This window comes from Fundulus heteroclitus, chromosome 21 (genome assembly GCF_011125445.2).
Source record: "Fundulus heteroclitus isolate FHET01 chromosome 21, MU-UCD_Fhet_4.1, whole genome shotgun sequence".
Lineage (NCBI taxonomy): Eukaryota > Metazoa > Chordata > Actinopteri > Cyprinodontiformes > Fundulidae > Fundulus > Fundulus heteroclitus.
Window position 1 is genome coordinate 17091998 of NC_046381.1, and position 60948 is coordinate 17152945.

The following is a 60948-nucleotide window of genomic DNA, read 5'->3' on the forward strand; positions in this document are numbered from 1 at the left end:
ACTGCACGCTGCCGCTGACCTGACCGCAGTCAGTAGTCTCTTTAACGAAACACTTCAAGGCGCGGATTAAGGCCGCCTTCGCGTGTGTTGTGAAAGGAACCCTGGTCGCAGGCCCGCATCGCTTCAGTTGTGCAGGGAGGAGCCGGTGTTCTGTCAGAACAGCGTACACTGTGAGATTGGCACACGCTTAATTTTTAGCTAACCCAAATTATTCTAAAAGAAAATCGAACCAAATTCAAATTCCCTCACAAATGTTTTTTTACTACTAAAAGCAACTTGAAATTCAAATGAATATTGCACCGTTGGGTTTAATTTATCGAGGCTTCTCCCCTTAAAACGTCCTCGAACCTTCAATTGGGTCTGGCAGTTTCGACTTTCGAGAAATAACAGTAGGCTACAGTCAAAACGGGTTTTCTCTTTAAAGGATTTTGAATAAAAGTCATGTATACCATTTTTGCCGGTTGGGATGCTGCTGTCCAAATTCAATGCGTGCACGCATTAGAGCAATGTATGCTAAACTGACGATGTATGCTGTTCTGGCAGAAGACCAGCTTCCAAGTGATATAGTGATGGTTTAGAGCGGACGGCAGCAGGATTTACAAACGTAAACAAGAAGATTAAGGAGGCTAGATGTATGATTTCAATGTGAAGCTTTTGCTCGGCTATTGCTGGATCGCTACACCGAGTTTGTCCGCCATTATCATTTTGTAAAGAATGGTGTAGAGCAGGGGTGTCAAACTTATTTTGGTTTAGGGGCCGCATACAGCTTAATCTGATCTCAAGAGGGCCACACGAGTAAACTCATTGCAAGATTAAATAGAACTAATAAAAGTGGACTTGTTGTTGATTTTTATATTAAATGAATTTCACTTTTACACAATATATTATGAATAACCTCAGCGTTTTTAAGAAAAGTATATGTCATTTCAACAATACTTTTACTCAGTTAAACATTTACTTGTGCATTATGCATAAGAACTGATGACAGTGATTGTACAATGTTGAAAAACATTTATTCACATTTTTTGGAACTTAGAAACACTCTCCTGCACGACAAAGTACATCAAACAGATACAAATTAAGAAATTTGCATCTGCAGCTCAGTGCTACCATCTGCTGATTAAAACACAGCGCCCCTCGTGGACAATATGGGAACTGCATATTTTCTATTAAACGAAGTACATGTTTTTTTCAATAATTGTTTTATCATTCTCTTCCTTTTATCTCCTCTTTCTTTCTTTCTTTCTTTCTTTCTTTCTTTCTTTCTTTCTTCTTGTTCTTCCTTTCCTCTCCTACTTTTCCATTGTAGTGTCCATATCATTTAAGAGATTCCCGGCATGAATCATAATAAAACTATTCACATTCATAAATCAAGCTGAGCACTATGGCAAAAGCAGCACTGTTCCACTTGTGAAAGTCAAATCTGATGAGCTCTTTTTGGCATTAAGACAACAATTTTTATTGCCACATTGCCAGACAGGACACTGAGAAAAAAAAAAAGAAAAAAAAAAGATAAATTTTTTTTGAATAATGATAATGCATTTAGCCACCGGGCCGGACTAAATTGTTCGGCGGGCCGGATCCGGCCCGCGGACCGTATGTTTGACACCCCTGGTGTAGAGGGACTTAATGTGCAGATTTAGGGGCGGGTGGTGGCCCAGTGGTTACAGCATTGTGCCTGTGTCCTGAAGGTTCTAGGTTCAACTCCCACAGTGGCAGCCCACTGCTTAATTTGGCACACGTATGTGCCAGGGAGATGGGTTAAATGCAGAGAAATGTATGTTGCAATGACAGATAATTCTTCTTATTATTAAGCTTGGTGCTGATGTCGATGCAGCATCGCACCTGTCATCCAGCTCTTTCGCCTATATGTATCTTGAACATTCAGAGCTGAATGCGGCATCACTCTCTACTAGTGACTTATGAATTGGTTATGGAGCTCAGAGGCGGCTTGTCTTCACAGGTTTATGACAGATGTTTTGTAAAAGAGGCTACTGAGTGGCAGCAGAACTGCTGCCAAGAACACAATTAAGGAGTTGGAATTATTCTAAGATGCTACTAAGATGTCAGAAAGTGATTAATATACATATGTACCAAGCAGGAGCTACATCTTTCATTAGAATGACAACATATCATTTAGTTTTAAGGTTAAAAAACAAAAAACCCATTTGCAAATCTTACATATTAATTTTCCAGACACATAGGTTGGCTTTTTTTTTTCTTTAAATATGCAAATATTTAGGTTAATGTCCCTTTTTATTTAACTCAGTTAGCTAAATACCAACATGCATTTTTTTTTTTTACAGTGATTATAATCATGTGTCATATCACTGTAGATGTGTAAATCCTGCACAGATAAATATAGCAACATCTTTGCTCCGTTGCCTGACTCAAGATTTCTGCTCTTGGGCTGCACGTGATATTAGTATTTGGCATCCACCCCTTGAAACAATAGACCCCACCTGCATTGCTTCAACACTTCAGGTTGGTGGTCATGGGTGTCAGACTGTGAGGAATGTTTTCCTGGTAAATCCTGGGCCCCCTGAATCCAATCAATCAGAATGCCACGGCCTAAAGGCAATTTTTGCAGGACACGCACATTCCTTAATTGACGTTTATTTCCCCTCCCCCCCCCCCATCTTCCACTGACTAATTTCCCCTATCATAATGCACCATGTCACTTAAGCCATTATCATAAAATACTAGCTAAGCTCCTATATAGTCCATATTGGTAAAGATCTTATGGTCTAAGGCAAAAATGACCTTAACACATTTGAGAAGAAACTTGAATACTTTATTTAACAGGCTTTTCATGTCCCATGTCATCTCAATGACAAAATGTGAATAAATAATATATTGAAAAGGTTGTGATAATTAGAAAAGTTTCTTTAAGAGCAACAGGAGCAGAATTAGAGAGTTGTGTATTGTTTACTTGGATGTAACTGAAGTGAGAAGTTTTTTTGTGTACATGATAAAAACAGCGATAAAAACAGCAGGAATGAGTCAACCGCACACAGACAAATTGCAGCACATGAGTATATGGAAGTGTGGTGGCCATTTTGTCTCCCAGCATCCCTGAGCTACGGCAGCAAAACATCCACTGGCTGCGTAAAGGGGACGGAACTGCGTTGGGGAGCTAAAGGGTGACCGAGATCCGCAGGAAAAAAAAATAATATACACAAAAACTTGGACAGCCTCCCTCCTCCACCAGCTGCACTTTCCTTCAATCTCCAGCCAGAACTTTACTTGTTTTCTCTTCCTCCCAACTTCCATACTTCATTCCCTTTATCCATCATGCCTCGTTTTCCCTTCAGCCTCACGCGATCACTCATGTAGAAAATACGGTGTGAGAAAACAGCCCACGTAGTCAAGTAAACACATGGCTCAAAACATCAAATGTGTTGATGGGGGGAACTTGGATCCTCTATGTGAGCTTGAAAGTGCTACACCACTCTGGACTAAGTGTAATAATCATTTAGTAGTTCAAAGTTAAATTAGTTTTTAACAGAAATCTATATATTATGGATGTTTAAACCCACAAAAGGGCTTATCTTAGCATATAAAACAATGATAAACAAGTACAACCACATCAATCAGGCAATTTTTTTCGCTCTGAAAAAGCCCTGAATAATCCCTCTTAAAAGGCAGGTTCACACGGCAAGATTTTTCACCCGATTTTTGCCCCAATCTTGCTCTTAAGAGTGATCTGGTCCGCTTGGTAAAAATTCACCAACTGTGTTTATGCATGACTTCCTCCAGAATATTTTAAAACTGTTAAGGTTTAAAAAATTGCATTTGTGCACACATTTGGGACCCAAGCTGTTTTTCCTAAGACAAAAATAGTTATTAAAAATAGTCATTAAATGTGTTGGGAACTAAAAATTATCTTCATTAAATGACTTATGAATTTTAATACACGAATCCACACTACATAAAACCAACTGTACCAAAAGACCGATATCAGTGGCACACAAAGAACTGGCAGTTAAATATAAATTCAATATAAAAGTTACGTTTATTCTGGCCTTATGTTAGAAACAGGGCAGTGTAGTCCAACTACTCTGTCCTCCCGACAGAGACGAATAGTTCTCTCTCTCTCTCTAAGGAGACAGCTGTGTACGTGAAGGAGCGGAGTGATATTACACACTTAGGAAGAATATTTAGTGCGCCTTATAATCCGGTGTGCCTCATGGTCCGAAAAATACGGTACATATTACGGCTGCCTGAAGAAAATCTCTGAGATGAAATATCAGTCACATTCGCTAAAAACAGCTACTGAGTGGGACGTTGTTGGCAAATCAATTCTCAAAACGAGTAAATGTATATTCTTAAGTGACAAAAAATGAAAATAAAAACCCCACTTTTGATTAGGACTTCCCTAATGAATATCTGCCCAGCATTTACACTCTAACAGCAGGCAAAGCTGCAGAAAAAAATACCTTAACGGGAATAGCACTAGTTTTACTATGAAACACACAAACAACTAAAAAACTGGTTAGAGGTATGCACAACTTGCTCAGCAAACCTGAACTTTGTCAGTGACAAAAACATGACCAAACAGAAAAGGAAAGACTTCTTGCATGACACCTGTTTTTGTTCTCTGTACCGACTTATCCGCAGAAGCTGGCTGTGCCACAGCGGCTCAGTTTTTCACAGATAAAACCAAATACAGAAAGGCCTGAAACAAAAACACCAAATACAAATATTCAGTCACACGTTTTTATTGCAGACAGAGTCATAACCTGTGAGGAGTAAAATCCACACACTCAAAATGATAAACCACTTGTTCATCAAATGAAAGGCTCATCAAATGTGCTAACATGCTATGCACCTGCTATTAATTAATTTGATGTAACCAAAGCAAACATTATGATAATGTGATATTCCATAAGCAACTAAAAACCACCACCGTCTTATATTGGCAAGTTAAATTACAGCTCCTACTGACAACATGTGATCCTTGAAATCAAACAGACTACATAAAATATTTCCTTCATGTCCAACTGAAGGTGGTAACAGTTGTTAGCATTTGTTGCGGTTTGTATCTCTGACAGGAAGCTTTCTCTGCGAAAGTTCATGCTGAACTCAGGACAGGCAAAGTTATGTTGAGCACAACACATATTTCCAGTAGTAAAGTAAAAGACCAAATCGGATTACCCAAAATAATTAAAAAAATACATCTAAAAACAGCCGGGCGAGATATCCAGGTCTTCATTAAATTTCACTGCCAATTAATGCACCCACTTTAACACTGATAGCCGATTCCTTATTGGACTTAAAGTAAGCATTGGATGAATAATTCAGACCTCTTCAGCAAAATCCGTGAGGGATGCAGGCTGTGCACAGCAGTTTTCCCATATGCAAGTTTATGTGACAAAGCACAACTGATTCTTTAAGTGCCAGTAGCTGAGAGTTAGCAGAATAAGAGGAAAACCTGGAAGAGGATCAGTCTAAAAAGGAGCTTTCAGTCCACATTAAGTAAATTACATTTTTAGGCTTATTAAAGGATGGAAGTTATTAAAAATCCCAGGATGAATTCTGTCCGGTGCTACGTTTCCCTCCGTGTCGCTCTTTAAGTCTGCTCCTGTGAAAGCCAACTCAGAATATTTCCAAACAACTGCTTTGAGAGAAATAAAGAACTGACCAATCGGCTCAGTGCCTCCTCGCGTACAGTAAAAAAAGTTCATATCGCTTTAGCTGTTTAAAATATTTTAACGTTACAAGCCCAAATTTCCATGCAACTCATTGGGATTTCATCACAAAGTAGCTCATAAATGTGGAGTGGAAAACATGATCATTTAAAAACATATTTTTTCCTTATTACAAATGATATTCTAAAAAGTATGCCGTGCATTCATATCCAACAACTTCCCACAGCATGATGCTGCCAAAAGTGTTTTGCTGTGTGGATGATGTTGCAGGACAACATTTTTCATGGAGCCCAAAAGCCTTAGTTTAGTTCTTGTTAGACCAGATGATCTATTCCTACATATTCTGAGCTCTCTACATGACTTGTGGGAAACTGCAAACCTGATCTTTTCACGCTGTCAACAGACGCTTTCTTCTTACTGCTCTTCTATAAAGGCCAAATGTGTGAAGTTAACAACAGTCGTCTCGTGGAGAGAGTTTCCTACCCGAGCTGTAGCTCCTCCAGAGCTACCATGGGCCTCTTGGACGTTTCTCTGATGAATAAAGTGAGTTTAAGTGGACGGGCATGTCTCGGTACATCTGCAGTTGTGCCATAATCTCCGTGCTTTATTTTCCTCCCATTTTACAGTTCCGTGCTACTTTGTGTTTTTGCATCACATTTTCAATGTGAAAACGTCCCAGGAGCTTGAATACATTTGCAACAAATTGTATCGGGTGAGGTCACATTTCAGCTCTGTTGCTTTGCCTCATTTATTTATTACCTCATCTGTAATTCTTTCATGTATGTGGGAACGCCACACAAGCACCTCTACAGAGACCGTTTTTAAAAATCTTAGTTTTTTTTTTGTTTTTTTTAGCCCAGTTGTTTGTCTTTCCCTACTCAGGGGAATAAAGCATCAATCATTGCTGAGGAAGTAAAAATGCTTTTCCACAGTCTTAAAAGGATTCACTATAATGCCACGTGTGAAGGACACCAGAAGAGGCAGGTGTGTATTCCAGCAGGAAGCATACTGCGAGTTTGATCCAAACCTAAGTAAACAAAGTATAAATTTGAAAGAGATTTGTGATATTTCTCTATTTCTCGTCACATCTTGCTGTGACGCATCGGACCAAAGCGGAGTGACTGGTGATTGTAATGTGGCTTGAATTCAAAAAGCAGTTAAATAAAGAAAAGAGAAACTGTTCTGCTGGTACGGGAAGCTGGGTTAAGTCATAAACACACAGCTGCATCTCTGGACTGTACATAAACATACATAAAAAAAACATTTTATGAATTGGGCAATTTTAGTAATTTCTCCTCAAAGGTAAAAGAGATAGAACAACTTTTGATACGTTTGGCTTTGATTATACCTGAAGGGCCAATGGAGCCAGTTTTGACTTTGATCAAACTGGTGCTTTTCTGTGAAGCTGAGACGCACCACCAGCAGAAAGAGGGACAATGTGTCTCTCAGTGAGCAGATGTGTGTTACCCCATAATGATCTACGCCAACAATGGTTGCCAAAGTTATGTTTATTACAGGGTAGTGGTGCTTGCAACCCAAGAAACAGGACAACCAGAAAGACCAGCAACAAACAGAAACCCTCCCATCTGCATGTGTTAGAGTCCCTGGAAAACACGAGTTACAATTATTAACATAAAGTAGCAGCAGTTGCATTATTTCACAATGAAAAATTGTCAAACATTCAACCCTTAATGTGAGTCCACGATGTCAGTCAACAGAAAAAGAAAAACCTTGATGATCATTTATTTCATAAAGTCACCCATATAAATTTACCCCATATAACATTTGAGATGTTTGGACAGAAAAAAGGCCCTTTTCCTTGCATGGTTCCCAAACAGCTAGTTGGCATTTGGGTAAAGTCAGGTGGTTGTTTTGAGAACCCAGTGACACCAAGATACCCTCCTGTTCACTTTGCATGGTGGCTAATTAAACTACAGTCCTCATCCAGGGATAATACGTCTAATTTTACAGTTCACAGTTTTACACTTTAAGTTATTGCTGTAGCCAGTTTAGTTCAGATGCTTTTTTTCCCCAACCACTTCCTAACTTCTGAACAACCTCAACTCGAATGTTTTCTTATTCCCAATTTCTGCTGTGTAAAGTGATATTTATACATCACAGGGAAACAGGAGGTCATGGATTACTAATTAAAAGTTTATAGTCTTAAAAATTCTTACATATCCATAACTGACATTTGTGTGTGTGTGTGTGTGTGTGCGCATATATATATATATATATATATATATATATATATATATATGTATGTATATATATATAAAAATAAAATCTTGGTGTTATTTTTGACCAAGACAAGTCATTTAAATCCCATATGAAACAGGTTTCCAGAGTTTCCTTTTTTCACCTCCTGAATACTGCCAAAATTAGAAACATTCTGACCAGGGGTGATGCTAAAAAACTAGTCTATGCATTTGTTACTTCAAGGCTGGACTATTGTAATTCTTTACTATCAGGAGGTCCACAAAATTAAGTTTGAAGCCTTCAGCTCATCCAAAATGCTGCAGCAAGAGTTCTGAAGAAAATCAACAAGAGGGATCATATTTCTCCAATTTTAACTTCCCTTCATTGGATTCCTGTTAAATCAAGAATAGAATTTAAATTCTTCTTCTAACGTATAAAGCCCCTAATAATCAAGCTCCATCATATATCAGAGCTCTGATTACCCCGTATGTTCCTAACAGAGCACTTCGCTCTCAGACTGCAGGTCTGCTGGTGGTTCCTAGAGTCTCTAAAAGTAGAATGGGAGGCAGATCCTTTAGCTATCAGGCTCCTCTCCTGTGGAACCAACTCCCAGTTTTAGTCCGTGAGGCAGACACCCTGTCTACTTTTAAGACTAGGCTGAAAACTTTCCTTTTTGACAAAGCTTACAGTTAGAGTGGCTCATGTTACCCTGAGCTACCTCTATAGTTATGCTGCTATAGGCTTCGGCTACTGGAGGACATCAGGGCCTATTTTTCTTACTCTACTGATTTCTACTGTTCTCCAGTTATGAATTGCATTGCATTGAAATGACTGTTGTCATTTCAGCTTTTAACTTTTTGCTCTCTCTCTCTCTCTCTTTTTTTTCTTCATAGTAGGTACACCTGGTCTGATGTTCTGTTAGCTGTGACATCATCCAGGGATGACAGCTCACCCGCTATTACCATCTAATGTAGAACAGATTACTGGATCAATGTGAGCTTCTGTGCTTTTTTGTCTGTCTTGTTGTGTCTCTGTTCTGTCTTCTGTAACCCCCAGTCGGTCGAGGCAGATGACCGTTCATACTGAGCCCGGTTCTGCTGGAGGTTTTTCCTTCCCGTTAATTGGGAGTTTTCTTTCCACTGTCGCTTCATGCTTGCTCCGTATGAGGGATTGCTGCAAAGCCATGGACAATACAGACGACTCTCCCTGTGGCTCTACGCTTCTCCAGGAGTGAATGCTGCTTGTCGGGACTTTGATGCAATCAACTGGTTCCCTTATATAGGAAATTTTTGACCAATCTGTATAATCTGACCCAATCTGTATAATATGTGCCTTGAGATGACATGTTTCATGAATTTGCATTATATAAATAAAATTGAATTGGAAATTGAATTGAATATAGTAGGGCTGGGAGATATGGCTTAAAGTCTCAGATTTTATTATACCAAATCCGATTAATCCATTTTTCCCTCCTTTTCATTTCACAAAAAAAGAAAAAGAACTGAAGAACTCATTTTAAAACTTATTATGTCAAGCATTTCGCCTGGGAGTTGACCTGAATTCAAAGTGCAATTCAATACAAGCCGTGAAACATGCTTGTAAAACAGGTTGGCAGGCACTAGCATTGTAAACAATGAAAATGTTTACTAAATGTTTGATGCTAGCGGTATTACACAATGAGCTAAGAACAGGCACTTCACTTGTGTAACTTCAAACTAACTAAAAAAAAGTTAACGAATATAGTGTCTTTTTTAAGGTAAAATTTGTTTCCTCTTTACCTTATTTCGACAATATATTTTCCTAAACATATATTCAGCATTGCATGCTAATCGCATCAAGGAAGCCCAATGAGCTAATTGGCAAAATAAAATCCAGATTTTACAAAAATTAAATCTTAAAACTCAAATGAATCGATTTCAAAGATAAAACAATTTATCACCCAGCCCTTTCGCGTTTATTAAAAATCTTTTCGAAACTTTTCAGAGCGAAATCATTTGTCTGAATTCTGTATTAATTGCTAAGGCTTTTTTCCCCCATGTATGTGCCAATGCGTGTTTAGGTTTTGAAGCTAACTGTGCGGATTAATTGCTTTTGGTAAACAATCCAAACCACAGTTTAATTCCATACAACAACATTCAATTAAGTGTGTAAGTATACGTAATAACAGGTTTTAGGTATTGAAAAGAGCTCTGGTAAAGTACCTGAGTCTCCCAGCTGTCGAAACTGAAAGGCAAGACTCCAAGAAGTGTTTATGTTGATATCATCTAGTGTTAGACCTAGTTTCATATAAGCGTCATCAGGGGCATGATTTAGGGAGGGCCTGGGGTGATTCAAAATCTTGAAACTTTACTCGGAAGAGATGAGATGAAAGGGGAAAGCGGACGTCTGTATCACAGAACACAAATCATGTGAGCATTTGTTTATGTTGGAGCCTCCACCCTCATTCAATAAAATACGGCTTCAGGACAATTAGGACGTATCATCCTTTCCACTGGTATGTCACCCATGGGGATTTACGTTCTATAACAGTAAAGGGTTTTGATTACGTGAGCTACACAGATGTGTGTTGATATAAAATGAAAAAAAAAAAAAAAAGTCATGCAATAAAAAGTTATTTCTTTTGAAGTCTCTGCCTGTTTGGCTTGGGCTGCTCCTTTTTATCTGGGGGCAGCTGTGATGATAGGATGGAAAAGAAAAACCATATCTGAGGAATTCCTGAGTGGACCAAAGAGAGTACGCTGTGTCCCGATTAAGTCCTTAAGAGATGTAAAGCCTAAAGTAACAAGAAGCAACATAAAAAAATAAGCCAGTAGGGAAGAGAGGGAGCTAAGACTGGGGGGGAGTTAAGAAGACCTCAGAGGACATGTAATATGTTTGTGTAGGAAGAGATGAGAGGAAATGTTGAATGTAGAACAGCAGATGGACAGATTTGTTGTTTTCAATGAAAAGGGTTGGCCCAATCAGAGATGTAGGTTACAAAGTACGCCTGAATTCCTGGGCGTTCTTTGTGAGGTGCCATCCGATACTCTGAAAGCACGGGATGGATCTTTTCACTCACATATGTACACACTGTACCTTATGCAAGTTATACCTAGGCACGTTCATTTCCATGGACGCAAGTTGAAGCAAGGATACATGCTAAGTACAAAAAAAAAAAAAAAAACAGGAAAAAGAGAAGGCCCTAACCAAAATGTCCAGTAGGGTGATAAAATAAAAGCAACAGCATAAATTGGTCAGAGAGTCTTAATCAAAAGCTGCCAAACGCCAGTGGAAACAAGGTCAACTATAGAGACATCTGGAGACGTCAAGGTCGTATCTGGTCTTACTAAATGAAAGTTAGCCTTTTATTTACACAAAGCGTTGCTCACAAACACGCCGAATCACTAGTTGTATCTCCGCTTAAGTAAGAATAAAGAACAATTCAGAACAGTTCAAAGTAAAACAGAAATTCACCATATCTGCTTCACTGGATTAAGGGGTGCCTTGCTGTTTTGTTTGTAACATACGCTGTTGCTATCTCTTCGTGTTTCGACAGGTTCCATCACTATTAAGTTAATAAAGCACAAAATAAACATTCTGGGTAACAAGGAGAGAAAAAACTGGAAAAAAAAATCATTTGTAAGCACTGAACAACTATTGGCAAAACAATTCGGCGCTGATTAGAAACCCTTTAAAAACAACAGCGCGGTTTGTGAAACTTTTACTCTATTTGTGAAAACCAAAACATTTGGGTTTCTTAAGATTTATCACAGTATTACTAAAATCTCATCCAGTCTCATTCTCAAGGACTGAATGTTGTCATTGCCTCATCTCGTAAGCTGGATGCATCGTTGCTAGTGGTATCAGGCTCGATACCAACGTCAAGCACTCATAGTCGTACTTGTAAAAGCAACCTGATACCTATTTTGTGCTTTATTATCCTGCAGGGCTGGGCTAGGGTTCAATAAAGGAGCTATGAGTAAGATATTTACCCTAAAATCAAACCAAATCATTCTCATATTTAACCTGGGATGGAAGTAGCTTTCTCTATAAATAATCGGTCCTCTTCACCAATAATGTCTAAGTCAAGTATTTCTCCTTTCAAAGCTGGAGGTACGGTGCGTAACTACTTCGGTTCAGAGTGTAGCCTGTGCTTACTTCCTGTTTCCTGAGCCAATCGCATGAGAGTTCTCAGGTTTCCTAAAACAGAGCGCAGCATTTGGTATTTTATTTTGGCAAAAGAGCAGCAGCCTGCAAACATGAAAGCCAGTAAGAGAAATGGACCAGAAACAGAACAAAATACATCATTATTACTTATTATTCCTTTCAGGGTATATAACACTGAATCCTCCAAAAAATGTTTTTTAATCATAACTTCTTTTTGATAATATGCCTGTTGTGGAATAAGCACTCGTCAGTCTGACATATGGGGAACCCTATAGGTTGTAGTTTCCCAGGGCAAGACATCGAACTCTTTGCATTGTTACAACAATTAAATAGAAGGAGTCTGTTCTCTATTTCTGCATTTGATTTCAGGGGTTGTGGTTTTTATGTCTAGGTACTTAGTAGTTAAACTATTTTTTGACCTTCTAAATTTCAACTAAATTTGAAGAGTTCTTCCTAAAAGTGACAGTCTGTAACTAGGTTTTTTTATTAGCATAAATCAAGTATTGCTTTCATAAATCACTAAAACTACAAGCGACTTTAGAAAAAAAACAAGCCATAAATGTTGGACCTAGCGACAGTGCCAAAAACCATTTCAAACGATGACTGTAGCTATTAGCCACCAGCAGTAGCTTGGTACCAAATACATGGAGGACATGTTAACATTGTCACATTTATCACATGCTGCGGGTTCTGCAGTAGTTACTACGTGCTTAACAGCGAGGTCGTTGGCAGTAGATGGTGCCCCAGTGTGTAAATCTTACACACTGGGGCATTAGATATACCTCCCTCTCTCATATATAAATATAATTTTATCCAGAAAGAACTCTGGTTAGCTATCAGCTATCATTGTACCGAAAAACACAGTGAAATGTTGTTGGGCGGCGTCTCTTTTAGCGGCAACAATTTTAGTGTACTTAAATATATTGAATATCTGTATTACAAATAGTGCAAAAATAGTTGCACAGTAGTTCATTTACTGGATTAAGAGAAAGGAAAGTTCTGACCCTGCCTCTTAAAAGAATCGGAGGCGATTGGGACCGAAATCAAAATGAGGAATCGGGAACCAGAACTGCAACTGTTCAGATTCAAATTGAACCCTCTTTAAAAGCAGAGTTTCAACAGAAATAACTCTTTTGACTCTGTGTCAAATTTGCAGTCAGTCTGCAGGTGATGTTCCTTCTCTTCCTCTTCCGACGGAGAAAGCAGCAACTCGCCGCCCAGTATCTGAAGACCATCTGAGGAGGAAATGTCACGGAGCAAAGCACTCGCAGTCATTCAACCCACTCTTCTTCCAGCTGACACACTCTTACTGTCATAACCAAATGAGGGCTGGGAGGACACTACACAGCTCTGCTTCGTTGGGTAAAGTCCAATCCAAATTCTAACTCCAACAGAATGCTTGCCCCCACCAAGCCTCCTGGGACTGGAGCAGCAGGACGAAAGCTGGGAACGCCGTGGATAAACTGGTGGAGTCCCTGCATGACTCACTAGAATCAGGTGTTGCAATGATAACACAGGAACTGGGGATTGTCCGTGAAAACAGTGGATGTAATAAGATTTCTTGATAACACAAATATGCCTGTGATTCAGTCCCTGCTACTTCATCCAATGCACTCCGATTTTTTCCTCAGTACTAAGAATCATAGCTAGGAGACTTCCAGCACTAAACAGATCAAACAAGACATGTAATTTTAAATGACCAGAGGCAGCAAAACAGTTCATGGTAGACTGTGATCTTGGTGATGTTTGTCCTCCAGAACATCCGATCCATAAGGAATTTTCAGTCTTTTGATCCGTTCACCAATCTTACCCCCAGATTGTCTATTTTCAGATTATCAATTTGATTATCACTCAAGCCTCTAACACTGTAAAACAAAAACGTTACTGATCTTGTACCTGTGACGCTTACGTTCCTACAACTACCAAATCCTCCAGCAGGGGGCAACTTCCTTCCTCCTTTTCAAGCGGCCGTTACTCATCCAGATTTATTAAACGATTCACCACGATGACTCTGGGACACTGGCAAAAGCGGCGCAAACAGGAAATGCGAGCAAACACCACAAATAAGACGAAGAACGGAAATGAAAATACAGCAAACATTTTCCTGATCCAGCGGTCACTTTTGTTAGCCACTTGGCCCGGCGTATCCGCACGTTGCGCAGCCGCCTGAACAATGGGGGGCGGCCATTTCTGCACGATAACGGAGACGGATCGCTCACTTAGACATGGACTTGGGTGGTAAAGAATTATGCTCAGGTCCTTCCCCATAAACAAGATTCATTAAGACACTGATAAATGCCCATTTCATATTATCGCAGCATTTCCTCTACAGGGCACTTTCTGAACGAATCAATACTGGTCTCGGCGGTCATTAGAGCGCTGATGGATCAGAGCCAGGCTGCCCCTTTAATGGGAAGATTTTCCATCAACACGACTCTGGATCGCTCTTATTCATCATAATAGGTAAGGACATGGATATGTGGAAACCTTCGCTTCTCCGCCGCATCGTTTAGTTGACGAACGGCAAATATGGCCTGCCACTCTGCTCCATGGTCCCTCATCTGTTTAAGAGGACTCCCATTCAGAAGGTCTCCCCCTTCATTAATCCGAACCCTCGTTCACACTTAAAGAAAGAGACCTTGGGATGAAATACGCCTCTGCCGTTTGGGAACGCACACATCTTAAAAACGCTTCTCTGTGCCGTGCCGGTTGAGTGAAATCAGAAAAGAAAACAGACCATGAGAGATAAATGCTGCCGGTGTCTTCTTAGAAACTTATCACTGAGACAGACAACACTGACAGATAGATGCTGGCAAGCAGATTTTTCTCCTCTACCGCAAAGACATTCATCTTTCTCTCCCCCCCCGTTAGTTCCTGCACGGAGCGAATGGTAAAAAGATGTGGGCCAGATGCGAGACTCTCTGCTGACTACACTTAGTTACTCAACAATGCCACTGAGTCACTCGCTTTATCTGGCAAAACAGTGCCATCTTATAATAAATCTCATCTCTAAGCATCGCCACGCCTCACAGGAGAAACTTCAAAGCCAAGGTTGGGAGGAAAAATAAATTAAAAAGAACACAAAGAGATGCGTTTCAGTATTGTATGTTGATTTCTTTAAATGCTTAATAATTCCAAGTATTCAAACTGTCCCTCAGCTCACGAGGCAAAAACAAATAAACGCATAGTCTTAAATAAATACATTTCTTTGAACGCAGCTAAATTAGTGCCCGACCAAATTTGGAAAGGGGTGAGGAAAGTTATAAAATGATGAAACACTGCCACCTGGAGGGGCTCTAAGCCACTCACAGGATATCAAATCAACCTTGATCAAGTGTTTTTCCCACACCACACAAAGGGAACTTAAAGTAAAATGTTGTTGAAATGAGTCTATTAGTTTTGAGATTTGAGCAAGCAAGTTTAAATGATCTGTCAATGGAATAAGATTTTTGCACTTAAAATAGGAACAACTCATCTCCATCGTCTTATTTCTAGTGCAGCATATCTAATTATCTTATATTAGGGGTCAAAATACTCACTCCATTGGCAGATAATCTTGTTTACCTGCTCAAATCAAGGACAATTATACCAAGGAAGGGATATACATAGAAATTCTACTTACTTTTAGTTCCCTTTTTGCAGTGCAGTGTTTTGAGGACCACCTGTTTACTCAACAACCAATAAAAATGTTCAAAGCCAAGGTTACAGCATAAAACAGTGCAACTTAATGCTCTTATGTCATATAGGCTGTAAGGTACACCACACCTAACATGGTTAAATGAAACATGACAAAATGCCTGACACATTTTCCTGATTTATATCCATAACGCATCGTTTTCCTTCAACTTCAGAATAATGACCTGCTAATTGTTGGTCTATAACGTACAGTTTTACTAAAACACTTGTGAATAAAATGCAATACAATTTGAGCAGGATAAACATCTTATTTTATTTTTGATTGCATTTCATTCTGACCGTTTTATTATTCAAACACAGGCCTGGAGAAGTCCAGACGGCGTGAAATGTTTGCTGATGAAGAAAGGCACTAGTCTTGGACTGAGAGTAGGGCCATTGAATGTTGGGACTATAACAGGAAAAACCAGAGCGCTGGCGGACATGATGTAGAGGATTAAGGTGACCATATTGTGTGCTCAGGAGACCAAGTGGAAAGGTAGTAAGGCTAGAAGCTTAGGAGGAGGGTTCAAGTGTTCTACCAGGGTGTGGATGGGAAGAGACATGGTGTAGGAGTTATCTTGATGGAGGAGTTTGTGAGGGGTGTTCTGGAGCTGAAAATAGTCTCAGATGGGGTGATGAGTCTGAAGCTAGAGATGGAAGGTGTGACGTTCAGTGTTATTAGTGGTTATGCCCCACAGTCTATGTGTGTCTAAAGCGCACACCGTGTAATATCACTCCGCCCCTCTGGTAGGGTGACCAGATGCCCCCGATTTACGGGGACAGACCCCGTTTTGGATGACCTGTCCCCAGCAAAAGCTGCCCCCGGAAATGTCTCTGATTTCAGTGCATCATGATGGAGGAAAAATGTTTAGTGCGACAAGAGGCATTTAGCCAGTCCTGCCGCTGTCCCAACGTGGTAAAGCTTCGCCAAACGCACCTTCCTTGCCCCGACGGCATTGCAGTTCAGAAAAAAACAAACCAACCCTCATTAGAGAAATGAAATCTGGTCACCTTACGGAGGAAATACACTGGTCGCATAACGTAAGCGGTGCGGTGTACGGGCATTTTTTTAAGAGGGTAAATTTACACCAGACGCTGAAAAGTACACATCTGCGTGATTCTGCGGAGAGAACTTTCGTCATGGGTAAGTGATTAAAGAAAGTCAAATTATCCGTAATATATGTGTAAGGTATTAAATTACCAGTAATATATCCTATGTTTTGATCACCTAACAATTCATGTCTTCACCATATCTGATTAGAAATCGTGTATTTTAGTTTGCTAACTTGTTAAGCTTGTCACAACTACATCATCCATGGTACTTTACTTTAAAGACTACTCTTATTTTGGGATACTTCCGGAAGTGAACAGGACGTTTTTCTGTTTATTCTCTGCCAAACAGGAGCGTTTATGTGTCTGAAATTAGAACTTGAATCTAATTTAGCCGTCGCGTAGCGTTATGCGTCTGGTGTAAATTTATTGACTGGTTTGAATGAAAAGCTAACCTAAGCGTAGGACGCGCGTATGCTGCTTTGCTGCTGCAACGCGTCTGTTGTGTTTCCTCCTTAACACCGCCATCTCCTGAGAGGGAGAACTATCCGTCTCTGCCGGGAGGACAGAGTAGCTGGATGACACTGCCCTGTTTCTAACATAAGGCCAAAATAAACAGAACTTTCATATTGAATTAACTTACTAGGTTTATTGTTGGTAGCATGTACTCTGGGCGCGGGCTGCCTAACATGAATGCACTTCTAGTTTAGACATTACAGTCAGGCAGTCTTGTAGACAGCTCAGGGGTCCGATTAGGTAGTGACACAGTGTACCGTAATGCTCCGATTGAACGGAGCAGTTTGGTTGCTTACCAAAGTCATACTTACACATTTTAATAGATTTGTGAGTGCATTGTACCACATAAAACCAGACAGTTAGCACAACATTAATCAAATCTAAAGGTGCACAGGATTATAAGGCGCATCAGGAATGTTTGAGAAAAATGTAAGGATTTTAAGTGTGCCTTATAGTCTGGCTCAGGAACTCAGTGACTACGAGGCAGTGGTAGGTGAGAGTTGCCAGACAGCACAGGATGGTGGTGTATAGAATGACTCTGATGAAGATGAAGAGGATGAAGGAAGAGCAGAGGACAAAGGGGTGGAAGCTGGAAAAGGAAGAAGGGGTGTGTGGATTTCAAGGAGGAGTTGAGTCAGACTGTGGGTGGCCAAGAGGTGCGTCCAGATGACTGTACAGCTACAGTATATTCAACCTATTACATAAAAACAGGTTCCATTTTCAGCACTGACAGTGCAACGTTACACTGCCACTTCTGCAGATTTTTCTAAAAAAAAAAAAGCCAACAATTTTCCAAAAATTCAATCTTCATAAATTGCTAATTTAAATGAATCGATAAAACAGTACACAGGCCAGGGTTCCCAACCATTTTTCTTCTCCTTGCAGCCCTCAACTTAAAATCTCAATAAGGCCTGTGCCTTTGCTCCATCAGAACACCAGTCCGCCATCTACAGTCAATACAGAAACATTTTGGGGATATTTCTTTTCCAATAAAAAAAAGTAAACACTCAATCCGATTGGCCTGAAATGCTGCTGCTATTATCAACAGAAGAGTTGTCGGGATGTCTGTACAACCAAGTTAAAGGCTTTGTTTTTGTTTTTTTTCTTCATAGGTACTGGAGTCAAACAAAACCTCCGGAGGAGTTCGCTTTAAGGTGCTCACCTTTGGTTAATCATCCCTCTGAAGTTGTAATTCGCTCTGTAGTTGGGCATGGGTTTGGGATCCAAAGGCCTGTATATAGCGGGCTCCCCTCTCTTCATGGCCAGACCGTTCAGCTCTACTGTGGGTGTTATACTGCCTGTGGCGGTCGGGTGCATGGAAAAGATTCAGCAGGAAAATCAATAGATAAAATAAATAAAAAAAAGATCATATTCAAGAGGTCTTTTATTTTAATTTATTTTTATTCATTGCTGTGCCTTGTAAAAGTATCCATATGATTTGATTTAAATTTTTCTTCTAGCAACAAATCTACAAATCTAGCTACAAAACTTCAATGTGCTTTATTGGGATTTTGTGTGATAGACTCAAAGAGTGGAGCAAATTTGCTAAATGGAAGGAGAATCACGCACAGAAAAGGAAAATCGTCGCATGTTTGTATTCAGCGTCCCTTAACCAACACAGTGATGAACCATAGTTTTGCTGCAATTACATTACCAAGTCTTTTGGGCTATATGTCAGTACCAGCTATGCACATTTAAAACAAATTAGTTCATTGTCCTACTGCAGCGGTTCTCAACCCCCCCACAATCCAACAAGAACTTCAACAAAATGGGTCAACATTTGTGACTTTTATGGGTCAATTTTCTTAATGCAGTGTAGCCGTTGATCTGAGGATTACCCACAATCCCTTTTACATGTTAGAACCCGGTTGCGTCAGGAAGGGCATCCGGCGTGAAAACCTCTGACAACTCTATGTGCAAGTTGTAATAACTTGCTGTGGCGAGCCCTGAATACCGAAAGGGCTCGCATAATATTAACGACATAAAAAAAGGCTTTTGGTCTGAGAAGTATCTCCTGAACGACGGCACAGGTTACGTTTAGCTAGCCACGAACCTCATCGTCAATAACACACCGACACCTGAGATAAACTGGCTGAAAATATGGCGAAAATGATATCAAGAAAGTATTATCAAAGACAAACTCCAGCTACATTAAGCTTTACACTCTTTCAGGAGTTTATTAATGTCAACTGCCCGCAGACATTAATAGCTACATTACATAGGCCTGTTGCAATAATCAATAAACCAGTTAATCGCACAATAAATTTTAATCACGTGATTAATTAAAATAAGCGCGATAATTTGCGTATTTGCGTACATGCTTATTTGCCCTTGCGTTTCCGTCTCCTCTCTCTGAGACGGGATAGCAAAACGTTTTCAGTATGCTGCATTCTCGTTTCCTCAGTATAGGAGGGGTTAAATCTTGCCTGGGTTTCCCGCAGAAAATGGGCTAATTCTGATGGCAGTTCTGGTGGCTCGTGGGAGGTGCCCGAGGAAGCTGTTATTAATAGTTTATTAGCTAGGCATGAGCACTGAGCTATATAATACACTGGAGTGCTAATCACCGTCTGTTTGAACGAGTCGCTTTGAAGCCACCAGCCGCCATATTGGTACTCCCTATTTCCCCCCAGTAACTAGGGAATATGTGCGCTACAGCATCGAATAACGAGGATTTTCTCATGTTCAGGGGGGGCTTAAAACTTTTAAAATGTCAAATGCCATATACTTTTATGTTATGTTCTAAAAATATCAAGTACTGAGAAAGTCATGTGCTGAAATATTTTGCATTTTATTCATTTAAATATATATGTTTAACATTTATAAATATATAAATAACAATGTACAAAAACATATATTTACATATGTGTATACATATATATACATATATACATATACACATACTTATATATACATATATATATATTTAATATGAATAACATGTAAAATATTTCAGCACCTATTTTCCTAGTAGCTGATAGTGTTAGTACATCCACTGACTGTAGAATTACCTGTGAAATATTTTCACACAGTCAGAAAACTGCTTGTTGTTGCAACCAAATCCTATGGGATTCTGTGAGAGTAGGGAGTAGCAAGATGGCGGCCAGTGACTTCAGTTTTTCGGCAAAAATCAGCACTCCAGTGTATTATATAGCTCAGTGGGCATGAGGCGCTGTTATTAGCTCCTCGTGCTTAGCTAATAAGCTAATAACAGCTATCGTGTTATGTTGGTTGACCGGGAAGTTTTATTCCAGACGGGAACTTTACAGTTTTACGTTTCTCTCAAACATCGGGCCACTTAAAATAAACAAACCATGCTCAGCCTGGCGGGGGAGTGGGGGGGACGCTAGTCTGAAAAGAAATTAAACTGGTGTCAAAGCCAAACACTTGTCACATCAATGCAGTGAAGCCGTTGCTCTGAGGATTACCCAGAATCCCTAGCTACTCCTACTACTGATTGCAGGTAAAGACCAAACAGCAGATGTTGCTGTTGACCGATTTAGCAGAATTCCTCTATAAAGGTCCAGATGGACTCCCCGCACACGCAAACACACCCTGTCAGGCGCCCTACAGTCAAGAACCGCTGTCCTGCTGTGGCTGGAGGGCAAACCTTTGCCCCCCATTCTTCGATCTTTTCCAACCCCTGACTTCATCCGTCCTCCCATCAACTTTCACAAGCTTCCTCGTCCCCACTGAGGGAAAATCGTCCCCACAGCATGGCGGCATATGGTCGCTGTGAGGATGATGTATACGGGAGGTGTGAAGACTTTTTAGCCACACTGCAAAAAGGGAACTACAAGTAAAATTTTCTTGAAATTTGTGTATTTTTCCTTGATTTGAGCAGCTAAATAAGACTATTTGCCAATGGAACAAGATTTTTGCACTAAAAAATAAGAACAATTCATCTCCATCATCTTATTTCACACTAAGTGCAGGATGTCTAATTATCTTATTTTAGGGGTAGAAATACTAATTTCATTGGCAAATGGTCTTATTTAGCTGCTCAAATCAAGGAAAAATCCACTCATTTCAAAAAAAAATTGTACTTACTTTTAGTTCCCTTTTTGCAGTGCACAAATTGGGGTTTTTCATAAAGAATTTTTTTTTTATTTACGGTCTGAGACAAGACGACCATCCAAACGTCTGCAGTGTCCCCAACACGGTGCGAGGCAAACTGAATCACAGACATGTGGACTTCCTAAAGGGGGTAACTTCTGAAGCCAGTGGGTTGCACGGGATTTTATTTTGGGTATACCACTTAACGGGGACAGAGCGCAAGGGTTCCGGTCAATATGGTCTTTATATGTCAAATATTAAAAAAACAAATAAACATGCAGGGTCGAGAGGGACAGGTCACTAGTCCATCACAGGGCAACACAGAGACACACAAGACAAAAACCCTGCACACACATTTATACCTAAGGACCATTTAAAGAGACGTATTAACCTAACAGCCTTTTGGACTTTTGGAGGACGCAGATCCCAGCTCAGGGTTCGGACCCTGGACCTTCTTGCTGCCAGTCAACGGTGCTAACACTGCAGACCCTAATTTGACAACTACAGATCCTTTTTTGTCCACATCATACCTAAAAGTCACATGTTGGTCAGTCCCATAAAATCCCAATAAGACACATTGAAGTTTGCGGTTGCAACATGAACAAATGCGGATACTTTTGCAAAGCACTGTGCAAATGTGCATTAAAACTAACGTTTGATTATCATGGTTCGATAACATAAAAAATAAAAAAAAGCTTGAATCTGAGATAAGTTACAAACAAATGAGCTCCAACATAGGTTTTGAGCTATCCTTGGCGGGCCTCGCTGCTGGTCAGCTGGGGATGCGGTACCTGGGTTGCTGTTGACGTCTATTTTAGGCGAGCGAGGCGCGGGCCTGGGAAGGACGCTCTCGGCCAGCGCTTTGGCAGCAGTGGAGTGCTGGGCCTTCTTGATGCTGGTACCCTCTGCCTCCCACACCTGCTCCCCAAGAGTCAGCTGCACCGTGAAGATCTGAAACAGCGACACCCAGCAGGAAAAACAGTCACCTCCCAGAACCAAGGTCAATCCGGAAGCACTGCGATTGCATTTTTTTTAAGCAACATGCTCCTGTAAAAATTAAAAAAAATAAAAACTATAGAATATGTGAACATTTCACCTTGGCGTGTGCAGGGCCTCTCTCGTTGAGGAGCTTGTACTGTGGTTGGATCCGGTTGAAACGGGCTAACTCATTCACCAAGCACATTGGAGTTTTCTCTTTAGGGTTTGCCATGTTCTCCTGGGGCGAGCCTTAGACACAGAGCACCCAAACACAGGAGACTGAGAACCGGACAGGAACCACGGGCGTTAAAAAACTCGATTTACATTTATCGGGCCTCATCTGTGTAGAGAACTTCGGAAACGTCAGCGTCAGAGAGCTGGACGGAGTAAATCTCATGTATTTTAGGGATCCGTTGCACACAGTGTGATATGCCTCACTGCTTTATGTCAGCTGACTTTCATAATTATGAGTAACAGTTAATGAAAACTCGCTATTCATGTTCTCAGAAAAGCTCAACGTTACACCAGAGCAACAGCAGAATTTGATGCTGTTCATGCAGAAATGTCGACCTGCATCTGCGTACGCGGGTACCAAACCGTATTTGAGCTCAGTACTTCAATAGGCCTCCTTCAGCCTGAATTAGTGGATTATTGCAGAGTGGCATGGAGGCGATTAGCCTCTGGACGAATGAAGTGCTATAATATTTTCCACTAGTCGACTGCGCTGACTTTGGACGCAATAAAACAGTGTAGAGCAACACCGGCGGATGACATGGTACCAATCAGCACCGACTCTGGAAACTTCCCTCTGGACCTCACTTAGCTGGGATTCTGAGCCCTCTCCACTCTTTCTTGCGGCTCTGGGACTTTAATTTTCAGATTCTAAAAAGATGCTGGGATCACTGTCGTCTGAAAAGAGGAGTGAGCAGCATTCCAGTGATTTTCCTGCTTAGCCCATGTAAGATCCATCTGACATTGGTTCTGGTTCAGGACTGACTAAACATCACCAGCGTTACAATGGTATCCAGGTCCTGGATGTGTCTGTGCTGGATGGCTCTTGAGGCTGTGACTCCCGCCGCAGTCCAAACTCGTAAATCTCTGCATCTTATCTGCCTTTCTTGTGTATTTTTTCCCCCCTGCCGCACTTTTTCCTTCCACTCAACTTTCCATTACCGTTCTTGGATACAGCGCTCTGTGAACAGCCAGCTCTTTTGGCAACTACTTTTCATGCCTTACTCTCTTCGTCTGTGACTGCCTGCAGGAAAACTGTCAAGTCGGCAGTCTTCCTGATGATGGTCCAGACCAAAATCATCCTAATATTTCTGTTAGTCTATAAATCCCTGAATGGCCTTGCACCTAAATACATCACAGACTTGTTATCAGTGTATCAACCCTCCAGACCACTAAGGTCTTCTGGCTCCAGCCTTCTCTGCATACCTAGAACCAGAACCAAACAAGGAGAAGCAGCATCTAGTTTTTATGCTCCACCTATCTAGAACAAACTTCCAGAAAACTGTAAAATTGCTGAATTCCTTTAAATTAAGATTAAAACACATTTGTTTAGGATTGCCTTTGACTGTTCTAGTTAAACTGTTTTACTGAAACATAATTAGTTCAACTTTTTTAGTCCAACTGTTTCTAATGTTCTATTTTTTTTTCCTACTTGCTTTTATTCTGTTTTATTTTCCTATATTTTAATCATGTAAAGCACTTTGCATTGTCTCTGTGCTGAATTGTGCTATATAAATAAATTTGCCTTGCCTTAATTAACAGAAAATACATGGTTGAATTATCTCCCGGTGTGTGGCAAATCTATATAAATTAAAAGTTTCACTTGTTGAACAGCGATATTCAGATGCACCTTCAGTTGCAGGCTACGGGTCAATCGTTCCACTGAAGCGTTATAAAACGCCAAAGCACGCTCAAACACAACAGTGCTGCTTTCTTCCGACCGTCCCAGTGAGCGGGATCCATCACTTATCCGGGAACCTGGTGCTGATCGTTTTAATGCGAGCTGCTCGACACAAAAGGCGGTGACAAACAAAAAAAAAAAAACAAGTGATGCACAACAACGAGGTCTGGGTCGTTGCGTTGTACCTGGCGGCGTGGCAGACACAGGAGCGTCCCCATATCCGACCGCAGGAGCAGGGCAGGCGGGTGTGGGGGCCGGGCCTGTGCCGTTGACAGAGGGCTGCAGACCCAGGGGTCCTGGGCTGGCCATGGCCGTGGGAGGAACTCCAGGGGAGAGGCCAGGACCAGCCAGGGGCGCTGTGGTCTGTACTTTCACTTGAGCCATGCTCTATACCTGGAAGAGAACGAGAACGAGCCGCTGGGCCGTCAGTGCTTCAACGACACTCGGGTCCGCACGCAATCTTTTTGTTAGAGGATGACGTTTCAGCTCCACGCCTGGAGAACCGACTCTCTCGCGTCCGCATCCACCGGCGGCTAATAGACGCGAACAATGAATCTTTATTCCGAGGAGCTCGACTCGATGCTGCTGCTGATGCTGCTGATGCCAAAGGCGAAAAAACGGAGGCAGCCTACATGCAACGAGCATGTAGGATGACATTCAGGTGCCGGGGCGTGATGACCACGGTGACGACGGTGGGACAAGATGCAAAAATGTCTCCTGCTCAGCTCCACTCACTGTCATTGTGGCCATATAATCTTTTTATTGGTTAAATTTTTTGTGTTTAGGAAGAATCGGTAACAACGATGTCACAAAACAAGATTTGGACGCCCAAGTTTGAATTTGTTGTGGATTTGAGGAATTTCGAGGTAGTCGTCCTGGAATAATCGCGGCGCTCAGCGTGACGCTGCCACCGGCGTGACCGACATCTAGCGCGGTGTGTGCTCCACTGAGCTATATTATACACTGGAGTGCTAATCACCGTCTGTTTGAACGAGTCGCTTTGAAGCCACCAGCCGCCATATTGGTACTCCCTATTTCCCCCCAGTAACTAGGGAATATGTGCGCTACAGCATCGAATAACGAGGATTTTCTCATGTTCAGGGGGGCTTAAGACTTTTAAAATGTCAAATGCCATTTACTTTTATGTTATGTTCTAAAAATATCAAGTACTGAGAAAGTCATGTGCTGAAATATTTTGCATTTTATTCATTTAAATATATATGTTTAACATTTATAAATATATAAATAACAATATACAAAAACATATATTTACATATGTGTATACATATATATACATATATACATATACTTATATATACATATATTTAATATGAATAACATGTAAAATATTTCAGCACCTAATTTTCTAGTAGTTGACAGTGTTAGTACATCCACTGTCTGTAGAATTACCTGTGAAACGTTTTCACACAGCCAGAAAACTGCTTGTTGTTGCAACCAAATCCTATGGGATTCTGTGAGAGTAGGGAGGAGCAAGATGGCGGCCAGTGACTTCAGTTTTTCAGGCAAAATCAGCACTCCAGTGTATGATATAGCTCAGTGGTGTGCTCCCTTGATTTGTGATGTCTGAACGTAAATCTGGTCGCGTTTCGAGGCGTACATCTTGAAGAAGGGGCTTGTATCGCGGTTGGCACCCTAAAACTTGCTTCACCTTCCAGAGAAATTCCCTGATAGATTTAAAGTCTTTCATCCAATTCATGTATCTGTAAATTCCTTAAAACGGTTCGATCCACCCCGAAAAACAACAAAGGCTTCAAATGCATCCAAAAGGGATAAATCTATTAAGCTTTACGGCCATCTTGAGTTTACGGACACTCCCGGACGATCTATGTGCAAAGTAAGCGGTCAGACCCGACTGATAACTTTAGATAGTTTAATGATATTTGTACCCTGCTGTTTTCCTCTTATAGTGTGGTGTTGTGCCATCACGTCACATGTTATTTAACCAATCAACAGTGAGAATTGGGTAAATGATGGTATGATTATTGTGGGCTAAATGCGTCAGAATATCCCTAAAAAACCAGGCTGACTTACATGGAGTCTGTGTGAACTTTGCGCCGGTCGTACATCTGCTCAGGACAACCGCCGTTATATGAAAATATAATCCTGATGTCCATCACTGCTCACCAACAAGCTCTCACATTCCTGCTCTTATTCACACTTTTTCCCCCCCATTTCTTGTAAATAGTCTGTTGTTGCTTTTACACAAAAACATTCATCCACATTTTGTACATCTTTCTTTTTAAATCCCCCACTCAAGTTACACATTCCTTTAAATTTCAGCACGCTATTTTTTATTATTATTTTCCCAAGTTGTCAATTTGTCTGTACTGTACAGTCCCTCGTTCTATTTTTATGTGTTTTTTTATATATTTTTCGCCTTTGTGTGAACCTGCATGCTTCCACTCGTTTTTCCCCTTTGCTGCTAGGAAATCAGAATTTTCCCCACTGTGGGACAGTAATAGTGCTGGACAATTAATCACAATTCTAATAAACGCAATTTCCAAATCACAGAGGTCTGAAATTTTTGCTTATGTAACAATTAATGGATCAGACGCGTCCTTTAGGTGTCGGTAATGTGTTTAAAGTGGGGTTTGCCTCCACATGGATGGGAAGAGAGATGCAGCAATGAGATAATCTAATTTTATTATTTCTTTTAGAGTTTATATAATCATACTTTTCTCCCCCAGAAACTTTCAGGAATCTCACTAAAGCATTAAGTAGCGTCAAACTGTTTAACACATAGACGTGTTTGTTGGTTTCACTTTATGTTCAGCTAGGATTGATGTCCATGTCAGGCTTTTCTCTTGAATAATAATAATAATAATAATAATAATAATAATATTCTGATAAATATAAACAATTAAATTTAAGTTTTAAATAGTCCTTGTTTACAAACATCTTTATCTACAAGCCATTCTTTGTTGCTTGTGGTTACTGCAGAGAAAAGTCCAAATTAAATCCTAATTATGGTTGAACTATATCGTATTTTTGACAAAATCGTACCGCCCCAGACAACGAACGACATTTCTATTATAAAAGACTCGTATTTTAAGGCAAACATATCTGAAACTAAGCTGATGTCGCATTTCAAGCCCATCGCATCTGTTTAGACGAGGATCAACCAGCAATATCCTTATTTCCCGGCCTGGCCCGTGAACGAAAAACATTTAACTTCATCTTTCCTTCTCCAGCTTTGTCTTTTCCCCCCACAGACATCAGCAGCTTTGTTTTTTAATCATGCACTCGTGCTGTCTTTTAATACGTCTCAGCATTTTTATTTTTTTTAAACACACTTAAATGTTTCAGATCACCGAACAAGCTTAAACATCTGACAAAAGATAAAATGAGTAAATAGGAAAAAGCTTTTTTTAAACGATAATTTTCACATGATGATGAAAAACAACGTGGGCTTACATAAAGTAGCAGAGGGCCTAGTCAAAGTGTGGACTTAAATCGGACTGAGAAGCCGTGGCGCGACCTTAAGCAAGCTCGATTCACAAAAAGGTTAAATTCACATAATGACCCGAGTAGAGCAGCAGGCGCTAAGTTGATTTGATCAGTGTTACCGTATTAATCAATTATTATCATGGCATACGAATGCATTTTACTTCTTTGACATCTTTGTTACTAACGTTTTCTCTGACAATCAGCAACACAAATGCCCAAAAAAAACCTGAAGAAATCTGTACATTTGATCACAGCGTGATGTGAGCAACGCCAGTTTGTTTGCTTAACAAATCATTAGGGTTCACCTAAAAAAAAAACAAAAAAAAACTTTAACCGTTAACTAAATTAAAGGAAGCGATGTCACGATTTCATGAACGAATTTAAGGGTTCAATCAAGGTATGGAAAATAAATTTAAAAAATTAAAACAGGGTAGAGGGCAAACACAGTCAGACCCCCATTAAACCTCTGGGCTGTGCAAGCAGCATCAACAGCAGCTTAAACCTGCCACTTGTGGACAACAAACAGGAGAAATCCCATTATATGCAGGATTAAAACCACCTTTTATTTATTTTTATTTTTTTTTAACAGGACACGGGGGAAAGGGGAGCAGCCTGCCATGTTGCACGGCTTCATTCACCCACCCCTGGTCGTGTGTGCATGTAGCAAACCTGTCCACCCAGATCATGGCTGGGGTGGTGTAAACAACGCCGCAACACATGCATCTCCTCGTTGACTTTATATACATGCATTTGTGCAGCTAAAAACGCCTGTGCGTCCAGGACGAGACGGGAAAAGGGGGTGGGTGGTGGTGGTGGGGTTATGGTTCCTCACGCTGAAACTCTCGCTAACTCGCATTACTGCCATCGGGGGCTTGTTGCTGTGTGTCACTGCGAGCCGGGGCTCTGAATAAGAGGTGGGGAGGGCGTCGGAGCCTGCCGGGCTGTCCGCATCGCGACCTGTCCATCCCGGCTACAGCTCCCAGCCTAGCAAGGAAGCTAACGACACCAAGAAGAAGAAGAAGAAGAAGAAGACGAAGAAGAAGAAGAAAAAACGGCGTTTCCTCTAAATGTCAGCGCTTGAAAACGGAGCCGCAGGGAGGCCAGATGCTCGGGCTGCCACGAGTGTGTCGCTGGGCTTTTTTTGTTTCCTTAAACGGTTCGTTTTTATTTGTATTTTATTGTATTCAAGCAGACCACCTCCGGTTCCGCTCGCTTAGCCGGCGGAGGGTTCATCATGGCTGATCGGCCGAGAACACCCCTCTCTCTCTCTCTCTCTCTTTGCTAGCATCTCCACACCGCCCCATCTTCCACGAAAAGTCGTGGAAAAAATAAAATCAGGCGGCTCGAGCAACACGCGCGGAGCGACACGCGGGGTCCGAGGCCTCCCGTGGCTACCTCGCGACGACGGGACAAACACTTAAAGGGAACATATATATATTTTTTTACCTTTGTCCAGGGCCAGACCCCAGTTACACCTCCAACATTGGCAAACACTAAAGAGAACTGGATGGAAGAACGGAACGCACCATGTTACTGGTGCCAGATAAAAAAAAAAAAGCCAAACAAATAAGTCCTGTTGCCAGCTTATGACACGGCACGGCGACATTATTCTGTAAAAGTTGCCAGTCTAGTCGTTTTAGCGTTTTATTTGTAAAACGTGATAAGACAAGCAGTGGAGGTGGAGGCGCGCGGTGAATGAATCGGCGTCTCCACCCCCCCGCCGCCATGGTGACGATGGTTCAGTCCAGGTTCGCTACCTCGGAGCTGCAAGTTAACTTTTGAGCCGAATCCACGACGTCCAGTGGGTTTTAGATCCACTGTTTGGCGCGGCACGTAATCGGTGTTAAAATATTTTGATGAGAAAATAACACTCATGTGCACTCAACGTAATTACGTGTTGCTTTTTTTTTTTTAAAAAAAGCGCGGTTTAATTCATACCGTGAATATTTAATCACATGGTCAGGGAAATGGTTAAGATTGGTGATTGGTGGGGAGATTGAACGCTGATCAAAACGTGCAGATCAAATGCATCACAAACCACAGGAACTCCCGATGCATGCCCCTATAGCCACATGCCACAGCTTTTATTCTGCAGACTAGGTGGTGACTGAGTTTTAAAACCAATGAACGCTTCCAAATGCTTATTTCCCCCCATAAAATGGAAATAAGGAGTCAAAAAGGAATTTAGTAGCGCCTCAGATATGGAATATGCTGTTGTGACCAGTAGAGGGCGCCACAGGACCGCTTCTCCCCATTTCAGCGAGGGAGGAAATATGGATAGGAATAGTGGCTGTTTTATCTTGTAAAGATAAACTGACATAATAAATAAATAAATATACAAAAGAGCTAGATTTATATGTTCCTACATTTAGACATTTTAATGTATTAACATTTTATTTTTAAATCAATTTCGTATGTATGTTTGTAATTGGGCTTAATATAATTTATGCTAAAACTTTATTTCTGGCTTAAGTTTATTTGGATTCTACACGTTGTCAATTTAATGACAAGTGGGTTTTAGAAATATAACCATTGGGCAGATATTGAGCCACTATTTTGAACCTGTTGTCTTTGGCATTTTCCAAAAATAAGACTTACATGGCCACAAATTGCTCAATGGCAAATAATATTTTACTCCACAAGATCCAAAATGCTTTGAAGAACAAACGATCTACTCTTAAAATAATTACCTCAGCCATTTAGAGGGAGAAGTGTAAGGTCTGGAACGGGAAAGGTGACAGAAGTGAGATGAAGCGGACAGATGTGTTGACGGCACAGACCCAATGGTAAAAGTGAATTTTTGCTTTATTATTGATTATGAAAATGAACAGGCACCTAATACATGGAGCTTGCACATCCCAGAACAAAAGTTTTAAATATAAATAACACACCCTTATTAGTGTTTATCACTCACAACCTGCAAACTAAAAGTTCAAAACACATTGGAAAAAAAAAAAAAAAAAAAAAAAGAACCAAAATAATTGTAAGAGAAACAAAACAAAGAATCTTGTAACATTCACTCAAGTTCTAAAAACTGCTGGATGAAAGCCTGGTTTTTCCCTCTCTGCACATTTGCTGTTCTAACTGCATTTACATGTACTTCACAACCTTTTTGTCCTCATAGCATGACAGTCAACAAGAGCCATTATGATGAAAATAAAAATACTAATTATATAGTTTTTGAGATCGCAGCGGCATTATCATCATCACATTCACTCAACTCTGCTAGATCAACCCTGCCTCACCAAAACAACTCAACACAAACAACCCAAGATGGAAAAATTCAAGTATCTTAAGAGATAAACGTTCAATTAGGAATGGAGTGATTGCAGCTTGGATTGACCACAGCTTCTAAAAAGGGAGCTTTGTGATAAATCTTCTGCAAAAAAAAAAAAAAAAAAAGTTCCTAAAGGCCGGAAAGACTAAAAAGTCGTCACAATGTTTTGATGTCGGTATGAAAGGGTAGGGTTTAAAATTGCATGCATCCCCACGATAAAACTACTAACTTCTTGATTTTTTATTATTTATTTCTTTTTGTACCAACGTATGTCTGCGAACTAACTTCCAGAGAAATAAAGCACTCCTTTCATCATTCAGCCAGAAACTAAACGCATCCTCTGTGGTGTTCTGTCGCATTGTCAAACATTTTAAAGACCTATGTACAATATTTTAAAACATAACAGTCTCTTTTGGTGAAAATATAGTTAAATTCAAAATATTTAATAGGTATCTTTTAGAGGTGATCTCTTTATTGAAAAAGTACCTGAGCCAAAAGTCTGACAAGGAGGAGGGGGGTGGGGGGCATCACAAAAGCTTTCTTTACAACTCCTTTTTCGTCATTCATTGCTGCTCTGGAGATCAAACGAGGATTTAAATTAAATAACGAATATCAAAAAAAAAAAAAAAAAAAGAGAAAAAAAATAATAATATCATACTGACCCTTCTAAACAACCCCCTTTTCCAAAGTATCAGCTAGTCAGAAAAAAGTACAAAAGCAGATTTAAAATCAAACGTTTCAAAGACAGAAAATTAAAGCATGTTAATTTAAAAAGTACATAAATATATATCATTGTACATATAAAAATGAATCAATGTTCTCTTACAGACATTCTTTAAGGAGGAAGAGAGGGTGCGGCGCGTCTCGACGGCTTGTGACAACTGCCCCAGCCTTCAGAGATGTGCACCGAGGTCCTCCGATGACTCCAGAGGCGTCGCCCCGTCCGTTTTTTTTTTTTATCCCCATTTGTACCGCAGGAGGAAGAACGGAAAGCAGGTGTCCAGATGGAAGATGAAGAAAAACGGCGCAATCTTGATACAGTGGTTTCAGACAACAGCGTAGTACAGTGTGGCTGCATGTCATGGATAACGTACGAATAGTTCCTTTTCAAACCAGATCCTTTCACAGTGCATAAGAAAAATAATAATGGAGGAAAAAAAACAAACAAACAAACAGATGAAGCACTTTCTTGGGGCTTGATGGTCAGAACCCTTCTAGAGGACAACATCGGGGTTTCTCTACAGGCCCAAGCATGCGTCCATCAGTCGGTATTGCACAACACAAGTACCTTAAAATGCGTCCACACACACACACACAAAAACAGTAATAATCGCCCAAACTGGAAATTTTAAATCGTCTCCCTAAAAATCTGCCTCTTGCTGCTTTTAAATCCTGTTTGCCAAAAACAATACGTCTTGGGGTTACTTCTAAATCTTCATTTATTTCCATTTTCTATAATACAACCAACTAAAACATGCAAGCTGACTGCCTGCTCTGGAAAAAAAAAAAAAAAAAAACGCAGCCAAGAGCCTCCAGCGCACGGTGTCCGTTATTCCAGTCAGAGTTCAAAGACTGAATGATTAAAAAGTGCTTTATGTAGGTCAGTAGGACTTCTTTCTTCTACGATTATTACAAAGTTTGTACATTAGCATGTATCATCTGCGGAAGAAAGAAAGAAAAAAACGTTGAAGTTGGGCCGTCCGTCTCCAAACTGGGAACAGAAGGACAAGCTGTGCAGGTTACTCACCGTGATACCACCATTTTGTTTTCTTTGGATTTTTGTTACATGTTCTTACATAAAACGAGTTATCAGGTGGTCGTCTCTGCAGAAAAAGGGAGGGGGAAATGTTTTAATTGATGGCGAAAGGAAACATGACGTGTTGCGTTTCGTCTCCCCAGCCCGGTAGACGTACCTTTTCTTTGCAGCTGGACAACATGCTGATAATACTAAGACAAACTGATTGCACGGAGAGCGCTGGTGACCAGTCTTCCGTCAGAATAGATAGACAGATGTGACCGTTGCTATACACGTGTGGGTGGACAGGTATATTCTCTCCTGTGAACATTACCTGCACAATTAAAGAAACAAAGACATCAGGGGTTTATTGAGAGAAGGCACAGAATACACGACAACAGAAAGTGAAAGGTGACCCAACTGGGAACTCATGGTAAAATACGCAGGATCCTGAAAAAAAGTATTCATACCTCTTGGCACTTTTACATTTCCATACATGTTAATGACACTATATGCGACAGACCAACACAAAGTAGTGTTATAATACATGGGTTTTCAAAATAATTCATCTTCCCATCAACTTAGCCGCCCCTGCAGAGGAAATCTCCACACAGCATGGGGCTTCCAAGTGTTTATGTCTCCCATATGGTTCCTAAAAACTGGACTTATCATGGTTTTCCTTTAACAAAAGGTTTCCACGTTGTTACTATTCCATTAGGGCCAGATTTGAGGGCTGCAATATAACTAGCTGGTCTTTTCAACCAGTTCTAAAAACCCTTGAATTTGTTTAATTTACTTTGCATCCAGTCTGCATGTGCAGTATGCGGATCAGTCGATGTTTCTTGTGTTTCATGCATGATGCCTGTGGGCCCCATCACATAACATTGACAGTTTATTCATATTTATAATGTTTAAAGTTAGCATTTCAGTTAGCATTCACACTGATCAAATGCAGAGTTCCCGTTTATGTGTAATTTGATTGTAATGGAAGCATGCAAATCTTACATTTATGCACGACTACCCACTTACATTTAACAAATTACTTTTGGGAACACAGTTTTTACTGACAGAAAGCTAACCCCACATTTGAAACTGAATAACATGATTATGCGTTTTTTTAAATCCTTCCAGTCTGGATCCCGTATTCAAATCGTGCAGTTGTCAGAGAAAACGTGCGCCGTTGTGGTGTCCACAAGCAGCAGAAATGCAGCAACATGTTTCCGTTTTTACCAACAACAAAGAAAACGCCATGTGCAGGTAGTAGTAAAATGCCATTAATTACGTCAAAAAGTTGGGGCGATCATTAGAGGGCGCCACTGGTCTACTTTCCAGTGTTCTCATTTTTCATTAAAAGAGGAATACTAAACAGTTAAAAAAACTCCAGAAGGTTAAAATGTCAAATGCTTTTTCTTATTATTCTGTTGGCTAACTAAAGTTGGCGTACATGAGAATTAAGGCAGCTTTACTAAAAAGAGACGAGAGTTGAAAATCATGATACATTTTAAAGGCTGTTTTTAATTAAAAACAAATATTTAAAAATCAATCAATGTGAACCTAGTGTTTAGAGAGTGAATTTAGTTCAAAATGTTCAGATTAGGAGCAATGAACAAGTGCTGAGTTGTGAACTAGTTCTTGTTGAGGGTTAACTTGCACTGGGATGAAGGCCAAGTGGTTTTCAGCTCAGGGTTTTATCGTGTTTTATATCACTAAGGTTTAGGATTGGCTGACAGATATCTGAAAATGTAGCGTTTTCTGACCCATTAGAAAAACAATAATGATAAACATTTAGTTTATATACACCCGTGTGTTGGAAATTAAGCTAGCAGCCGAGAGCCGCGTGTGAGTTTGCTGCTTTAACATGTTTACTGTGGCCGGCCTAAAACCCCTGAGAAACTTCCAGTCTTGTTTACCCAAAATCAACATTAGGCAAATAACATTTAATGACAGTAAAACACAGAAAATCCTCACAACAATGCTACAATCCAAGATGTTAAAAAAGCCAGCGTGAAGACCTAAACAGCTTATACGATTCTATAATAAATAAGAAACTCATTTCTAGAAAGCAAACAAGCTGATTCATTGCAGAGGGTTAAGTGGAAGCTGAAGTTTGTGAGAGAAACGGAAGCAATGGACTGAAACATTATTAACTAGGGTCCAGGAGGCCAGCAGGAATCATTTATAACATAAATGGCCTTCAGTCTGGAGGAACCGGACCAAAATGCAGCACAGGCATCATCTAAGCTATTATTGACGTCTATGTTTTTGTTCTCTATTGCTTAAACACTCGAGAATCAAAGCACCATCTAATATTTATAGGATTAACAAGCATTTAATCATTTCCTGTAAAAGCCGATTAGGCAAGAGTTAATAAAAGACATGGGGCATAGGCTCAAGTGCTTTAGGGACATGAGAACATGTCTACTCTTCCATCACAGACGTGGCTTCAAGACCCAATTTTTAAACTCAAACCGCTCTAAAAATGGAGACTGGTTCCTGAATAACACAATAAGACTGTTCACCGACTTACCTGAGGGGAATCAAAAGGATATCGACTACTAAATTTGAAAAGCAGCTGAAATTTCTCTCCTTCATACAACGTGCCAGATGCGCCTTCCATATCTACAATCCACCTAAAAAACAAACAAAAAGCAGGCGCAGTGTTAAAATATGTCTGGAATCTCCTTCAAACACAATGATTACAACAATCCTCAAGGCAACTAAAGATAAACACTGGGGAGGTTAAAAAAGGGGGAGTAAAAACAGGTTTGAAGAATATTTAGAATTGGGGCAACAAATCTGAGCTAAAAGGTTCAAGTTTTCTTCTGTTTATTTTTTATTTTTTTCCAGAACCACGCATTCTCCAGGTGTTAAAATCAGAACCAACATGTGCAAATCTATGTTCTTGTGAAGGAAATTAAGTGTATTTAGTGTGCAGTAAAGAACTGAGAGGACCGTAGCAGCACTCATGTCAGCGTGCGCCAAGGAGACAAAGTTTGGGGTTTGTCCTGCTACTTTGGTTAATTGTTTGCAGAGAAGCAGACTTTCTCCCTGATGCATGAACATGTCGAGTACTGCCAGATAAACACGAGCCCCTCTTTAGGGACAACTTGGACAACAAGGAAAAAAAGTCTGCAAAATACGGTACATTTTTCTAGAGGGTTGAAAGTATGGAGGCCCAACACTGAAAATTAAAAATGAAAGTGGAAATATGTAAATGGTCAAATAAACAAATACACTTAAAATAAATCAGAAATACTTTAATAATCCTAGAGGGATTAAACAATTTAGCAATAATTTAATGTAATTGTCTATGACTTAAAAATATCCAATATATTTACCACATGTTTTATAATTTAATTGACCTTCATATGTTTTTTCCTCCATTTCCAAGATATTCATTCAAGAACTTTTAAAGACCATGAAGAGCAATATTGTAGTGATACATTTATGTTTCTACTTAATTTTAATCCTGTAGAGAATTGTCCCCCCCTACTTTTTTGCACTAATCAAGAAAATTAAAAGTTAAGTTTGTCATAATTTTGTTTGCACTTAACCATAAACGACTCTTAAACAATGTTGCCAGGGTCTCAAAAATGTTATTAAATATTGAGTATTTTTCTTAATACAAAAATGTCTAATTAAATTTTGCTACTGTGACAACCCTATTATCCAGATGATGGAAATTCCCAGGTCAAGAATTAAAAAAAAAAAAAAGAAAAAAAAAAAGAGCACCAATTTGTTTTCTTAATGCAGTAAGTTGTACAAGCAACATATAAAGTTGGAGTCGACATGGATTAATGAGTGATTAGGCAAGTCAAACAAATTTTAGCAAGGCTAGCTGTGATAGGTGAGATATAGATAAGGCTTGTAGATGTATATTTTTTATCCGTTTGTTCTTTAACTGTGTAAGTAAAGGCATCATAGTCACAACAACCCAGATAACCTGGTACTTACAATCAAAAATTGTAACATTGGCTTTTCTGAGCTTTGCTTTACTTCAAAGTCTGCAATCTATATTATCTGGAGAATGAAAATTAGATTTGCAGGAACACCAGACTAGTCAAAGACTGGTTACCTGTAACAAGTTATACCAATGTTTACAAAATATTAAGGTTTCAATACGGCTAATATTTTTCTTAATAAAGATGCCAGAGAAAGGGATGCAGGGTTTTTTCTGCTTTGTAGAACATAAAATAAAAAGTACTGCACTTCCCCCACCTGTTGCTGAACACTGATAGTCAGCTGGCAAACGAAGGCCCTACATTTTACCTCTAATTCAGCTGTATGGAAAGATTTATGGTCAAAACAAATACACAGTTTTGTTTTTTAGGAAGTGATTTGCCTTAAGGTAAAGCTGTTAAGCAGCTGACTGCGGACTGCCTGCCACAGCAGATAGCCTGACTAACAAACCAGCCGATATTAGCTTGTATACTTCAAGTGTAAAGAGCTGAATAGCAAAAAATTATATTTTACAAAAAAACACAATTTAGTTTGTTACATAATTTTGCTTTGGTATCAAAACCAAAATAACGCTAAATGTTACAGTATTAACTAAAAAATTATTTTTCATTTTCGCTGAAGTTACTGCAGTTCTGTTTAAAATGTAAATTAGTAGATCATGGCTGAACATTTTTATTTAAATACTTATTTAATAAGTTTCAAACTCCACACAAACACTAAGAAAAATACTGGAACCCCGATCCCAGAACATGTTTTGAAGCCACAGCAAAAAAATATGATTAATTACAAAATGACAAACGTAACTTAATCAAGGCAGAAGTAACAGGCAGGAGACAATACAGCCCTCATTTAGAGAAATATTTAAATGCAACTTCCTCATGTGGCAAAACATCAGACAAGATAGCACTAAGTATAAGTGTTAATATCCTCTATGGTAGTATGTACCTCTGATTTAGTTGTGCAGTTAGCTGATTTTATTAGAATTGCTTATCTTTAGTGTGCCACTGTGTACTTCCGTTTGCTTGTTAGTTTAATGATGACGCAACTACACTCGACTACAGAGCGAAAAATAAAGGATTATTCTTTAAAAAAAAAAAAAAAAAAAAAAAGTGTTTCAAAACAAACATGGATCTGATGCATACAAAACATTTTACAGTGTAAACAATTATCTGGTCCATGCCAACATACTCAGTAGCAGCCCTGTACAACTTCTGTCTTTCTAGTCATTTTGCTAAATATTTTATTTAGGGATCAACTACAGCAGCAGGGTAGGTTGCTACAGTTTTCTGCCTTTTTTGTGCTCCAATTGTCATCTTCAGTCTGGCTCCACCATAATCTCTCATCATTATCTTATCAAAAGCTTATCGCCCATACAATAATAAGCTTTTAGGAAGCCCTATACCATTGGTTCCCAAACTATGTGCTGTGGGATTTTGTGACAACCCATACATTTTATGGTAATATACAACTAAACAATAATTATTATTTTTTTAATGTACTATTAGTATTTTGCATGCACTCATTTCATAATGCAAACTCTATACCTAAAACAATTATTTAAAAAAAGATCCTCAAAGACAATCCTGTATTTCACTGTCCGCACCGTTGTGCAGGCAGGAATTATAAGACTGAAACATTAAAGGCCGTAGGACAACATTGAAAGAGAGAAAGAGGCAAAATGGAGCGCTTGTGCGAAACTGCAGACAACCCACCATCGACAGAAAAGAGGAAAAGAAAACTGTCAGCAGACCGTATCATGAAAGTTATCTCTCTTATGGCTTCAGTTGGACTGGGGATGTCAACGAGTGCGTCCTCTGTCAAAGCTAGCTAACGCTATCATGGTCAAACCTAGCTAATGCTAACATGATTCCAAGCAAGCATGAAGAGGCACTTGGAAACCAAACATCCGTTCCATGTTGAGAGAAACTTGGCATACTTTAAAAAAGAGCACGGGATTTGAACCAGAGGCAGCAAGTCCGTTTGTTGGATTGTGTGGAAGTGTCTGAAAAGGCAATGGAGGCTAATTACATGCTAGCGAAGCTTATTCCAAAGCAGAAGAAGCCTCACAAATAGACACTCATCCTTCCACGCTTGCTAAAGGGAATCGCAGGTGTCCTCCACACAGAGGTACGTTGGCTGTCACGGGGGAAAACATTTTATCAGCCACAGACAAGATTCGGGGGTTTATGAACAAAATTATCGTGTGGCGCGAGGCTTTGCAACATGGCTCCATGGACAAGTTCCCGCTGACATCAGCTGCGCCACAGGCAGCGAGGGAGCGTATTGTATATGCTGAACACCTTCTGGCCTTAAAAGAGACGTTTGAGCGCCAATTTCCACGTGTGGCTGACATCGAGGACTATGACTGGATCCGAGAACCATTCAACCAGGAATCATCAACAGAAAGGCTCACCATGAAAGCGAGGACAGCGCAAAGCTCCACGTGGACCGCACACTGAAACTCAATTTTAATGAGCTCCCATTGATTGAGCAACTTATTTTCCCCACTACCTACCTGTGTGAGTTAACTCTCTCTGCTCTGATTTACATGGAGAACAACAGGAGGTCACGGCTCTCTGTTGAACAGGACTTGCGAGTGGCCCTCTTCTCAGGGCCACCGAAGATTTAAAAAAAATCTGCGCACTCCAATAGGCACATGCATCTCATTAATGTGTAATTAGAAAAAACATGTAAATATTTACAATAACACGTTTAAATACTGCTTCAAAATGTGACGTTACTAATTTATAGGTCACCACCATGAACAGCTTCCTTGCATTGACAATTCTGTGCTGAATTTTTGTGACCCGTCTGTTTTAAATGGGTGTGTTGCTGCTTTGATGAAGCCTAATTTGATAAAGTTTCAAGTGAATTTTTGAAATGTTTAGTTAATAAATATTTCATGAGTGATATAATTGTCTTTGACCAATTTTATTCAGCATTAGTAAATAATTACATACATTTACAGATATTTTACAGGATATTAGTGATAACACGTGTTATAAAAGCCATTTTGAACAATGGGTGTGCAGATTAGGTGCTTAAAGAGCCACTTCATCTCCACTATGAGCAGAAACGATTGCGCTCTGCCTCACGTAGCCTCTCATTGGGTGGGCTGTTTACTGGGCAGGGGCAGAATGGTCATGTAGGGGGCGGGTCATGACCGCACTTGATTTTGATGACGGAATAGCATCATAACAGTTAAAAGCTAAAAAATAAATAAAATAAATGGATTTTGCATGATACAGGTCTTTTAATACTACCAGAACCACAGAAGCATCAAAAGCTTTCAGCCTGACCCCAGTGACATTGAATATTTATCTGAGTTTTGACAATGGTTTGGTAATAATGTGATACTCCATTGATTTGGAGGACAAAATCCATTTCACTTCAGAGGCCCAGCTACAGGACTGTGCTGACAGAGCTGGTAGTAATTTAATCCGGATCTGATGGTAGCAAAACTGTCTTTGTGCCTGTAACACAGGCATGAAAAGGTTTAGCTCATAAACTGTTTATCATCAGCAAAGTTTCTCCTTCATAACCTACATAGGCTACTTCTGTATACTATAAAGTAAATTGTAAAAGTTTAAAACAGCTTGTAATTGTTTTAATTAGTGAATGGACATAAACGAACACTAGATTATCGTAAAACAGAATTCAGATTAACTTGCATCTGCGCTGGTGTTTTAGTCTGAACACAATCAGACTCTCATTGAAGGATCAGCCTCTGAAATGATGCGACTCTCTTCAAGCTGCAGAGTTATTAACTGGACCACTTGATTAAAAAAAAAGTAATAAATTCAAAAATCTGTGTACAACGCTACTGAAATGAACCCTGGTCTGTCATGCTAGTGTCTTAATACATGTAAATGTATCAAGCGACTAAATGTTTCCGTGATGTTACAGAAACATCAGACCTGCCATGTTCTTTGTGAGGCATGATAAACCCCCCCCCCCCCTTTTCATATTTATTTTGAATATTGTATCTTTGTTAAGGTCTTTGCTTCATGAAAAAAAAAAGTTTTCCATTTATGCTATTCTGAAGATAAAATGTTTATGTTTAGTAAACATTAACTTTTCTACATTTATACAATATGTCTGGTAATTGTGTGTCAACCAGATTAGATTTGTTTGCAATTGTTAGATAAATGAAAATATAAACTTAAAAAATAAGAAAAAACAAAGAATACATCTCTGGGAATTCATTTTTAACACTACAGACAGACGGTGACAAGAGCACGACAGTCTGTTTGTACATCAGGAATACAGATGGGAAACCCAATAGATTTAAATTTAAAGACAAGCAAAAAGCTCCTGAACACAACATACGTCTGCAGTGGACATGGCGTCAGTGATGTTTACAATGCAAAAATCACTGAACCATGCCTGGCATGATCCTGTAAGAGCAGAGCCAAGGACAAAATGCTCAACATGATCAAATTCACTTTAGTCTGCTTATAATGTGACCCATCCAACAAAAACAGAAAAGCTGTAACATTAAACCATTTGGATAAATAGCAGGGTGTGTGTGTGTGGGGGGGGGGGGGGGGGGGAGATACATTTTTAGGTAGCATTTTTCTTATTCAAGTGGATCTAATTATGCCATCAAGCCAACTATGGCGTGATAATCTAATGAGCAACAAAGAGACAGAGTGTACCATAAACAACAGCTACCAAACTGACAACATATCTTCACCCCATATGGCACAGAACTGTCTACTGTGACATTTCCTCCGTTCCGTCTGGATAATGTAGGTTTCATTGTTAAGCGGGGGGGGGAAAACGCTTCCCTAACTCAGGAAAGGCAAATCCCCCGCTGCCGTCAATCACTTCACCCTAGATCCAACCCTAGCAGAGACTGTTCAACCTCGGAGCCACAAACAGAGACACACCCAGACATACCAGCTAAAAACTGTGATGCAGAAGGATAACAAGATCCAGATGAACTGGTTAGGAGACTTTTTAGTCATGCAAAACATTCATCGGCTTCATTGTCCAGGTGTCTGTTATATAACAAGGGAACAGCAAAAACATACAAGACTTTCATCTGTACCAGACATGCTAAAAACTTCCACTTAACCCCTGATCTCTTAGCAAGCATGGGTCAAAATACTCTGTATGTTCGCGCTTTTGGAAGAATATTTCCAGAGGTAAGACCACAGAGATCTGCCCTTTTATTTGTTTCATCCTGAGAACAAAAAAAAAAAAAAACAAAAAAAAAAAAAACATCCTAATGTCAGCAGATTATGCAGCAGTCGTCCAGCTACTATTACCTACTTAGTTTCAAATGAGCAGTCATGTTTGCCATTATTTGCTCCTCGCTGAGCAGGTGTGACGTCAGCATATTTTGATCCGGTAGCGATGCTCCTTCAAGATTATTTGAACAAGCCAGCAACTTTCAAAAAAGGCAAAGTCGCAGTTGTAAAGGAAAAGCAGGAAAAGCAAAGAAATCCTCGGAAAGTTAACGAGTTTTCAAATTCAAAACCAAAATGATTCACACAGCGACAGCCTCCACAGGGTTTTAGGGCAGAAACGCAGAGAGAGGGGTTAGCGTCGAGCAGCCTGCGCTCCTTGTTACCCAAGCCGAACTCGTGAATGCCGACCGTTGAATATTTCATTAGAGTGGATGGCGACACTGAGCATGAGAGACGATCTTCTGAGGGGCCAGAACTGCCCATCGCTGGAATGACCCCCATTCTCCAGCTTACCTCCAAACCTTATTTATGACACAAATTAACCTCCTCTCCACCCATGAGCAAAGCACCAGCCTTTCATGGTATTCAAGCATTTTATAAAAAAAAAAAAAAAAAAAAAAAAAAAAAAACTAGCTAGGAGTTCAGGAAAATATTAGTATTGATCTGGAGAATGAAATCATTGTGCAGTACTAAAAACAAGCAGGAGGCACAGATACTTACTGTGTGATGGTGTTCTGTACACTTTTCTCATCGAGCGTCATTCCTGGGGGCGGATCATTTTGCAGGGCCAATAATTCCTTTTGTAGCCTTTTCTGTTGAAAAAAAACAAAAAAAAAAAACAATGTTTATGTTCACACCTCAGTCACAATATGGCCCTCCAACTTGACTTCATGGAAAACATAGTAGAAAAGGACATGTTGAGTCAAAACAGAAAGCCATATAAAATATGCTTAGTCATATAAATGATTACTAACTTTAATAATGTTAACAGCAAATATTGTAATGGAACAGCCCTTTTAATGCTAAATATGGTCCAGATAGTTTGTAGAATGACAAAAGTTTTAGGTTTAAAACTAACTCGCTTAGCAGATTTACTAAAAAGAATATATCCAAATATTTACAAAAATGTATGTCTATAAAAAGTTAACATGATGAGTGTGCGATATAACGCATCAGCCTATTTATTATTTAAAGAGGTTGAAAGTAAATGTATAAAGAGATATCGGATACTGTAAAAGATGACATTAGGGAAGAGATAGAGCCGCATAATACACTGAAATTACATCAGCATCATCTAAATATCAATAGTCGCAACACTGCAATTGCAAAGAACAGCTTGGATTCAATATTTAGTGGGCTATTATATTTCAAGGGCCATCCACCCAACAATACATTTGGTCAGCTAGATGGGCTCCGACTGCACTTAATGCACCCACTTGGTAGAGATTTTAGTGACAGAGACACTAAAGCTCAGAGGGATGAGGACATCGTGAGAGAAATAAAAAAGAAGCGTGAGGAGAATGTGCGTCAATCCCAGCCGAGTTCCTCGCGTTAACGTTCAACACCAACAATGCAGAGGCATGTTTTCCTGATATCGAAGTTATTTATTTTTAATATTTCAACTGGTCAATCCAGGCCTAGATCCTTAGGAAGGTTCTGAAAAACGTGGATCAGTTGCAATCAGATCTACAATTAAGTGCTCTGACATGAGACAGTAGGTGATTACTTATAGGTTGGTCCTAAACTCTTTAGGAGGTTTGGACACCCAGAATATTTTTTCCCCCCTTCTTTTAAAAATCAAAACATTATCAAGAGTTGCCGTAATCCTACAAAGACAATGGTCCTCTTCTTTCTTTTCGTGTAATGACAAAGGGCTGCACAATATATCACAAATATATTGTCACCCTACTATCAGTACGTGCAACGCCAATATCACAAAGGGCTCTTTGGTGCATGATAATTGTTGGCTAATTTACTTTAAGTGGTATCAACTTGCATTTCACATGCCGACGCAATATTTAACCCATTGGACAAAGACTTACAGCAGCAGATGCTCACACCAAACAGAAATGGCCCCAAATGCTAAAGATCACTGAGTGCTGGAAGCACAGATGTGAAAGAAAATAAAAGAAGACACCACTGGAAGGTTTAATAATATCATACAGCCCTAAATAATACCATTGACTTGGTATTACATTGTTGTGGTATGATAAAACTGGGGAAAAAATAAATAAATGCCAAGGTTTCAAAGTTTTCACTCCGGAAAATTTAGAAACTTACATGTTTATGATCTAATTTCCAAATTTAGAAGTGATTATTGCCACAAGTATAACCAGCTAATATTGATTAATTGTGCAGTCTGCTCGAGCAGAATCTGCAGCTGGCTCCTTAACACACAAGCCCACGTGAAACTGTAGTTCCAATTCCAGCATGATCTTAACAGGAGTGATGGCTGACACACCTTTAGTTTCTACACAGGACTGTGTGTGTGTTTGTTTGCAACTAGAAATATTTCCAAACGACCAAATTTGTCCTTTTATAAAGAACTGAAAAGGGTATTAGCTTCCTCACCCCCTTCCCTCCAGCCAGCTGACCAGCAGTGTGCAGCAACACATGACAAGAGTTGAGAATAGCAGAACTGCTCCATAGACACACAATCCAGTCCATTCAGCATATTTTTAGCATCTTATTCAAAGGACCGTAAACTGTAGGAAGGAACATTTTTATTTCTATTTTAAAACCCTGGTACCAGTAACCGCCCTTTGCCTAATCTGTCCTGGCAGTGAGTTGGTAATAAAGTAAATAAGTTAGTAGCTAGATCAATCGGTTTACATTCATGGGACACAAACACTAAATAAATATAAGCCTTGGTTGTTGTTTTGAAATTGCTTCCTTTAGTTTAGTTTCTAATGTGCATCTATGCATTTGTAGCCAAGAGGCAGGGGGAACAGGACCTTACATCATGATATGGGACACAACTTATAAAAACACGTTAAAACAATCCGATTCAAATACAGCGTTAACGCTTGGGAAGCCGTTAGAACAAATAAGTAATAACTGCAAATTAACGTGTTTAAATGTAAAACTCGCTACAGTTTTATTTTTTTTCAGTCAGTTAATTTACGTGCTGACTGAAAAAAAAAAAAAGAAAAAAAAATCTCTCGACTTTTTCTTTTAAAGCTATTGTCTGTTGGCGATGCACCTGTTCGGGTCCGCGCCTGAAACGGCATTTAACTGCGCACCGCGTCGTTAGCAGCCTGTGGAACAGGTCGACCAAACAAACCGAACCAGAACCACTTTCTCCAAAAATACCCAGAACCCAGATTCCGTGAAATTAGCCTCCCAGGTCCTTACGAGGAAAAGCCACAGGCAGGCATCAACACGTAGTTCCAGGGCGAGCTACTTCCCCAGCTCTCCTCGGCTTGCCGTGGGTGATGATGATGATGATGATGATGAGCTAGTAGTGTTGCTAGCAAAGACCAAAAGCTCCGAACCTGGGTAGTTCGGGGACACATTTCACGGCTTCCACCTCCTTGTCAGCGCTGTTTGTTTTGACGAATACACGTAAGCAAACCAACCGGCCGTCAACAGCCGAGAAAGACCGAAACGAAGCGCCGGTAAACGACAAATAACCGCTCGCTGTCAATTGTATCCTTACCTGCATCGACGCCATGATGGAAACCCCCCCTCCCTCTCTGCATCAGCGCAGAGTGGAGGACGGTGCGTCAGGCGGTCACGTGACGGGAGAAGTTGTTTTGACCGACCGCGAGGAGCAGTTCTCGTTGTTGCGCCTCCGCCCAGCTCGCGGCTCTGTCGCTCACGGAACGTGACGCTGGTGTAGAGATGCAGCAGGTACTTTCGGTGAGATTAAAACAAAAAGGCACGCGGAGTTAAAAGGCCGCTGTTCACGTGACACAAGGCGCCGGCCAATGACCGCTGCTGAAGGGGGGCTTAACCTGTTTATGACATCATGAGACAAGTTAAATGTTAATTTGTGCGCAGCTAACAACCCAACCCAAATAACAATAGTCCCATAGTGTTAATCACTGCGTGTAATTTGACCAGCGACCTCCTTTGTTATAGGCTTAATTTTAAATAGGACCCCGCTTTTAAGGTCGTTCTTTATACTGATTCATCCGAATAAATTTCAATATCAGTTGAAAAGTTCGTACATTTCAATAATCCAATTGATAAAGCCAAACGCATATAAAAACAATGACATGTTTTAAGTGCTTATTCTTATAAATGTTAACTCTTGGGCCTTTCACCTGATGAAAACCTGCAATTCAGTGTAGATTTTTAATACAGAAATGTGATATCGCTTTGTAATGAAATGGCTGTGAAATGAAATCTGCTCTAAAAACCCTTTTCTTCCTAGCTTTTGACGTAGCATGACAGAGCTCACCTTATTCAAGATTCTTACATCTTTTAAGCGTTTTATAATATGTTTTACTCAAGTTGCTTATATTTTTACGTGTTTTATATTGGATTTTACTGTAGTTTATTGTAACTTCTTTTATGCGTTTATCTATGCAGTACATTTTTGGTCAGCTGTGCTGTTTTTAAAGTGCTTATAAAGTTGGCTTGGCTAACACTTAATCAGAGAAAAACACTGAATTAAAAGCGGCGGTCTAACAAGTAGATTAATGGAAAGTTAAGTGGAAGAAAGAGCTTTTCAGAAAAGAGCGCACACACAAGGATAACAGCAGCCGCGAGAGGATGCCATGGGCTTTAAAACAGGTATTCATACTTTGGGCAAAGGGCTGCCTAATCCTGCTGGAAAGAGAAAATCCTCTCCATAAAACTGGTCAGCAGAGGACAGCATGATGGCTGCACTGACTTTGGACCGGACAGAAACCAGTGGAACCATAAAAGCAGGACATGGCTCCACAAATCATCACTCAAACAACATGGATTCAGTGCCTCTTCCCCTTTCTGGAATCCTGATTTCCAAATCACATGCAAAATTTACTTTCATCTAAAAAGAGCACTTTAGGCGACTTAATCAGACTTTTCCTTTTTCCGCTTAGCCCAGGTGAGATCCCACTAACGCTCTCCAGGTCAGGACAGGTTTAACACAAGGAAGGCGACGGTTGCAGCCCATGTCCTGGCCACATCCAGGGGCCCCTGAAGCTTTGACTCCAGCTGCGGCCCACATCTTGCGAATGATGTCCCACAATCTCCTGAGTGGACTTTTACAATTTTCACAAGGCTATGGTTAGTCCGCTGGCCTGAGTACCACTCTCTACCACTTTTCCCCACTTAATTTCCCATAAATATGCAGATATCCAGCACTTTGCTGGCTATCCTTCTTGTGAGAAACGCATTTTATTGATCTTGAGTAACAAATTATCTAAATGTTTTGGTTTTTTTCTGGTGTGTGTGTGTGTGTGTGGGGGGGGGGGGGCATCATTATCTGTACTCTGTATTCATAAATTACTAAAATAAACCCTTGAAATATTTTATTCGATGTATAATTAATGAACACGTTTTACTGAAATAAACTTTTCAGCAATGGCAGACCATGCGTTTTATTTCATAAATCTGAGGAACTTAAAAAAAAAAAAAGGAACTCTATATACTGTAAAAAGCAATTCATGTTTGGGTTACATGCAGAGAAGCAGACACTAGAAGAAAGGTGCTCATCAAATAGGTCTTTATTAATATGGAGATGAGGACTTTTCTGTGGAAGGTGCAATTACCCCCTTTTTCCTGGCTTCCATGTTAAAATGACGTTTTTTTTTTATTAATACAAGGGAAACCATGACAGTAGACAAGGAGCAAAAACATATGTGAAACAAATGGTAAGACTATTAAATACTGAAAAAAGAAACAAAAAAAAGAAAGAAAAAGTTTCCTGTTTTCACATCTTTTCGTAACTTTTAACAATCCAAAAAGTTTGCAGCCATGAGCAGCTCCAGGGCAATCTCGGGAGCGATGGGGAACTCGGGGATTTCTGTGGAGCTGTTGGTGTAGCGGACCTTGTAGGTGAAATACATGCAGACCTTGGAGAGGACGTGAGACGGGATCTCCCTGAAGTTCACCTCGTTGGTTTCGTTCTCGGCAAACTGCCCTGCAAGTGACACACAGCGAAAGAAGGAAGCGGGCCAATGAGAACACCTGTGAGAAACGGGTTTGACTTTATGCACACACGCCACAGCTAATTTTGTATGTTTGCTTTTATAAGTGAAAAATAAATTAAATTCTTATGCTAGAGTGTGTGAGAACACTTAGATCTAATCAAAACATTTATTGAGCCTAACCTGAACGCATTGAGGTAGATTGAGCCGATTACAAACCTGACAGCTGTGTGTTTAACAATAAAACCATCAAGGATAAGTTTGACTCCCTGAGAGTTTCCATCCTTGTATAATTCTCTTGAACGTACCCGTCACTGGTCCAGTTGCACTTCCTAACATGCACACATTCACACGCCCACGCGCAGATCAGTAGACAGCTCTAGGGGCACATCAACAAGTACATGCTGATGTGCCCCTGGGAGGCTAATCTCAGCAGGTAGATAAAGTAAAACTATCGGGCATAACAATTGATAATCAGTTGTCATGGGCAGAACATATTGATACCATAGTGAGGAAGATGGGTTGTGGTATTTCAATGGTGATAAAATGTCTTTATGTCCTTCCAAATATTGAGGGACAGGTGGCTAAATTGTTAATTTTATGTCACCTGGATTATCGTGCACCTGTATGGTCCTCTACATCATCTATGGTCCTCTGCTCGGTTGGTTTTAAATTTTTCCATAAGAACAAACACTATCAGTATGCACAGTCGACTTTCCTGGTAAATGACAGAGTCCAGACTGGCTTGCAATACAACATTTTTTTTTAGAAACACTATTCTTTTCAACCCGTTTTCTTATATAAGCAAATTGTCAGATGTGATCAGGTTCATTCTTATGTGACAAGGTCAGATAATGGTGGTCAGATGATGTTACCATGTCCAAATTTGAAATGCCTTAAAGAGAACAGTTATTTATCGTGCCATCAGCTTTTGGAATAATTGCCCACTGAATATACGTGAACTGAATAGTAAACTATCTTTTAATCATTACTTGAGAATGCACTATTTAAATTTGTGAGTGGTGAATTAAGATATTTACTGTATGAAAGTGAGAATTAATGTGATATGAATGTAATAACTTATTTTGAAGGATTTTTGATGATATCTACAATAATGTCTATAATGTTTGATTAAAGTGATTTTTGTTTTGTCTTGTGGACCCCAGGAAGACTAGCTCGTCCCACTTTTGGTGACAGCTAATGGGGATCTTTTTAACAATAAACAAGTGACAAGGGGGAGCTGCTACCTAACCCAAAACATGACGACTGCAAGACTACACAGTGATCCAGTCCCCCCTGGGTAATGGGTACATAATGGCCGAATTTAAATGATGTTATGGATGTTACTGTTTGAAAAGGATTCCTTCAAACCACTTCCTGAAAAGCAATCAGACAGAGAATCAAAGCTGTCCATAATATATTTGGCTATATGGACCTGAAGAAATTGTAGTAGGTTTTAGTTTCAAGTAAGACTAGGAGTAATTAAATAAAAAGCTCTGGGTCGACTCCAGAACATGACTGTGCTGGATTTTAGGGAGGGGAGAAAAAGACCGTTTACTGTTAAGAGTATATTGAAAACCAGTGATCAATAACATCAAAAACAAAAACCGAGATGAGCTCAAAAATGTAAAGGAGCTATATTCCAGCTGGGTTAGGCCCAGAATGTCGCAGCAAAGGAACGGATCCTTGTATAACGCAGGGTAATGGGGCACTGACTGCCTCCTTGGCACGGCACACAAGTCCCCTGGAGTTCTATCCGCAATAAGCAAATCAAGGTGCAAGGACCGCATTCAAATGGCAGCTGGAAGATTTATGAAACCAGAGATGCGGCACGCTCACAGCTGCTTTCTGGCACATGCCCAGCCCTTAGTGGGTTGGAGGGAAAAGTGCACCGCTAAACGTTTTTGTGGGTGTGTATGTCTGCATTTATAAACATAAAAAAATAGATATTTTTGCAGTGACTGTACCTAACCTGTCAAGACTGTTTTTATTGTTTTTAGCTGGTATTTTTCCAGATAGAAATACCATCCATCCATCATCTAGAGCCATGTATCCATGCAGGGCACCAGCATTGATACCAGCTAAAATCAAATTAAACATAGCAAAGCTGCTTTGGGTGTTAGGAAGTCTTGGCGAGACAAGTGTGAGGTTGATTCCCTCGGTGTGTTTGACGGCTGCCGTCGTCTGTGATAGCTTCGTGAGACCATCCTGATTTCGCGAGCTTTCAAGGTTTCACTCGCAGATCAGTCTGGATACTCTGCGTTAAAGAATATTTGGAGCCGTTCACCAAACGAACGTCCAATCAGCGTTGGCTTTGAGGCGGGTTGAGGTGTGACGCAACGAGAAGCGCGACAGTTCAGTCTAAAGAACATGGCGGCTTCAGCCGATGAAACTAGCGTTAGCGTGGCTATCGAGCAAGTTTTATCGGAATTACAGAGTATTTCTTTGCTGAGCTAACGAGCCTTTACCTGCAGCAGCAAGAGTAGCTTGGCTTGTGGTTGTGTTTTCGTCGTCGCTCTGTTACGAGCGACGACGAATCTGATTGGTTTATTTGGCCCGTCTATCACCAACATAGGCCAATCAGCTAACCAGTATTTTCGCCCCTTCCCAAAATTACTTCAACGGAAGGTTTCCAGATGGATATGCGGAGCAAATCTATCTGGCGGAGTCAGGTAACGTCTGTGATCCCTCAGCAGGAGAAATTGTCAAACCAAAATAACTACAAGGGAAATGACTACTTTGCCTTTATTTCTGTCTCGGACAGAGGTTTTTTTTTCCTGCAGCGGCACACACGGCACTCATTCGTAACTTCATATAGTTAAATAAATATATGCTTTACCAAAAAAAAAAAGAATAATTATAAAACAACCAAAAACAACGAGTTAAAAATGTGTTACTGCTCATCTCGTTCAAGGCGTTCATTAATGAGCTTAACTGATGATGGGGTGAGCAAATGTTTGTACCCGTTGTGTTTCCAGAGGACAACTGTGTACCTTCACCCTGAGTGTAGTAATGTATATTCAAAGCTCAGAACCTGAGAAGCATCTGCTAAAATGCTGTCCGCCTGTCTGAGGGGCATTCGTTCTAAAAGAACTTGGGGAGTAAGAGGAGGTGTTGTAGCCGTTAATCTTTCCTGCCGTCTTGACCGATCTTAAAATCCGAGCCCTTGATTCGACTGCTAAAATTATCAAACCAGCAGGTGACACCGTACCTGTTGGTTTGGTGATTTAGCAGCCGAATCAAAGCGTGTGGGTTGTTTGGTGGGCGATCCCCAGACTTTCGGTTGCTACAAAACGCTGAGGACACCAGTCTGCTAGTGTGCATTCAAGGTCTTTTCAAAAGCTGGGAGGATTGCGAAAGTTGTGTCGCGTGTCCCTTAAGCTGCTGCACCTTCCTCATTGACAGGAAGCGTGGTGCCAACAAGAGCACCTGAACTTTTTCAAGAAGGTAAATCGAAAAATGATGCTTGTTCTTGTCAGTCAGCTGTAGGTTTGTCACGATACGAAAGTTTCAAACTCGATACAAAGGAAAATATATATTTGGTACCATTTTTGACGCCACGGGGACAAAAATATGACAAAAAAGGCATAACTATTTTTTTTTTTAAAACGCACCCTTTTCAATCTCAACATGTTTTCTCCACTGAATCACAAATACTACTTAAATAAGTGTGCAAATAATTGCTAAATAAATAACCCAAATATAACACATGCCTAGTAGCATGCTAGCCACAGCTAATGCGGACCACTTGTCACACCAACATCAGTAATCTGTCTACTGTAATAAATGAAATTATTAATTGTAACTTTACTTTATTAAACTGTCAGAATTCCTCATAAAGGCCAGGGTGTCAGTCCTTAAGATGTTTGGCCAAGTTTGTGTGCTGATTGACCTCGTTGCCGTCACTTTAAAGCACTGTTTGCACACAAGCCTGTCAAGATCTCTGGGTTTCCTTTCTTCGTTTGCCTCCTATGCAAAACATTTAGTATCGATACCATGTCAAATTAGCGTTACATCCCGATACAGCGTTTGAGTATCGATACTTTTCAGAGCATTCTTGACAACGCTAGTCAGCTGTGTTTAAAATCCTTGAGACTGTAAAAAGACAAATGTAAAGTTTGACTGAAGAAAACAAGAACAGAGAACTCAAGGCAATAAGCTAAATATGTTGTGAAACTCAAATATTTGGGGTAAAAAGTTGAGAGTTAAAGAATGACGCAATTCCCAAAAGGGGTGGGGGATGACATCATCTGCTGTTCCACGACTAAAGCGTCTTAAGACTATTCAGGAAATGAGTCATATGAAAGATTTCAGCTGAAAACCAGTCTTGAATACTGGTAACTATATTCCCGGTCAGTTTCCTATCAACACGTGGTTCTGTCATGGATTTATTTCACTGCATCAACCCAGAAACACTTCTCAAAGAGGAGGCTCTGAAATGCCTAACATGGAAATATGTGGTTTAATGTGCCAAAGCAAAAAAAATAAAGCACATTTTTCATCAATAAAGAGCCAAAACTCAAATGTAATTATTGTGGATAATAGCTCACACTAAACTTTATAATCTTCACCATCACCTTAAGTAAAGGAAAACCTAAATATCAGAAAACATTAAAATTCCTATCAGGCAGCACCATTCAAACAAACATAATGGCAATAGCTTGTATTGCCTATTATTTTTTTTATAAAAGCTTTTTATGTCCACAACAATCAGTGGTCATTCAGTTTGTATCAATTGTTGCTCCTAATCAACAGATATACAAACCGGGCAGCTTTAGCTGTGCAAAATGCTTCATATGGCATTGACAAAAATGCTTCACTTGAAATGACCATTGTAACAACATGATAATATCCCAGAAAAATATAGTATATTAGGATAATGTCCCCAGTGTTAGGGTACATGACAGGGTGTCTATGAGGAAAAAAAAAAAAAAAGGTAATTGTTCTAATACGTTAAAGCCATCTTTAAAACAGTTTACAGTAAAGATCAAAACCATAGTTTGAGGCAGCATCCAGTTTTGATTTGGTTTTCCCTAAGGTGAAAAAATCTGTAATTATTTAGAGTAAGTTCAATACTTTAAATCATGTTAAGTAAAGACAAACAGGAAGGTTTAGAGGTCAAACAAACTAAAATGTTTGGAAGTGACCAGGATTGTCTAGAGAGAAGAAGAATTTTGTGCTATGCCATTTTATTTGTAAAGGACACACATTTGATTTGAGATGTATTCCTTTTCCAACAGCACCCACCCGTAAAACATCAAATTCTTGTCATGCAGTCAACGGGACCAGCAACAAATAGGCAACCTGAGCATTTTACAGCACAACAAATGTTTGTTTTTGTTTCTGTAATCATTAAAAAGTTTTTTTTTTTTTTGTTTTGTTTTTTTTTAAATGGCAAGTCCTCACCTGGCCCACTTAACATGGCTTTGATGGTTCCAGATGTCAAGGCATGCTCTCTTTTCACAATGAATTCATGGCCGTCTGAGGAGATGAGCTTCACATACATGGCATCTGGCCCTTCACAGCCACCGTAGGTTCTCTCCTCACCATCTGTCGAGTCAGCACATGAAAACGACGATCTCATACAAATTCAGATGAAATAGCACAGAGCCAGGCATAAAAAAAAACTGCATAGCTTGGGTCAACTTTTTTTTTTTCCAATTAACTGCTAAACCTATGTCAGGAAACTGATTCTTTGGACTGACAACAGGATCTTTATATTGTGAATGTGTACATGCATGAAGTCTCACCCATCCTGTTCCGGGATTTGGGTTAATCCTAAAGGGGAAGAAAAGAAAAGAAAAATTAAAAAAATGAACATGACTCAACTCGTTTAAAAACTGATCTGTAGTAAAATTAACAAACAGGGTAAACATTGGTAACCGGGCATTTAAAACTGTTAAATACCGCTAACGTCATTTTAGCTTCTCGGTTTATTTCAGGCGATTTTTGACAGTCACTGCGGAACGTCAACTTTGGCCAAGATCAAAATGGTCACAGAAACATATCACAGTCGTTAAATGTTGAAATAAACATTAATAAAAGTGAAGTAAGCATGGGTGTTCTTACTTTGCCACATCAACAGTGGTCTGTTTGCTTTATGATAATGCTTTTTTTCTCTCTCGCGTTAGCTATGCTAGCTAAAGGAGCTAACTTATTTCCATATTGTTAAAACATTTTCTTAAGTGGTCTCAGCGTAATCTACAAGCCTGACATCCACTTTGAGAAATGTCAACAGCGTCGGGCTTCAAATCGGGACATAATAGGGCCTTCTTACCGTCCTGTGGATAACTGAGCGACGGAGATTGAGCGTTAGCCACAAACCACTTTTGACCCGGAAACAGTTTTTTGGGGTCCACGGTCCGCAATAAATGCGCTCCGTATAATTTCCTCCTTTCTTCTTCTTACGTTTTCTGGCGGTTGGCAAACAAATTTTGGTGTATTACCGCCACCAACTGAAACTGAGTGTGGATTGGGATTCAAATAGTAAAAATAATAATAATAAATTTAAACATCTTTATCAAATTAGTCATTTTATAAGGTGTCTCAAAAATAAAGAATAACCCTCTGATTAAGAGTCTTTGTCTAAAAGCTCTTTTAAACTCAGCTGTAATTTGTTGGCTTGTAATCTACGTACCAGTTAATTTCTCTGAACTACATATTTAGTGCAAAACAATAAAACATGTTCCACTGCTTCTTCTCGAAATCAAAAATTACACCTCCCTGTAGCATGTTTACCTAACTTAAATAACTTGCTATTTAAACCTGTGTTACTAAAGCGTCCCCTTGATTATTTCTTCCTTTCTATTCCTTCATGTTTTCCTCATACTGCCAACCTTTCTTTGAATACTGTAACACCATCTTCCATTTCTTTCTTCTTCCCACTGTTTCTGCCATCTTGCGATAACCTTATGCTTAATTATTGATTTCATTTCACCTGTACTAAATAGTACTATTATATTTTGAGTGTTTTTCCCAGCTCGTTCTGCGTATTTATCTGCCACCTCATTAACGGACGGATTTCTTCAATCCATTCTAACGGCAATATAATCCCAAATATTTATTCTGTGTACATTGAGATTCCATCACTGATTTTTTTATTTTTTTACCTGTTTTAAAATTTAATTGTGGAACTACAAACGAAACATTATTCCTGTTATTTGAATTTTTTGAAGCATCCGTATAAACTTGAACATATATATATATATATATATATATATATATATATATATATATATATATATATATATATATATAGATAGATAGATAGATATTTATTATCTAAATATTGCTGAACCATACTTCAATCTGAAATACTCTCCTTGTGTATCCGTTAAAGCAGCAGAGTTAGATCCGTATTAATACCAGGCAACAGAGATGGTTTCTCTGTTCTCTGTTGCCATTTTTCGACTTACTGTTCTATTTTCTTCTTATGAGCTCCACTCCTCTAAACTTCTCTTGCTATCATGATTACAGATTTATTTCCCTGTTGTTGTCCCCTTTGAAAAATTGGGCTTTAAAAATTAATGAACACATAGATAGATAGATAGATAGATAGATAGATAGATAGATAGATAGATAGATAGATAGATAGATAGATAGATAGATAGATAGATAGATAGATAGATAGATAGATGTGTGTGTGTGTGTGTGTGTGTGTGTGTGCACATAAATGTATCAAAAAACTCAAAATATATAAAATCTAAATAAATAAATAAGTGTGAGCAACATATTATTATTATTATTATTATTATTATTATTATTATTATTATTATTATTATTATTATTATTATTATTATTATTATTATTATTATCTTCCCTTTAATTCACAAAGTCAAATACATGTCCATAGTATTTGGTAGCTTCAGTTTGGGCCTATTGCCCTAAAAACAATTTACCTTAAAAACAGCTCTGCCCACTGACCTCCTTTGTGATGTTCACTCCAAAAGATTGATGTTGTTGCTTTTAAGTCACTTTGTAACTCATTTGCTAATGCGTTCATTGTCCATTTGGAGGACCCTTTTGTCCCAAAGGTTTAAATTCCCGGCTCATATCTTGAGATGCTGCTTCTGTATTTCCACACAATGTTGTTTACTCATGATGCCATCTATTTTGTGACTTACACAAATCTTTCTTGCAGCATACCAGTACTTTACATGGTGTTCTCGGGCTTGCAAGAGGCTGTCTTTTTGCTCCTAACATATTGTAACAATATTAATTATGGTCAAACAATTTAATTTAATTTTCATCAAACCACAGGCGATGCCTCAAAGAATTATAGTTTTTGTTCACTGTCACATTTGCAAACTGTAATCAGTCTCTTTTCATCTAGCTTTTGGAAAACTTCTTTTTCTTTCTTTCTGAGAGGGTCTAACATCAAATTCTTGTACATGACATGTTGCACTGTGGATAATGACCTGCTTTGTCATGCCAGCATCTTCAAAAAGTCTTTTGCTCTTGAACTGGGAATTGTATCCATTTTATTGGCAAAATATGTCAATCTCTGGGAGAAAGAATCATAGGGAAGATTTCCTCTTACTTGAACAGTATGATGGCTAGCCACACCCATGGTTTTTATATTTGTTTAAAATTATTCAGACAGATAAATGTGGGACATTTAGGAAATTTGTCCAAGGATGAACCATTGGAGAGTCCAAATTCTATTTTCATCATTGTCACTGAAGGTACCCAGGCCTTTACTCAGAAGAAATTTAGTTTTTTTTTTTTGGTAAATGCAGTCAGGTTGGGTCCTCTTTGGGTGTTTCATTTATCTCTGCAGTTTAAATGCCGATATGAGGACAAAACCCAAATTTTCTAGTTTAAACTTCCTGAACCAGTGGGATTTGCTAATTGTTGTCTCTGTGATCAGGCTAACTTCTAATAGCAATACACTCCAAAGGATCTCCCTCGGTTTTTTTACTTTCTACTTTCAAACACCGTGGAAACATGCTTACTAAATGTTGCTGTATACTGCCTTTTGAGTGTGAGAGATTATGAGATATGAATCATTGCAAGTGTAAATAAAGAGTTTGTTTTGAATTTCACTTTTTAAGTTTATTTACAAAGATCACGTTGGATTTTGAGGTTCAAGTTGATGATAATCTTCTGATTTTCCCACATGAATTCCAACCACTAGCAGGCTTTATGCAAGTTTTGCATATACAAACCTGACAGTTTGAACTTATTGAAAAATAATGAAGCGCATAAATAAACTGAACCCTTCAAGCAATTCCAGTGGATAATCAAAGGGGTTTTGTGACTTTTCTTTGTCTTCTATTCAGCTTTTCTTTTTTTTGTTTTCATGATATAACTCAGCATAGTGTCGGAGTCCAAGTTCGGATGTGTTCCTGTTTGAAAATGAAAGTCGAGGCGGTGGTAACTGGAGTACCAAAACACTGAGAACCCTGGTGCAAAACGACTGAATTGGCTCTGATTTACTGGTTGTTGTGCTGCTGATCCGACAGGGGGCGCCTGCGCCCAGGATGGCTGCCTCTCTGCCTCCACGTCCCTTGATGAGTTAAAGCAGGTGGTTGTGGGACATGAAAGAGCTTAAGCAAGCCCATAAATCTGGATTCACCAGAGAAGACGTGTACCCTGTACCCTTATACATTCTCCTAGGTCCACCCAATGAAAACCTATCAGATTAATTAAAATAAATATGGACCAGTTCAACATTTTGTTCATTAATTTGATTTTAGAAAAAATAAATAGTAGATCAGTGGGCTTAGCACTATACACAAAAAAAACAGCATCACAAGGTTACGTAAAAAGGCCATCATTTTTCATCAGTCTGTCGTTTAAATCAACAAGCTGTTGCAGTTCATCACGTCCCGTTGAAACCCTTAAACGAGTTAAGCAGACATCTATACTGCAGGCCTACTTGGGTTCATAATGTGACTTTGCCCTTATCCTAGTGTAGGAATAGGAGGAAAAGTGATGACTGCTGAAATCTGAGGCTTCCAAATGGACAGAGTTATATGAGCTGACCCTGACAGCTCGAACACCAAGTGTGACTGTAAATTGTGCCGTTTGACTCCGAGAAGCGCACAGAGGGAGAGGACGGTGCTCTTCATATGCGGGGGCGATTTTAGTAGTAATTAGCGTTATGGTAATTTAGAATCAGAGTTGTTGTTTTTTTGCTCTCCCCAGACATCTCAGGCCAGTATTTAAAATCTGCCTGTGACTACTGGTGGAACAGATGTCAGCAGAGACTTATGTAGAGGTGACATCTGACCTGGTGTCTCGCTCTGAGCTTCAGTCGTCCCGTCCTTTTATATTCCAGAATGGTCTTGCCACCTCCGCCACTGCCACACACAACTCACAGACGACCAGAAACAATCACTGACCTTCCATTACACCATTAGTACTTGGTCATGAGCGGGAGGGAAGGAGCAGCCACTTTGATGTCTTTCTGGTACGACCCGCCCGGCTGCAGCTGCTCTCAGCTCTATTTTAGGGAGGCTGCTGCGGGCCCTCAGAACAGGGCTTCCTAAACACGCACATAAACACAAACAATACATGCAAGCACTCTTGTCTGGCCCAACCCCAACGACCGTCCTTTCAACTGTTCTGACAACGGTTTCGTGCACCTGTGGGTGCCGGTTTAGAAACGGTAGGATGCAGATAAGGTGCGAGAAAAAGCTGTCGGAGTGCTATAATTGACATATTTCAGATTTTATTATGGACCAAGAAACATCTCCATACTGCTATTTACAGTGCAGTTTTTTTCACACAAAACTCACAAGCGTCAGTGAATTATGTTAGGGGTTTTATGTAGAATATGAAAATAAAATAGTGCATAATTATGAAGAGAAAGGAATGTTTTATTTATTTGTATTTTTTTTTTTCAAATAATAAGAACGTCAGTGAACAAACATCGTCATGAAGACCAATGAACACAGCAGATGGGTCAGGGGAAAAGGTTTTAGGGAGGCTTCAAGCAGGGTTAGGTTATAAACCACTATCCCAAACTTTGAACATTTACATAGCATTGTTTTCCTATTCATTTAAAAATGGAAAAGGTATGTCACAACTGTGAAACTACCAGGACATACAGTGGGTGCCCCCTGAAACCGTTGAGGGGAACCTTAAGCAAAGAAGCAGCAAAGAGGGAAATGGTTACTCTGGAGGAGCTGCAGAGATCCGCTTGGGGTGAAGAATCAGCTGATGGAACCATTCCTGTTTTAGTTCTGCACTACATGCATCTGTCCTTTTTTTAAAGAGACATGTAAAAGAACATTGTTTAAAGAAAGCCCCAAAGATTGCATTTTGTTTAATAGTTTATCACAAACCATGTTACAAACACATGCAAAAAGGTGCTGTGGTCTGATGACTTCAAAACTGAATTCTTTGGCCTAAATTTAAAATCCTATGTGTGGCAGAAAACTGACACTGTCCTGTACCCTGATGACCACCTCCCCACGGTGAAAAATGGCGGTGGAAGCATCATGCCATGGGATGTGCTTCTTCTGGAGGTACAGGGAAGCTGATCAGAGTTGATAGGAAGATGTATAAAGCTAACAACAGGGCGGTCGTGGAAAAGAAACCCGTTACAGGCTACATGAGCCTGGAGATTGGGAGGAAGGTTCATTTTCAAGCACGCAGTCGGAATCAGAACCACTTTGAATAAAGCATATTTATGTGTCTGAATGGCCCAGTCAAAGTCCAGAGCTAGGTCCAACAGCAAGTAAGTGGCGTGACTTTTCCATGATTCCTGGATTTTGAGTTTGGTTGTCTCAGATCCAATCTTTGGTTCTTATGGTTTGATTTGTTGAGTTTTGTTCTTACCTGCTCCTGCTCTCAGTAATTACCACCCCCTCATTTAAATATTCCTTTGGTCTGTCCATTCTTCTCACGATTCCTTTTTGGCTTACCTGATCTCATCCCATTCCCATATCCATTTTGCACTCATCTGACTCCGTCTCTGTCCTCCTCATGTTTGACGTCTCCTCTCTCTTTCCTAATTTGTTCTACAAGTTACATAACTTTAAAAAGAATAACTCGAGCCTTGACACTCCAACTCCACCACCATAAATCATGACAGATGATCTCCATGCAATCGGTCTGAACTTTCGCTATTTTGCAAAGAACAGACAGAAACTGGAATTTCCTATTGTGCAAAGGTGGTAGAGATGCATCTGATGTAACTGCAAGAAAAGGTGGTTCTACATGGTATCGACTCAAGGGAGGCGCAATAAAAATCAACCATACTTCTCTAGCTAGAGAAAGAATTGAAAGCCGTGTTGTTTTCCTTCTACTTAACAATCATGCAATATTTTGTCAGTTTCTTAGTCACAATAACAATTAGTCTTAAATTATACCGAGATTGAACACTAAATCCTTCACATGATCATTTAAGAGTGAGGCATACATTAATCCTAGCATGCTTATAAAACCAGTTTAAAAAACCCAAACCCAGTCAAATGTCGGTTCACATAATCCTTCTGACCGGCGTTTCAATACTGAAGCCCTAAATAAAAAAATAAAACCAGGTCAAATTTTCTAGTCCAGTCAACAGGGTGCTGTTCCTTCAGCCGCCAGCCACTCACGGTGCCCTGAAATTCTCATATTAGCCTTAATTTCAAGAAGCTCTGTTGAAGCAACAAAAGTGGTTAAATCTCATCAAATGTGAATCGCTTAAACTCCAATTTTGACAGTATCATTCAGAACACTGGTCGTAATTTTAACTGTTTTTCCAGTTTGGCCCTACATGGTACGAAACATATAATGGCGGTGCACCTGGTTTTTAATTTACTTAAATTCAAGTTAAAATCTTTTCAGTCACTTGCATCACATCTGCATCCGGGATTGCTGCCCATGCCATGTTGCCCCATACACACTCACTCCAACAGATGTTTGGAAAATAGAGAACTGGGTATCACAGTGCTGTTTATCACACAGATACGTCGTGCTGGAGAGAAATAAGGGCTGACCTCAATGTGTAATATTTTAGAAAATTATAACCCACAGCGAACAGAGCCCACAAAGTGCTACTTTTTTGTGCGATGTTGTGCTGTTATTTGACTGCACACCCTGCAATAATACATGGGACAT

At 39.7% G+C, this 60948-nt stretch overlaps 3 protein-coding genes across 5 annotated transcripts in view; all 3 read right to left on the reverse strand.

Moving 5' to 3' along the window:
• Positions 1-24573, reverse strand: part of stau2 (staufen double-stranded RNA binding protein 2) — a 134004-nt gene extending 109431 nt beyond the window's left edge. The window contains exons 1-4 of the mRNA XM_036125513.1: positions 24366-24573; positions 22387-22517; positions 22082-22241; positions 18400-18535 (exon numbers count right to left, since the gene is read on the reverse strand). Of these exons, the coding sequence (XP_035981406.1) occupies positions 18400-18535; positions 22082-22241; positions 22387-22517; positions 24366-24564 (626 nt within the window). The 5' untranslated portion in view covers positions 24565-24573. The remainder of the gene's footprint in view (positions 1-18399; positions 18536-22081; positions 22242-22386; positions 22518-24365) is intronic.
• Positions 24574-30435: 5862 nt separating this feature from the next.
• Positions 30436-45672, reverse strand: flj11011l (ubiquitin conjugating enzyme E2 W). 3 transcript variants are annotated; one of them, XM_012857370.3, is made up of 6 exons: positions 45474-45672; positions 42536-42627; positions 35188-35290; positions 32839-32994; positions 32673-32748; positions 30436-32584 (listed from the first exon to the last, which is right to left on the reverse strand). In XM_012857370.3, the coding sequence occupies exons 1-6, from the start codon at positions 45486-45488 to the stop codon at positions 32571-32573; spliced, it is 456 nt and encodes a 151-aa protein (XP_012712824.1). In that variant the 5' UTR covers positions 45489-45672; the 3' UTR covers positions 30436-32570. The 3 variants fall into 3 exon arrangements, with proteins under 3 accessions (XP_012712824.1, XP_035981407.1, XP_012712825.1); XM_036125514.1 differs by lacking the exon at positions 45474-45672 and adding an exon at positions 45310-45345; XM_012857371.3 differs by lacking the exon at positions 45474-45672 and adding an exon at positions 45170-45267.
• A 1777-nt stretch (positions 45673-47449) lies between these two features.
• On the reverse strand, positions 47450-54285 carry eloca (elongin C paralog a). The gene is made up of 4 exons (XM_012857368.3): positions 54173-54285; positions 53646-53673; positions 53302-53445; positions 47450-47888 (listed from the first exon to the last, which is right to left on the reverse strand). The coding sequence occupies exons 2-4, from the start codon at positions 53647-53649 to the stop codon at positions 47698-47700; spliced, it is 339 nt and encodes a 112-aa protein (XP_012712822.1). The 5' UTR covers positions 53650-53673; positions 54173-54285; the 3' UTR covers positions 47450-47697.
• Between the last annotated feature and the right edge of the window lie 6663 nt (positions 54286-60948).

What these genes read in the sequence shown, in the direction of transcription:
- flj11011l (XM_036125514.1), bottom strand. Translation starts at nt 45,330, where the DNA reads ATGTGTCCCCGAACTACCCAG. An exon ending in ATCCTTTTGATTCCCCTCAG is followed by an intron (nt 32,995 to 35,187) that starts GTAAGTCGGTGA and finishes TTAATTGTGCAG; the next exon opens with GTAATGTTCACAGGAGAGAA. An exon ending in TGTCCAGCTGCAAAGAAAAG is followed by an intron (nt 32,749 to 32,838) that starts GTACGTCTACCG and finishes CTTTTTCTGCAG; the next exon opens with AGACGACCACCTGATAACTC.
- eloca (XM_012857368.3), bottom strand. An exon ending in AGCCATGTTAAGTGGGCCAG is followed by an intron (nt 47,889 to 53,301) that starts GTGAGGACTTGC and finishes TGTCACTTGCAG; the next exon opens with GGCAGTTTGCCGAGAACGAA.